This window comes from Mastigoproctus giganteus, chromosome 4, assembly GCF_048544385.1.
Source record: "Mastigoproctus giganteus isolate SK-2022 chromosome 4, ASM4854438v1, whole genome shotgun sequence".
NCBI lineage: Eukaryota > Metazoa > Arthropoda > Arachnida > Uropygi > Thelyphonidae > Mastigoproctus > Mastigoproctus giganteus.
This window is the reverse complement of record NC_143578.1, coordinates 100,745,100-100,817,188: the sequence shown is the minus strand read 5'-3', so window position 1 is coordinate 100,817,188 and position 72,089 is coordinate 100,745,100. Positions and strand designations below refer to the sequence as shown.

At 37.7% G+C, this 72,089-nt stretch overlaps 1 protein-coding gene across 1 annotated transcript; it reads right to left on the bottom strand.

The window, feature by feature from the left end:
• Positions 1-26,412: 26,412 nt before the first annotated feature.
• Positions 26,413-68,429, bottom strand: LOC150086951 (serine/threonine-protein kinase NIM1-like). The gene is made up of 4 exons (XM_090372332.1): positions 68,196-68,429; positions 63,463-63,712; positions 57,636-57,904; positions 26,413-27,117 (listed from the first exon to the last, which is right to left on the bottom strand). The coding sequence occupies exons 1-4, from the start codon at positions 68,427-68,429 to the stop codon at positions 26,413-26,415; spliced, it is 1,458 nt and encodes a 485-aa protein (XP_090228458.1).
• Between the last annotated feature and the right edge of the window lie 3,660 nt (positions 68,430-72,089).

Sequence of the window (72,089 nt, the reverse complement as noted above, 5' to 3'; positions counted from 1 at the left end):
CCCATACATTCCCAACCATTTAAGATGTTATAAATGCCAAAAAGTATGGGCATTCTCAAACTGTATGTAGAGTTGTAGTAGTGTCTGCCCCAACTGTGGGTCCTCAGACTATATACAAAATGACTGTACTGCTACAAAAATGACATGTACAAATTGCAAAGGCGACCATCCTGCATATTCCAAGACATGTGAAAAGTGGAAAACCGAGAAAAAAATAGTAAAATACAAGGTTGAAAACAGTCAGTTACCAAGAAGCAAGAAAACTAGTTGCACCAACTATAAACCAGAATATTACCTATGAAAATGCTGTAAAAAAATATCAAGCAGTCTCTGTTCAAACTGATGTCACAGTCCCTACTAATAAATCAATTTCTAATTGGGCTAGAAATGTTCTCTCTGAGATGCAAGCAACAATCCAAGACCACAGACCAAGCAAATAATACACCTCTGACCATACCAGCGGTAACTCCTGCACCAGTGATTGCTACCACATCTTGTATTACAAACACAAATACTGTGAAAAATATTCAGGACACAACCATGGATATAGATGGCACATCTATACAGGAAGATCCTATTTTAGAAATCCATGCCGAAGAAGAAGAAATGGACATTGGTCGGCCAGTCTTCAAAAAAAAAGACAAACAGAAATTGGAACACCATAAACCAGTCACTTTCAAAAAGCAGTCAGAATCAGCTCAATCAACTAAACACAAACAATGCCTTTTACAATGGAACTGCAGAGGCTTTCGTTGCAATACAGATGATAAAAAAAAAGGTAAAGTGCAGCCATTATCAACCCACTGCAGGATGGAAGCCTCCTCAACAATTCATGCTGAGGGAAATGGACCATAATCTGCCACGCTGGTCCAGTGCGGATTGGCAGATCGACCGTATTCAGCAGTCAGGGGCTTGAACCCCGGTCTACTCAAAGAGCATGTGCTACTGCACTCCCGCTCCTGACCACTCGGCTACGGAGACGATATTCAAGATCTAATTAATCGATTTTCTCCAGTTGCCTTTTGTCTTCAGGAAACTTACTTAACTTTGCAAATTTCTCCTTCGATAAAGAACTATTGCCTTTATCGAATGGATCATAATACAACAAATGCTGCCCGTGGTGGTGTAGCAATCTTAATAAATTCAAAGATCCCAACTAAACATATTCCACTTCAAACTGAAATAGAAGCTTTGGCTGTAATCTACTTACAGCCAAACCGTACTTACTGTTTAAAAGATCTTGAAGATTTCCTTATACAGATACCTCCACCTCTCTGTATGTTAGGGGACTTCAACGGGCACCACCCCTTATAGGATGATCCTAAATTAGATAGACGAGGTCGACTCATTGAGAGCCTAATAGAGGCAGTAAACCTCACTGTACTCAATACTGGCATACACTCACATTCAGCTCCCAAATGGACATACCTCAGACATAGATCTCTCTATTTGTTCTTCATTACTGGTCCCGACCATAGAATGGTATGTTTTAAATGATATAATGGGTAGTGATCACTTCCCAATCATATGCAACCTATTAATAGCACAGGCTCCTCCAGCTCAACCCTGTAGAAAATGGAAATTTGCCTGAGCAAACTGGGCAAAATTCCAGTCATCAATATCTTTTGATGAGGAAAAAATCCATCTCCAGCCTATGATGTGACAGAATACATCATGTCACATCTCCTAAATGTGGCTAAAGACACAAAACCACTATCAAATCCCTCGGTTCATAAGCATTATAATTATTGGTGGAATGAGCAATTCACAAAAGCCAAAAAAGCAAAAAATAAAGCCTGGAATTTGTTTCGGCAATATCCAACAACACCCAATCTAATAAATTATAAGAAGTCAAAGGCAAAAGCACGTTTCATACAAACGCAACCCAAGAAAGAATCCTGGATCTGTTTTGCATCAAGCATTAACAAAATCACTGACACCAAAATAATATGGAAAAAAATTAGACAGCTTTCTGGTAAGTTTCCTACCGTACCTTCACCAATTCTGTCCCGTAATGGGCAAGATCTATATAGTCCTTTAGATATCGCAAATGCTTTGGGCAACACATTTGCTGAAATCTCAGCGGCAGCAGCTCTATTAACTTGCAAACTGCCCTCCTTCTACCGTATAACAAACCCCCACAATATTCCGAACTCTTGCATGCTATCGGAACAGCCCACAATGATGCTGCTGGACCAGATGGAATCTATTACGTCATGCTATAACATCTTTATGACAAATCTTTGCATCTCCATCTGCTCTTTTATAATCGTATTTTTCTAGAAAATGTCTATCCAACTTCTTGGCATCATTCTACTGTTTTGGCATTCCTAAAACCTGGAAAAGATCCAACCAATCCCCATAGCCATAGACCAATATCTATCTCAAGCTGCCTCAGCAAAATTCTAGAAAAAATTGTCCACTGTAGACTCGCCTGGATCATTGAGTCAGAACAGTTAATGAGCAATAGTCAGTATGGCTTTCGTCAAAACAGGTCATGCCTGGACCTTATGGTTAAGGCTGAATTTGCCATTCGTAATGCGTTTATTAAGCATGAACATCTAGTAATGGTTTCCATAGATATAGATAAGGCTTTTGATACCACCTGGTGGCATGGCATACTAAGAGATCTTTACTCTTTTGGTCTGCAGGGCAACCTTCCTATATTTATAAAGCATTTTCTACACACTAGATCATTCGATACCAACATGCTCTCTCTCTGCAACTTTCATTCAGGAAGAAGGTGTTCCACAGGGATCAGTACGGAGTGACACCCTTTTCACCCTAAGAATAGATTCTATCACTAAACAACTTCCAAGTACTGTAGAAACTTACCTTTATGCAGATGACCTTTCCATCTCCTGTCATTCCCAAAATATGAGATCTATTGAACGACAGCTTCAGGTATCATTAAATAAAATACAGCAATGGGCCAGCCTTAATGGCTATAGGCTTTCACAGCAGAAAACAGTTGCTATCCATTTTTGTAGACAACGCAAATTTCATGTGGATCCTGAACTTAACATCTCTAATATTTCCATCCCAGTCACTAGTAACATTAGATTTCTAGGTTTAATCATGGACAACAAGCTAAATTTCTTAGAGCACATTAAAAAAGTATGTACTACCTGCTTAAAAAAAAAAAACATACTCAGAGCTTTATCTGCACAAACGTGGGGTGCAGATCGTACCTCCCTTCTTCGATTATACAGGGCATTAATCAGATCCTGTCTTGATTATGGAGCTCCCATCTATGACTCTGCCAGAAAGAGTGCATTACGCTGGCTTGATCCAGTTCAACACAGTGCACTGAGGATTGCACTTGGCACATTCAGAACATCGCCATCGCGTAGCCTTTACATTGATGCTCCCGAGCCGCCACTATCTTTACGTAGGAAATTGCTATTGCTGAAGTATTCTGTCAAGATACAAAGTTGTGCCTCGCATGCCATTCAGCCATATCTTTTCAATCCACCATTAGAAAATCTGTACAGAAATAAACCTAGCATAGTAAAACCAGCTGGTCATCGCCTTCTTGAACTACTGCAGGTTTGGAATATATCCATCCATTCTGTACAAGTAGCCACTTGTACCCAACCACCATGGGTTCAACCTCCTATACCGACCTGTGACACTTACCTCTCTCAGTGGGGAAAGAATATTTTGCAATCATCAAATATCAGACAAGTTCATGCTGTTCACACTCAAAAATATATTGATTTTTTTTACCAATATACACAGATAGCTCTAAATCCAATTCAAAAGTTGGAGCAGCTGCAGTGTATCCGAATACAATTGTATCAGCAGCCCTTCCTTCTGAATTCAATATCTTTTCAGCTGAATTATTCACAATTAAACTAGCTTTTAAAAAAATCTCTCTCCTGACTGCTCTTTAAAATCAGTAATTTACACGGATTCTCTCAGCTCAATCAAGGCTTTGTGTAATTCCTCAGATAAATTTCACCCTGTTATAAATGAAATTAGAAAATTATTACTAAAGATTAAAGAACCCCAACCACTGGTCACCTTCTGCTGGATACCAGCACATTCTGGTATTTTAGGCAATGAACAGGCTGATAAAGCTGCAAAAAACCCAACTAGCTTAGATTTAACCAATATCCATGTTCCAGCCTCAGACTATGCACTAATGATTCATGCTGCATGCCTATCAGAATGGACAGCACTATGGCATTCCCAAACAAATAATAAACTCTATCAGATTAAACAGGTTCCGAAAATCTGGCTCTCCAGTGTCCGGACATCAAGACAAGAAGAAGTAATTTTTTCAAGAGCAAGAATAGGTCATACTTACCTGACCCACCTTCATTTACTCACAGGAGATGATCCACCACAGTGTCCACATTGCTATATGGATATGACTGTTAACCACATTCTCATTGACTGCCCTTATTATAAACAAGGCAGAATCTCAACCCTGCAATCACTGATTATCCTTCAACAACCAATAACCCTAGAGAATTTGATTGGTGACAAGGCCAATATATCTGAATTTTTCCATTTTCTGAAGCAAACTAGAATTTTTAATCTTTTCTGATTAAGGACATTTCAGAAGTACGATTCTCTCTTTTCCTTTAATGTAACCGAATAGGCGCATTATAGCCAAAGTAGCTTATGCACCATGAAACCCCCCACAACAACAACAACAACATTCTTAACCCTTTTCCCCTGTAATTTGAATTTATAGCTGTATTCCTTGAATTTATAACAATGAAAACGTCATTGATTCAGCAAAGGCATATGATGCAAATAAGCAAGCTTATACAGCATCAGCCAAAAAAAAAAAAAAAAAAAAATGCTGCCTCATTTCACCAATCCATTCACTCCAAAGATTTATCCAGTTCTTCCTTGAATTTATTTAAGCTATCAACTTCCACAACGGCAGATGGAAGTTTGTTCCAGCAATCAACTAGCTGCTGGCTAAAGGAAAATTTTCACACATCTATTTTACAACCATCTCTCCTCTTCTCTGTATTTATGTCCCCCCTCAGGTTCACAATCTAATCAAGTGGAAGAATCCCATCAGAATTCAGCATGCTCAACCCATTAAAGGCCTTATGCACCTCAATCAGAAGATCACCTCACAGGTGCCTAGTCTCCAGCTGCTGAAATTTGCAGAACTTAAGCCTTTCTTTGTAAGAGCACAGATTTGTTCCCCTCACCAGTCTTGTTGCCCTTCTCTGTACTCATTTTATTAACTCTACTTCCTTTCTAAAATGAGGCTGCCAAACCTGTACACAGTACTGAAGGTGTGTCCTGGCCATAGCCTTATATAACAAGGGGATAATCACCTCCTTATCCCTGCTAGCAAAATTCCTGTATATCATTGACAAGACTCCATGACCTACTCAGGCAGCCTGTCTGCACTGCTCAAAAAATTTTATATTTGACTGCACAATTACTTCCAGGTCTTTTTCATTCTCCACTACCCTGAGTGTAGTACCACATAGTATCTTTCTCTGGGGGCAGTACAGGAACTCCTTGACTTACGGAAATTCAACTTTACATAAGTTTTTTCTGGCCCGTGCAAACTTAAAAAAATTGTGGAAACGTATTTTGCATCCTATAGGAATAAATGGAGGTATCATGAAAATATCGTAATGTGAACCCAGAACACCTTTTTTTTTTTTTTGTAATTCGTTCCAAGTCCTTGGAAGTTGAAAATTTCACTATATCTAAGCTATTTATCTCTGGCGCCTCTGTAGCCAGATGGGCAGGAGCAGCAGTGCGTAGCACACGCTTCCTGATTAGACCGGGGTTCGAGCCCGTGACCACCAAATACGGAGGATGCGGAAAGGTCAGGGAATGACCACCACATATCCCCAGCCCGGATAAAGGGTAAGGGTTGGCGTCGGGAAGGGCATCCGGCCGTAAATAGATTTCATGCCAAAACAGTAAAAACGCTGACCTCATATATAATGGGAAAAAAGGCGAGGACAAAAAAAACCAAAAAACTAAGCTATTTATCTCTCTAAAAGGTCATATTTATAATGGAAATTGCATTGCCCTTTCATCGTTATCATATGTTCCCTCTTATAAGAATTAATTTTGAACGCCTTTGTGATATTTTTATAAAGCACGTTTCTGGTGGTCACGACCATAAAACAATTTGCACTTTCCGGTTTATTGGGCTTTTCTGTTCGTGATCTAATTATAAATGGGTAGTAAACTCGATCTTACTGCATTTGCGATAATACTGATAACTGCAGTTGTGTGGGTTTTTACTCTATTATGGTGAAATGTGTTCCCCTTCACTGAAATCTTCAATCATATAAAAAAAATTTTCAGAAACTTCTTTTCATTCCTATTTACATATTATAATAATTTATTTGGAAAATTAAATGCACTAGGCATAATCCTTATGGGTTTTGATAATTAACTATATAATATCGGTGTAAACACACCATAGTTAACCCATAGATTTGAGCTACGATTGTAGCGTAGAAGGCATCGTTTTAATTGTATCTCATAATGTGGTTGCCTTCACAACAAGATAGCTACTATTGAATTACTTCAAATAAATAACGCTTCTCTAGTAGAGAAGGCTACTGTTATTTATTTTCAGCTTACCACCACCCAGACGATCGTTTCGAAGCTTTTTGGCTTCGTCATCAGTGGGCGGGTAGGTAATACAACAAGCCATCTCAGATATTATATAGTTAATTATCAAAACCCATAAGGATTATGCCTAGTGCATTTAATTTTCCAAATACATTACCACCACACCCTTCTGGCATCTCTCATAATGTGGATATAACTTCGCAACTGAGATGGCTTGTTGTATTACCTGGGTACCTGCCCGCCCACTGATGACGAAGCCAAAAAGCTTCGAAACGATCGTCTGGGTGGTGGTACTGCTGAAAATAAATAACAGTAGTCTTCTCTACTAGAGAAGCGTTATTTATTTGAAGTAATTCAATAGTAGCTATCTTGTAGTGAAGGCAACCACATTATGAGATACATTTAAAACGATGCCTTCTACGCTACAATCGTAGCTCAAATATATGGGTTAACTATGGTGTATTTACACCGATATTATATAGTTAATTATCAAAACCCATAAGGATTATGCCTAGTGCATTTAATTTTCCAAATACATTACCACCACACCCTTCTGGCATCTCTCATAATGTGGATATAACTTCGCAACTGAGATGGCTTGTTGTATTACCTGGGTACCTGCCCGCCCACTGATGACGAAGCCAAAAAGCTTCGAAACGATCGTCTGGGTGGTGGTACTGCTGAAAATAAATAACAGTAGTCTTCTCTACTAGAGAAGCGTTATTTATTTGAAGTAATTCAATAGTAGCTATCTTGTTGTGAAGGCAACCACATTATGAGATACAATTAAAACGATGCCTTCTACGCTACAATCGTAGCTCAAATCTATGGGTTAACTATGGTGTGTTTACACCGATATTATAATAATGAAGGTAAAGCGACCAATGAAAAGTGCAAGTGGTGGTAGTGCCAGAAAATGAAACAAAATTCATTTAGAAATGAAGATGAAAATGATTAAGAAGTACAAAGCAGGACAAAGTTTGTCATCTATTGCAAGGGAATTAGGTCTCGCTGCTTCAACTGTGAATACTATTTTAAAGGACAGTGCGTGTATAAAGGAACATGTCAAAGGATCAACAGTGATTACAAAACAGCATTCAGGTGTTATATCGAACAGCTGTTAATAATATGGATCGAAAATCAGATTCGGAAGCAACTGCCCCTGAGTCTAATAACCATTCAAGCAAAAGCTTGAATGGTTATTAGACTAGTCATCTTCAAAAAGCAGTCAGAATCAGCTCCATCAACAAAACACAAATAAAGCCTTCTATTTTACAATGGAACTGCATATGCATTCGTTGCAATACAGACGATATCCAAGATCTCATTAATCGATTTTCTCTGTTTACCCTTTGTCTTCAGGAAACTTACCTCCTTACAAATTTCTCCTTCGAAAAAGAACTATTGCCTTTATCGAAGAGATCATAATACAGCAAATGCTGCCCATATGGTGGTGTAGCAATCCTGATAAATTCAAAGATCCCAACTAAACATATTGCACTTCAAACTGAAATAGAAGCTGTTGCTGTGCATATAACTCTCCATATTGCAATAACACAAGTCTCAATCTACCTACAGCCAAACCATACTTACTGTTTAAAAGATCTTGAAGACCTCATACAGATACCCCCACCTCTCTGTATGTTAGGGGATTTCAATGGGCACCGCCCCTTATTGGGTGATCCTAAATTAGATGGATGGGGTGGACTCATTGAAAGTTTTTTAGAGGCATTAAGCCTTGCCATATTCAATACTGGTACATACATTCAGCTCAAAACTGAACATACCTCAGCAATAGATCTCTCCATTTGTTCTCTATTACTGGTTCCAACCATAGAGTAGTATGTTATTAATGATCCTAGGGCAGTAATCACTTCCTAATTGTATTCAACCTATTAATACCACAGACCCCTCTAGCTCAACCCTGAAGAAAATGGAAATTTGCTCAAGCAAACTGGGTAAAATTCCAGTCATCAATATATTTCAATGAGGAAAAAAATCTGTCTCCAGCCTATTGATAAATGTGACAGAATACATTATGGTGCATCTCCTAAATGTGGCTAACGACACGATACCACTATCAAAACTCCTGTGCCGAAAGCATAATTATTGGTGGAATGAGGAATGCACAAAAGTAAAAAATAAAGCCTGGAATTTGTTTCAGCAATATCCAACAACAGCCAATTTCATAAATTATAAGAAGTCAAAGGCAAGAGCACATTTCATACAAAGGCAAGCCAAGAAAGAATCTTGGACCCGTTTTGCATCAAGCATTAACAAAAACACTGACACCAAAATAATATGGAAAAAAATTAGCCAGCTTTCTGGTAAGTTTCCTACCGTAAAAAAAAAAAAAAAAAAAAAGGTAAACTGCAGCCATTATCAACCCACTGCAGGATGGAAGCCTCCTCAACAATTCATGTTGAGGGAAATGGACCATAATCTGCCATTGTTCAGGGCAGGTTGGCATCTCAGCCGTATTTAGCAGTCAGGGGCTTGAACCCCGGTCTACTCAAGGAGCGTACCTTCTTCAATCCTTTCCTGGAATGGGTGAGATCTATCTAGTTCTTTAGATATTGCAAATGCTTTGGGCTACACTTTTGCCGAAGTCTCAGCACATTCAGCCTATATGCCATCATTCCAAAGAATTAAAAACACTGCAGAACAGCGTTCTATTAACTTTCAAACTGCCCTCCTTCTGCCATATAACAAGCCTCTGCAATACTCTGAACTTTTGCATGCCATTGGAACAGCTCACAATGTGCTGCCGACCAGATGGGATCTGTTATGTCATGCTACAACGTCTTGATGACAAAGCTTTCTTCCTCCTCCTCCTGGTCTTTTACAACCGAATTTTTCTGGAAATTGTTTATCCAGTTTCTTGGCATCATTCTACTCTTTTGGCATTCCTAAAGCCTGGAAAAGATCCGACCAATCCCCATAGCTATAGCCTAATATCCCTCTCAAGCTGCCTCAGCAAAATCCTAGAAAGAATTGTCCACAGTAGACTCATCTGGATCATGGAGTCCGAACAGTTAATGAGCCATAGTTGATATGGCTTCAAAACAGGTCATTTTATGGTTAAGGCTGAATTTGCCATTCGTATTGCCTTTGTTAAACACAAACACCTAGTAATGGTTTCAATAGATATAGAGAAGGCTTTTGACACCACCTGGTGGCATGGTATACTTAGAGATTTTTACTCTCTTGGTCTGCAGGACAACCTTCCTATATTTGTGAAGAATTTTCGACGTACTAGATCATTTCAAGTTCGATACCAACATGCCCTTTCTGCAACTTTCATTCAGGAAGAAGGTGTTCCACGGGGATCAGTACTGAGTGCCACTCTTTTTGCTCATAGAATAGATTCTATCACTAAACAACTTCCAAATACTGTAGAGACTTACCTTTATGAAAATGACCTTTCAATCTCCTGTCCTTCCCAAAACATGAGATCTATTGAACAACAGCTGCAATATCACTAAATAAAATACAGCAATGGGCCAGCATCACGGCAATCAACTTTCGCAGCAGAAAACAGTTGCTACGGCCCCAGATGCCAAGCGTATTTCGAGGCCAAGCGATATTCTTTCAATTCATAAAGTGTTCTTGATAAGCGATTGAAATTATATTTTAAGTTCTACATTTCTTTCAACAGTCTTACTTTAAAAACAGTTCTATACTTGAAAAGCCACAAGTTAGAGTACAGAAAGGAAATACACCTTTCTTTACATTTTCCTGTATTTTTATTTCTACTAATTAACTAACACTTCAACCGCTTGGCCTACAAATGGCACTGCTCCTGCCTCCCCGTGGCGGAGCCGGTAACCTGCGGGATATAAACGACTATCCACCTCTAGAACTTTCAAACTCAAGGCTAGACAAACCCAATGATGATGATTTGAATCAACCGAAAAGGCTCCGAAGAGAAATGCAGCGCAACGAGGTGCCAAACTTTCTGGTGATACACTCTCTCACCAACCAGCCTGTCAGCAGATTATCACCATTCGTCATCCAAAGATATTTGGAATCCATTGCTAGAACACCAAAAATGGTTAAATGACTGCAATCCGGAGACCTACTTATTGAAACATCCAACTCCAAATATTCTGAGTGGCTGCTCAAAACAACAACAACATTCGGTGGGCTGCCAGTATCTATTACTCCACATTTCACCTTAAATTCCTCGAAAGGCTTCATAACAGAATGGGATCTACTTTCAATATCTGAAGAGGAATTAGTTCAAGAACTGAGTAATCAAAAAGTAATCAGTGCCAAATGCATAATGACTAAAAAAGATGGAAATCTCGTCCCAACTAGATCAATCATTTTAACTTTCAGCACCCTAGATTTGCCATCCTCAGTAAAAGCTGAATATTTAACCAGCCGAATTTGGCCTTATATTCCCAATTCCATTCATTGTTTTAAATGCCAAAAATATGGATACTCCCAACAAGCATGCAGAGGTGATACCATCTGTCTTATCTGTGGTTCCAAGGAGCATACACAAGCAGACTGTTTAGCCTCAAGTCCCATTTGCCTCAACTGCAAAGAAAGTCACCCAGCCTTTTCCAAATCTTGTGAAATGTGAAAAACAGGGACAGATGTATCAATACCTCCCAGCACATCTCTAGCTAACTGGGTTAAAAATACATTATCAAATTCTGGACAAGACACACATCAAACTAAAACCAGTGAATCGACCAACACTCCAATCAATATCCCAACTGATACTCGGACAGTCCCACATGACAAAGAAAAATTAAAAACTACTAAAGACAATAAGAAACCTGAATCATTCACCAATAGTATGGAAATAGATGTACACCCAGATCATGAGGAACCCATACTAGAACTTCACGCAAATGACATTATGGATACCGCACGCCCCACCTTTCCAAAAAAAGACCAAAAAAAAAAAAATGCCCCTCAAACAAACAGTCAGACGAATCATCCTCTGCAATTCCATTTTAAGATGGAATTGCAGAGATTTTCGTTGCAACAGTGACGATATTCAATACCTAATTAACCAATATTCTCCAGTTGCCTTCTGCTTACAGGAAACTTACCTAACCTCACAAATTTCTCCTTTGATAAAGAACTGTTGCCTTTATTGAAGAGATCAAAATACAGCTAATGCTGCCCGTGGTGTTGTAGCAATCCTAGTAAATTCGAAGATCCCAATTAAACACATCCCACTTCAAACTGAAATAGAAGCTGTTGCTGTTTGTATAACTCTCCACAGTGCAATAACACTTGTCTCAATCTACCTACCGCCAAACCGTACATACTCTTTAAAAGATCTTGAAGATCTCTTTATACAGATACCTCCACCTCTCTGGGAGACTTTAACGGGCACTACCCCTTATGGGGCTCTCCTAAATTAGATAGATGTGGTAGCCTAATTCAAAGCTTTTTAGAGCCACTAAATCTCACTATATTCAATACTGGTACACCAACACACATACAGCTCCCAAAAGCACACACCTCAGCAATAGATCTCTCAATTTGTTCACCAGTACTGGTCCCGACCATAGAGTGGTATGTAACAAATGATCCCATGGGCAGTGACCACTTCCCACTAGTATGCAACTTTTTGATAGCACAGACTCCTTCAACTCAACACAGCAAAAAATGAAAATTTGTCCAAGCAGACTGGGCAAAATTTCAGTCATCAATGGCCCTTGATGAGGAAAAAATCTGCCGTCAGCATATTGATAATGTGACAGATTACATCACATTGCATCTTCTAAATGTGGCTAAAGACACAATACTACTATCAAATCCACTGAGACAAAAGCATTATAATTGCTGGTGGAATGAGAAATGCACCAAAGCAAAGAGAGAAAAAATAAAGCCTGGAATTTGTTTCAGCAATGTCCGAGCACAGTTAATCTCATTAACTATAAGAAATTAAGGACAAAAGCACTCTTCATACAAAAGCGAGCCAAGAAAGAATCCTGGACCCATTTTGCATCCAGTTTTCACAGAAACACTGATCCCAAAATAATATGGAAAAAAATTAGACAGCTATCTAGTAAGTTTCCTGCCATACCTTCTCCAATCCTCTCCTGGAATGAGCAAGATCTATCTAATCCCGTAGATATAGCTAGTGCTTTGGGAAATACTTTTGCAGAAATCTCTGCAACATCAGCCTATACTACCTCATTCCAATGAATTAAAAACACTAAAGAAAAGCATGCTATTAATTTTCAAACTGCCCGCCTTCTCCCATATAACAAACCTCTGCAACATTCTGAACTGTTACATGTCATTAGAACAGCCCAGTGGTGCTGCCAAGCCAGATGGGATTTATTATGTCATGCCACAGCATCTTGATGACAAAGCTTTGCACCTCCTGGTCTTTTACAATCACATATTTTTAGAAAATGTTTTTCCAGCTTCTTGGCATCACTCTACAGTTTTGGCATTCCCGAAGCCTGGAAAAGATCCATCCAGCCCCTATAGCTATAGAACAATCTGTCTCAAGCTGCCTCAGCAAAATCCTTGAGAAAATTATCCAATTATCCAAATCCAAAGACTCATCTGGATTATTGAGTCGGAACAGCTAATGAGCAATAGTCAATATGGCTTTCATCAAAACAGGTCATGCTTATATCTTATGGTCAAGGCTGAATTGCCATCCGTAATGCTTTTGGGAAACATGAACATCTAGTAATGGTTTCGATAGACATAGAGAAGGCTTTTGATACCAGCTGGCGGTATGGTATACTTAGTGATCTTTACCTTCTCGGACTACGAGGCAACCTTCCTATATTTGTTCAGAACTTTCTACATACTAGATCATTTCAAGTTCAATACCAACATGCCCTTTCCGCACCTTTCATCCAGGAAGGTGTTCCACAGGGATCAGTACTGAGTGCCACTCTTTTTGCTCTTAGAAAAGATTCTATCACTAAGCAGCTTCCAAATACATTTGAGACTTACCTTTATGCAGATGATCTTTTCATCTCATGTCACTCTCAAAACATGAGATCTATTGAAAGACAGCTTCAGATATCACTTAATAAAATGCAACAATGGGCAAGCCTCAATGGCTATCGACTCTCCCAGCAGAAAACAGTTGCTATCCATTTTTGTAGACAACACAAACTTCATCCAGATCCTGAACTTCAAATTTCTAATGTCTCCGTCCCGGTCACCAACAACATCTGATTTCTAGGATTAACCCTTGACAATGAGTTAAATTTTCTAGGTAATATTAAAAATGTACAGACTTCCTGTCTAAAAAAGTTAAACATACTCAGAGCTTTATCTGCCCAAACGTGGGGTGCAGATCGTGCCTCCCTGCTTTGGTTATATAGGGCATTAATCAGATCCCTTCTCGATTATGGTGCTCCCATCTATGATTCTGCCAGAAAGAGTACATTACGCTGGCTTGATCCCATTCAACACAGTGCTTTGAGAATTGCAATTGGTGCATTCAGAACGTCGCCAGCACATACTCTCTACATTGATGCTCACGAGCCCCCACTAATTTTTACACAGGAAAACACTGTTAGTGAAATATGCTGTCAAGATACAAAGTTGTGCCTCTCATCCCGTTCAGTCATACATTTTCAACCCAGAAAACCTATACAGAAACAAACCTAGCATAGTAAAACTAGCTGGTCTTCACCTTCTTGAACTGGCACAGGTGTGGAATATTTCCATCCATTCCGTACAGCAGGTAGCAACTTATACTCAACCAACATGAGCTCCTACTCTTCCAATCTGTGACACTTACCTCTGTCAATGGAGAAAGAATACTTTGCAAGCATCAAATGTCAAACAACTTCATGCAGTTCACACTCAAAGATATATTGATTTCTCCCCAATTTATACAGATGGCTCTAAATCTAATTCAAATATTGGAGCAGCTGCAGTGTTTCTGAATACAATTGTATCAGTATCCCTTCCATCAGAATGTAGTATCTTTTCTGCTGAATTATATGCAATCAAACTAGCTTTAGAAAATCTCTATTCTGATTGTTCCTTAAAATCTGTTATTTACACTGATTCCCTCAGCTCAATCATGTCATTATGTAATTCCTCAGATAAAGTTCACCCTGTTCTAGATGAAATCAGAAGCTGATTACTGCAAATTAAAGAACACAACCAACTGGTTACTTTTTGTTGGATTCCAGCACATTCTGGTATTTTAGGCAATGAACTGGCCGATAAAGCTGCAAAAAATCCAACCAACTTAGATTTAACCAATATCCCTGTTCCAGCATCAGATTATGCACTAACCGTACATACTGCTTGCCTATCACAATGGACAGCACTCTGGTACCCTCAGACTAATAATAAACTCTTTCAGTTTAAACATGATCTGAAAATTTCGCGCTCCAGTGTCCGTACATTGAGACGAGAAGAAGTAGTCCTTTCAAGGGCAAGAATAGGTCATACCCATCTGACCCACCTTCATTTACTCACAGGATCACAGGAGATGATCCACCTCAGTGTACACATTGTTCTAACAATTTAACTGTTAAACATATTCTTATTGGCTGCCCCTACTATAAACAAGACAGACTTCATCCTTGATCTCACTGGTTAATCTTCATAGACCAATAACTCATGAAAATCTCATTGGTGATAAGGCAAACATTTCTGAATTTTTTGACTTCCTCAGGCAAACTGGGCTTTTTAATTATTTCAGATTTTCTTCTGACTTTATGGAAAACTCATCTTTCAAATAATAAGTGAATAGGCACATTATAACAATGATAGTTGCTATCCATTTTTGTAGACAGCACAAGTTTCATCCGGATCCTGAACTTCAAATCTCTAATCTCCATACCAGTCACTAATAACATCAGAGAGCACTATCTGCTGTGACATGGGGTGCAGATCGTACCTCCCTACTTTGATTATACAAGGTATTAATCAGATCGCTTCTTGATTACAGAGTTCCCATCTATGATTCTGCCAGAATGAGTGAATTACGCTGGCTTGATCCAGTTCAGCATGGTGCATTGAGGATTGCACTTGGTGCATTCAGAACATCGCCAACACATAGCCTTTACATTGATGCTCATGAGCCCCCACTACATAAGAAATCACTATTGCTAAAGTACACTGTCAAGATACAAAGTTGTGCCTCGCATCCCATTCAGTCATACCTTTTCAATCCACCATTAGAAAATCTGTACAGAAATAAACCTAGCATAGTAAAATCAGCTGGTCTTCACCTTCTTGAATTGATGCAGGTTTGGAATGCTGCCATCCATTCTGTACAACAGGTAGCAACTTGTACTCAACCACCATGGGTTCCTTCTCCTATACCAACCTGTGATACTTACCTCTGTCAATGGGGAAAGAATATTTTGCAAGCTTCAAATGTCAGACAACTTCATGCTGTTCACAATCAAAGATATATTGATTTTTCTCCAATATAAACAGATGGCTCTAAATCTAATTTAAATGTTGGAGCAGCCACAGTGTTTACGAATACCACTATTTCAGCATCCCTTCCATCTGAAATCAGTATCTGCTCAGCCAAATTTTATGCAATTAAATTAGCTTTAGAAAATCTCTGTTCTGACTGTTCTTTAAAATCTGCTATTTACACTGCTCAGCTCAATTTTAGCATTATGTAATTCTTCAGATAAAGTTCCCCCTGTTCTTGATGAAATTAGAAACTTGTTACTACAGATTGATAAATGCCACCGACTAGTCACCATCTGTTGTATTCTGGTATTTTGGGCAATGAACTTACCAACAAAGCTGCAAAATATCCAACCACCTTAGATTTAACAAATATGCCTGTACCAGCATCAGACTATGCACAAATCATTCATGCTGCATGCCTATTATAATGGACAACAATCTGGCACTCTCAAACTAATAATAAACTCTTGCAGTTTAAACAGGATCTGAAAATTTAGCACTCCAGTGTCCATACATCAAGACAAGAAGTAGTCGTTTCAAGGGCAAGAATAGGTCATACTCATCTGATCCACCTTTATTTACTCACAGGGGACAATCTACCACAGTGTCCTCAATGTTATATAAATCTGACTGTTAAACACATTCTCATTGACTGCCCTTACTATAGACATGACAGAACTTCAACCCTGCTATTACTGGTATATCTTGATATTTCTGAATTTTTCAACTACCTCAAGCAAACTGGACTTTTTAATCATTTCTGATGTTACAAAAATTTCTCATTTCCTTATATTATAAATGAATAGATGTATTATAGCCATAGCAGCTTATGTGCCATCAAACCCCCATAACAACAACAACATCAGTCAACAAGTTGCTTCTCTGTCAAATCATAAATGAAAGCTACTGTCGATCAAGCTGTATGGCATGTAAAAATTGAAAAGGGAGCAGTTTTTTAACAGTGGATTATTTTATTTTTAACTGAAGGTTTTGATTGCCCAAAGTATAATACTTTAGGCACTCTGACTGTAACTTTTAAATCACTTCTACCAATGGGAAAACTTTCCCACATATCTGACTATCATTTAGCTGACAATCAAACTGCATGATGTTTGTATCATGACAGCCACTCGGTTATTCCTTGAGCAGCATGGTGTGTAGATAAATTGTGTTGTTTGACGATAATAAAGTACTGAAACCTATGTTGGTACAAATATGTTTATTTCTGATTTGGTTAATATGTACATGATGAAGTTAAACGTTTAGTGGTATTTTCTTATGATTTCTTCAGTGACAACTGTCTTTGCTATTGTCACAAAAGATCCCAATACTGTTGACAGCAGATAAAAAATGCACAAGAGTTGTCAAGTCAAGTAACATTTGCATCATTTTTCAGCAGATCCAGCAAATTTCTTGCGAAGTTCTGTGACCATGGATGAGGCATGGGTCCATCACTTACAGCCAGAAACACAGGGCCTTCCAAACAGTGGAAACACAGCTCTTCTCCCCCTCCAAAGAAAGCCAGGTTGATTCCTTCTGCTGCTAGCAAGCAGAAGAATTTGGGATGCTGATGAAGTGTTACTAGTGGATTACTTTCAGAAAGACCAGACACCCACATGGGCATATTACACAGACTTTGTGAGATATTTGCATGAAAACACCAAAGACAAATGCCAGGGAAAACTCAGCAAAGGAGTCTTGCCCAACTAGGACAATGTACCTGTTCACAAGTTTGTTTTTGCCATGGCTGCACTGCATGAGTGCAGCTTTGAAATCTTAGAACATTCTCCCATATTCATTAGATCTAGCACCATTGGACTTTCACTTATTTCCTAATTTGAAAAAATACCTGGCTGGCATCCATTTTCCCATCGGTAGTGGATGCATCTGGAGGCCAAAGAGAAAACTTTCTTCAGAGGTCTACATATTGCAGCAAAAGTGTATTGACTCCAAAGGGAACTATGTTGAAAAGTAAAACATTACCAGATTCCTCAAATAAACCCTTCATATTCAGGCCAGGAATGTTTTGAATTCCTCTCATAACATTGATGTCAAATCATTACCCATGCCCGTAGGTTTTATCTCATGATTTCTCCTTTGTTGCCAATCTAAACCTACAGACATAAGTTTAGATTGTATATTTTTAAAAGAAAGCAGGAATAATTGAATTAAAAAGTAGATGATTCTTGACACAGCTTTTACTGGAATACACCACTGTGCAAGATGACTAAAAAAGGAGCAGTAGCAGATTAAGGATAGTTGGGGCCCCTAGGCAAATTATATTTGGGGGCCCCCAAAAAATAATAATAAAAAAAAAAAAATTAAAAATAAATAAAATTTAGGTGGCAAATAAATGAAATTTTGTACTTTTGAATTTTTTGCTTAAATTTTCACCTAAATTAATCAAGATTTTTATGATGTTTACTGAAAACAATCTATTTTAGAACACTATAGGAAAATGTCTTGGCTTGGGGCCCCTAGGCATGTCCCTCATTGCCTTAATGGGTAATCCACCACTGAAAAGGGGGTTAACTTATATAGTAAACAGATGATTTAAGAATGCATTTTCAAAACAAAAAAATTAAAGCTGGCTTATATGCCAGGATATACAGTAATTAGCCTTTTAATTTTGCATACAATTAATGTTATTATGACACTAACATATTCAGTCCTCTTCTCTTCAAAGCAATTGGATTGTTAAGTTTGCTAATGTAAAATTCTAATATTAATATTTAATTAAATTTAGAACAATAATATATTTGATTTTTTCATTTGAAAGGCCTGGTTGGTATGGTACATGATGTACAAGAAAACCAAAGAACAAATGGACCATTTGCTCCCTGTTTTTGTTTTTCTCTGGAAGTGTTCAGATTTTTTTCTCAAAAAAAAAAAATTAAAAAAAATTAAAAAATCAATCATATATATATATATATATATATATACTGGCACACAAAAGTGGTACAATCATGATCACTTCCATTTCTTGAGGACAACAACAAATCAAAATTTAAATCCAATATATCTACATACTTCAAAACATCTGAGAATAAACTGTCAATAAAAAATTACCTAGAAATATCAAAAATAATTATTTTCTAGTTTCCTTTTTAAAAATCTGAAAACTACTCCCTGCACCAGCAGGAAGTAGTTTCTGTATCAGAGATAAAACTCCATTGGTGACAATACAATTAAACATGTCATAAATCTGTTTTGTAATCAATTCATGATATATAGTTATCATGAATTGGTTCATAAACCAATTCATTTTGCATATCTGCACTACATTTGACAAATGTCATGACTTGCCATTGAAGTAGCTTTTATTGGATAAAAACATACACTAAATTAAAACTCCAAACTAAACTAACACTCCAAATTATGTGGTGTGCACCAAAACTGAATCTGACTGACAGGTTTTATCAAAGTCAAAATACCGATTTCAGCAAAATCTGAACAGTTAAGAATATGCACATAACCAGACAAATAGGATAGCATTAATAGGAGTTTACAAATTTCCACAAGTGCACCAGAAAAGGGAAACATTTTTATTGCTTTGTAATTTTAAGAAGGAATAATACTGATCTACTGGTGGTCATAAAGTAACAATGTAAATATTTTGACATAAACATTAAACTGTATATAAGAAAACTAACTGAATTTTACTGTGGAGCCTCAATTTACACACCAGAAATATTTCTGAAAATGTTGTCTCACTGAATAACAGCTGCAATTTGAGCAATAAATTATGAACAGCAGAATAAATCGGATCTCAGAACATATTCATTATACCTAGATTACCCTTTTAGACATATTCATTACACCTCAATTGCCCTTTTCATTGTGCAGTGTGCAGGGGCGCATTATGGCCACAGCTGCCAATGCGCCAATAAAAAACCAAAAACAAAAAACAAATCATTGTGCAGTAGCTTTTGAGTCATGTCTGTATACATAACCTTTTAACCAATTCCATAACCAGTAGTCAGCAGGATGCAATTCTGGATTGTGAAGCTAGCCAATTGGTTTTAAAAGCGCTGCTGATATTTCTTTCACTAAAATGTTCTCTTAATAATGCAGTAACTCTCCAGTGGGCTGTCAGTTATTGCATGTGAGATTTTTTCAGCCCACACAACACAATTATGCATATTAGCACCACGAAGATAAAAGCATGCTCTGTTGGATCATACAATGCAGCCTGTCATTGATCATTGTTGGTTCTATTCAAGTTGGACAATACACAGGTGTTTAAAATTTAGATACTTCTGCATTGGAGGACAGCAACTCTTGAACTGTTTTTTTGAACTTCAGAAGAAGCTTCTGTTGTAGCTATAGTAGGACTTGCATCCACGTTTAGCATTAGTAAAGGCACATGATGCAAGAAAGCAAGCTTATATAGCATCAGCCAAAAAAAAAAAAAAAAAACCCTCCTGATTTCACCCATCTACTCACTCTATTTTATAGCATAGAGAAAAAAAAAAATGCTAAGTCCAATGAAAGGCACTGATCTCTCAAATTATAAACTTACCACTATACTTGTTTCATGTTGCACAACTAAATAAGTAACACTTCTCTAAAAAGGAAAGTATACTGTTTCTTATTACTTGTATTACTAAAGTAACGAAGTTCAACCTTATCAAATGGCCTTTTATGTGCTTGTTGGTATATCATTAGTGGGAGACTAGATACCTTGGTACATCATCTGGCAATCCAGTGACAGTTTAACTCGCAAGATGAGAGGTGCCAAAAGGTGTGAATAGTAAATTTCCAAAATGAGCTAATAAAATGTTCTAAGCCCATCTGTAAATAATGTTCTTTTTTTTTTTTTACATTCCTCAGCACGACCACTAACTAGGTCAGACTAGTTTACAATTATTTTGATGAATACAATCATTATCCATACTAAGCAGTCATGCAGTTTGAACTACAGTCCACTCAAATGTATGTGCATTACTGCGCTCTTATGCTTGACCACATCAGGCCTTTAATACAGTGTTAGCTATTCAGGATCTTGGTCATTTTTTTTTAGTAGAGATATGTGTAATGCACTGCATTATCCTAAGGGTGAAGTTGAAGATAATAGATAATTCAATTTAATCCCAGCAATCCACCAGGAATGGATCAGCTTTCCATTTTTTATCATCAACTCATATAGTCTGTTCAAGCTCAGTATCAGCACTGTCAGTGTTAAACTGAGCAAGTGCTTTTACGTTGTCATTTCTTGTTCTCTTCTACATGCTTTGATGGCAGCCATGGCATTATCACCATTTCGATAACAGCAGATAAGAGGGATGAGAGCAATGCTTTGCTAACTACAAATTCTATTTCTTTCCTTTCCACTCCTTTTCACAAGAAGAAGAAAAATGCAAATCTTCACAATTTTTACTTTGGTAAAGTATTTTTAGTAGTATATATATAAATTTGTTTGCATAATACTGATCAACTTATTCTTTATTGTATATTTTCCTTTGAAACTTTGCAGTAAAACATGGTTATTGTTTTTTTGTATGATTAACATGTTTATGTTAAAACGTTTGTATATATTACATTAAGATACTTTAGGACTATTCTTTAAAATAAAGTTTGCATTTTTTTTTTTATTCTGAAAGGATTCACACTGAAGAAAAGATAGAAAGATTCCTATTCCTATCATTTATTTAAATTTAAATTGCATATCCAAGGATACAATATATTATGAATGGATTACGGATTTTGGCACACAGACTATATATTAAGAATTGGCTACTGTTTCAGTTAAATGTATATTTACACATTTTTAATTCTTATGCATGTTTTATTTCCATCTCTTATTAAAAACACATTAAAAATTCCATCTATTATTAAAAACACATTATTAAAAATTACATTTATTATTAAAATCACATTAATTTTAAAATCAGAGAACAAAATTTAAACACTGATTTAGTTTACAAAATCACAACCTGTGGGAAAGGCAGAACTTAATTTGGTGTCCTCAAAATTTTGGCACAGTAGACAGTTGAAGTGTTGCCTAGACATAAATCTAGGACTGAGTTTTGAGTCAGTTTAGATGTTCAAAACAGCATCAGGAGTGCCCAGGGCCATGGAAATACATGAGAAAACTGCCATTGGTGCTACTTTTGTAGGGGTACATTTTCTCCAACATTGTGCACCTATTTAAGGTTTGTCTCAGGTGTGCCAAAATTACTATCTCATGTATCGCTGCAGTCCTAGGAATGATACTAAAATACATAAATGTAAAAAGGAAGTTCTTTACATTTATGTACATTTCGACCTCTATATAATGAAATCAATCACTTGAAAAATTTGTTAACCAGAAATTTTTTTCTAAAGAAATATGACCATTGCAACAATGAAAAGTACTGTAATTCAACATTCAGAAATATAGTAAATGATTGGAAATAAATCAGAAATAAGTAGGAATGAATAAATTTTCTAACATTTAAAAACAATTTATTAATACACAGATATTAAGAAATTAATATCTATGTATTAATAAATACATAGATATAAATTATTATTAAGACTACTTACATGATGCACACAATATATTAGTACACTTTTAGAATTTTTTTGTAAAATATTTGGTTATTTTTTGTTGTATGTATGCTGGATTTTACTGTACATCATTCATAAAAATGTTTCCATTTGTTTAAACACTGAAATATATTTTCTGGCACATTTTCTTCACACTGAAGGCCTTGATGCAAAGTTTCAAATGCTGCTAACATTTCATATTTGGAAGGTTTAATATTTCCCTTATTGCCATTGTTGCCTTCATTTTCATCCAACTCATCATTGATATTGTTACTAGTTCTTTGAATACTCTCCAAAATGTTGGAGTTACTTGGATATTCAGCTACTATGACATCATTATCAACTCCTAAAAATTCATCAAGAACAATTTCTCCACTGGTGAAACCTCTCCCTTGAAGTTCTTCCCAAGATTGCTCAATATCTTGTAGTAGTTCATCCTTCTCATCGCTGTTAATTGACATTTTAACAAAACCTGCTTTTGCAAAACAATTCTTAGTTGTTGTTTCCAGAGTTGGCAAAGAAACACTTTCTTTGCCAACTCTGATATGCACATCTGCAAATCTATAACAGAATCTACAGGTTGGTTAGTTTCTATTTCTGTATAATTTTTTTCAGTATGTGCTTTCTGTAGTGCATTTTCAAATTCTTAATAATGCCTAGGTCTATTGGCTGCAGTTTAGATGAGGATTTGGAGGAAAAAAAACAAGCTTCACACTTGTAAGTTTCAAAATTACTGAGTGAAGGTGGGCAGGGTAATTATTGATAATCAATGCAATTTTTCTATTTACTTTTGTCATCTTTCTATTGAAATTTAAAATCAACTGTTCAAAAGTTTCACTTTTCATCCAAGATTTTTTGTTGTAGTTGTAGTTTTAGTCCAATTCCAATGACTTTACTCCTTTGAAATATCGGGGTTGTTTACTTTTGTCTATTACCAGCCATATTTGCACCAATCAAGACTGTAATTCTATCCTTACTATATTTTTACCACCTAAACATTTATCACCTTTAAAAGTCTGTCTTGTTTGCCAAACATTTAAAAATAGACCTGTTTCATCAATGTTGAATGTCTTTGGGCTCATAGTCCTCCATATTTTTTTAAAAAACTGTTTCTTTCCAATGGGTACAGTCTTTTTAGCATTGGCATATGATGCAAGAGAGCAAGCTTATGCAGCATCAGCCAAAAAATAAAAAAAAAAACCCTCTCATTTCCCCCCTCCATTTGATCCAAATGTCTGTCCAGCTCAGCCTTAAATTTATTTAAGCTATTAGCTTCCACAACAAGAGATGGAAGCCTGTTCCACCAATCAACTACCCACTGGCTAAAGGAAAATTTCCACACATCTATTCTACAACTTTCCTTCCTCAATTTGAAACTGTGTCCTCTCAGGTTGTTAGTCTGAGCAAGAGTCTGTCCCTGCTAGCAAAATTCATATATATCATTGACAAGACTTCATGACCTGCCCTGGCAGCCTGTCTGCACTGTTCAGCAAACTTCATATTTGACTGCACAATTACCCCCAGGTCTTTTTCACTTTCCACTTCCCTGAGTGTATAAGAGGTAGACGTACCACCTGTGTAGTACCACACAGTTGGTACGTCTTCATCGATTACAGTGCCACTTTCACTAGAAATAACCTTTTTGAGTAAGCCATGGTGCTTTTTAAATTTGTCCAACCAACCAGAACTAGCTTGCAATGTTTTGTGCCCCAGTAAAGATGTGTAGTCCATAGCCTTTTCTTTTATTAATGGCCCTGATATTGGCATGTTTTGGTTTCGAATCAACTTCACCCACCTAAAGACAGCTTTATCTACATCTTCATACAGGCATAATTTCGTACGCTTCCTACTGGCTCTCATTTCCTCAAACAGTTTGAGAATTGAAACATGGTTTTTCAGAATGGTTGACACTACTGGCAGGGATCTTTTTCTACTAAATTCAAGGATTTCCTCATGCACATCGTAAGGTTACTTGCACAACAGTTAAAACAAAACTGATTTAGGGACCATTTGTACCTACTATGTAAACAGAGACAGGTGAAATTTAGTGAGAGTGTGGATGACTCATTTCTGTGAAACAACAGACAAATTTCTGGGATAAAGGAAAATCACTGTCTCCTAATTCTCTAATAGGGTGCTTACAGTAGAAAATAGGTTGACCAGAGCCAATATCCGTGCCAGGAATATGCCTTAATCTTTGCCAGTGGCTGTGGACGCATAGCCAGCAGTTGTCCAGCGCAACTTCTCGGTACAGTAGAGGTGGTCATATAGGTTTTACAGGTACCACTAAACTGTGGAATATTTTAGCTCTTAATTCTTGCTTTCTACAGCATCAGCTTTATTGCCTAAAGGCCAGAGGCAATAAAGCTGATGCTGAACAATGCATATCCAAGTCTCTCAAAATAATTTTGTTATATGGATATTTTCTTCGTTATACAGAAACTATTTCCAATATAATGACCAAGAGGAACTAAAAAAAATTCGCTAAATAGAAATATTCACTATATGGAAGTTCATTTAAGAGAGGTCTGACTGTATATTATCATAAGTGAACACCAAATTTTAGGTTTACCTGAATCTGTTCAAAACTTGATGAAGCTAGGGACTTAGGGAAGAAAAATGGGGAGTTTCCGAGGGCCTAGGTAGTAATATGACTTGGCAAGAGAAATGTAAAAATAAAAAAACTTCTCCCCCAAACATGGTATTAACACATTTGGAGGGGGGGAGAATTCCCATAAACCAATGATTGAGAAAAACCATGGAAAAATTTGGCACCTCTCACCCCCATTTTGGTCTCTTTATTTGTGAAAAATATGTTCAACCCCCTTAAAGTTGCACCTTTCAGACAGTTACTTCACGTATCACTGCTACCCTGACTGCAATATTTTGCAAATGCTTTCCCTAATCAACTGATTTGTCAAAGCAGCATATTTTATTTTGCAATAATCAGCACTACATTAGCCAAAGGGGTTCTGCCTATTATTGGGAGAAAACCCACCTCAGTGCTCATCCTGTCAGATGCAACTTACAGTCCCTCGTTTTCTGGTTGATTGTCCCTTACATAAAACCATCTGGTCAAACACTTTTCAGTCTCCATATTGATTATATCACCTGATTTATCTCATTTCTTAGGAAATGAAGCAAATATTGAAGAACTTTTATTGTATCTAAAACATATTGGCTTGTAAAGAAGCATATAATTTAACATCTCTAATGATATGCTTCTTGTGAATAAACAATGAACAGACAATTTGGCTTTAGTAGCCCTTGTGTCATTAAATCCAATACCAACAACAACCAAAGTGGTTACAATAGCCACACTGATTAGGTCAAAAACAATATACATCATTTCATTTATTGCCGTAATTTATTACTTATGGTATCTTCAAATCATGAATTCTACACCAGTTGCTATTCTTTAAACTATACTAACTAGAATAGCATTTATCATCTTTTTCATTAACCTAAAGTACTTGTTACTCCCCATAATTAATAATTTCTTAAATTTAGCACATTCACAACAATCTAAATTCACAACAACTACAATAAGTATAAGTTCACAATGGTTCTTTGGTGCAATGAATTATTTGAAATGGACTGTTTTTCAGCTAAAAGTGAACCTTTCAAGCTTATATTGTGAAAATCAATTTGTATCTTCTGGAACAGTGAAGGGCATGTCATCCAATCACAATAAGTTCCAAGTCAATGTTAATCATTTTATATAACCAGTACATTCTCCTTCATTGTTCCAGAAATATTCAATTTGTAACAGTACCTTCTCCTTCACTGTTACAAATTGATTTGAAAAGTTCACTTTAAATTAAGATATAGCATAATTTTTAAGAATACAATTTCTTGGATATTTAAAGGAGAATAATCAAAGATATAATCTCCAAAAAAACTATTTTAGAGTATCACACATGTCTTTGATTTTCTAACACAATCTGATTCCATTGTCCCAACCTTTACACGATTCTGTCCTTTTACTGGAATGCCTGTGCAAATTTGTTGCAGTATTTTGTGAGTTAGGAGACGATATATTCCAGTTATTTCATTACGGGGACCCATTTCCTTTGCCGAACGCAACATGGCATCTGTAATACCAAGCTTATGAAGCTCCTTCTTAACTGCTTTATCAACCTTGCCCACACTGGGTCTCTTGTTATCATAAGTATTGTAGGACTGTTTGCTCTTCAGCCATTCTGAATTTTGAATCTTCTCTGCTGATGGACGAAACTGTGGCTCCAGTTTCAAAATAGCAACAATAAGGCTCCTGCAACTGTCTGAGACATATGATGGTATAGAAAAGTTCCCACTAAGAATCTGTTTCTTTACAGAAGCAACAGTGTGACCTTTAAATGGCAATGTTGCTGTGACAGTAAGATAAAGAAGTACACCTAGTGACCATATATCAACACAGAAACCTGAGTATTTGTCATCTTTAAACAACTCAGGAGCAGCATATGGGGGAGAACCACAAAAAGTACTGAGAGAATCTTCAGATGATTTTAACTGTGTACTAAAACCAAAGTCTCCAACCTTTGCGATTCCTGCCTCATTAAGGAAAACATTTTCAGCTTTAAGATCGCGATGAACAATTTTGTGTTGGTGCTGAAAGAGAAAACATAATCAGAATTCTCGGTATTCTCTTTTAGAAATTGCCATTTAACAGAATAACAAAGTGATTATTTTTCTTAGTAAGGATAATATTTAATGCAATATTACAAAAGTTGGGCATAATAGCCTTGAGGAAGGACACAGCAGTAAGCATTCTCCTCACTGCAAATAATTCATAATTAAAGAAGTTTTATTGTCTTTGAATATTTACCCTGGGTAAAAAAGAAGTCTGATATTGATTTGAAAGATGAAGAATGTTATGCAATAATAATTTGTTTTGGGTTATGCAAAGAAGTACAATCAGTCTCCACTCAAACTGATGTCACAGTTCCTACTAATAAATCAATTTCTGATTGAGCTAGAAATGTCCTCTCTGAGCTACAATCTAGTGTATGCAATTAACAAAAGACCTCAGACCAGGCAAATAATGCTTCTCTGACAATACCAGCTGTATCTCCTCCTCCAGTGATAAAAAAAAACTCAAATACTATGAAAAATTTTCAAGACACAACCATGGACACAGATGGCACATCCATACAGGATGATCCCCTTCTAGAAATCCATGCAGAAGAAGAAACGGACACAGGTCGGCCAGTTTTTTCCAAAAAAGATAAACCTAAATTGGAATGTTGTAAGCCGGTAAACTTCAAAAAGCAGTCAGATATAGCAACATCAATTAAACACAAATAATGCCTTGTATTTTGCAATGGAACTGCAGAGGCTTTCATTGCAACACAGATGATATTCATGATCTAATTAACCGATATTCTCCAATTGCCCTTTGTCTTCAGGAAACTTCCCTAACCTTGCAAATTTCTCCTTCAGTAAAGAACTATTGCCTTTATCGAAGAGATCGTAATACAGCAAATGCTACCCATGGTGGTGTAGCAATCCTGATAAATTCAAAGATCCCAACTAAACATATTCCACTGAAAACTGAAATAGAAGCTATTGCTGTTCATATAACTCTCCATATTTCAATAACACTTGTCTCAATATACTTACCACCAAACCATACTTACTGTTTAAAAGATCTTGAAGATCTCTTCATACAGATACCTCCACCTCTCTGTATATTTTAACGGGCACCACTCCTTATGGAGCGATCCTAAACTAGACACACGTGGTTGACTCGTTGAAAGCTTTCTAGAGTCGCAAAACCTCACCATACTCAATACTGGTGCACACACTCACATACAACTCCCAACTGGACACAGCTCAGCAATAGATCTCTCAATTTGTTCTCCAATACTGGTTCTTGTGGTATGTTTTAAATGATCCTATGGGCAGTGACCACTTTCCAATCATATGCAATTTTTTAATCACAAAGACTCCTTCAAACAAACTCTGCGGGAAATGGAAATTTGTTCGTGCAAGCTGGGTGAAATTTCGATCATCAATCTCTCTTGATAAGGAAAAAATCCAGTTCCAGAATATTGATAATGTAACAGATTACATCACGTCACATCTCCTAAAAGTGCCCAAGGACACAGTACCATTATCAAATCCCCCTGGTCGCAAGCATTATAATTACTGGTGGAATGAGGAATGCACAAAAGCAAAGAAAGCAAAACGTAAAGCCTGGAATTTATATCGGCAATGTCCAACCACAACCAACCTCATTAATTATAAGAAGCTAAGGGCAAAAGCACGTTTTATACAAAGGCAAGCCAAGAAAGAATCCTGGACCCGTTTTGCGTCGACCTTTAACAGAAACACTGATCCCAAAATTATATGGAAAAAAATTAGACAGTTATCTGGTAAGTTTCCTACCATACCTTCTCCAATCCTCTCCTGGAAAGGGCAAGACCTATCCAGTTCTTTAGATATTGCTAATGCTTTGGGCAATACTTTTGCTGAAATCTCAGCAGCATCAGCCTATTCTACATCATTCCAACGAATTAAAAACACTAGAGAAAAGCATGCTATTAACTTTCAAGACGCCCGCTTTCTTCCATATAACAAACCTCTGCAATACTCTGAACTTTTGCATGCCATTAGAACAGCCCACAATGGTGCTGCCGGGCCAGATGGGATTTATTATGTCATGCTACAACATCTCGATGACAAAGCTTTACGCCTGCTCCTGGTTTTTTACAATCGTATATTTTTAGAAAATGTTTTTCCAGTTTCTTGGCATCACTCTACTGTTTTGGCAGTTCTAAAACCTCGGAAAGATCCAACTAACCCCCATAGCTATAGACCAATATCTCTCTCTCAAGCTGCCTGAGCAAAATTCTTGAAAAAATTGTCCACAGAAGACTCGTATGGATCATTGAGTCACAACATCTAATGAGCTTGATATCATGTTTAGATCTTATGGTCAAGGCTGAATTCACCATTCGAAATGCCTTTGTTAAACATGAACATCTTGTAATGGTTTCAATAGATATCGAGAAGGCTTTTGACACCACCTGGCAGCATGGCATACTTAGTAATCTTTATTCTCTTGGTCTGCGAGGCAACCTTCCTATATTTGTTCAGAACTTCCTACGTACCAGATTGTTTCAAGTTCAGTACCAACATGCCCTCTCCAAAACGTTCATGCAGGAGAAGGGGTACCACAGGGATCAGTACTGAGTGGCCGACCGGGCTAGCTGGGTGGGTAAAGTGCCTGCCTGGCAACCCAAAGGTTGCGGGTTCGAATGCCGCCTCGGGCTTGGATCAGAGTAGTGAAAAAACCTTGGGAGGTGCATTATGGCCACAGAAGCCGATGCGCCAACAACTAACAAAAAAAAAAAAAAAAAAAGTGCCGCTCTGTTTGCTCTTAGAATAGATTCCATCACCAAACAGCTTCCAAATACAGTTGAGACCTACCTTTACGCAGATGATCTTTCCATTTCCTGCCATTCCCAAAACATGAGGTCTATTGAATGGCAGCTCCAGATATTACTTAATAAAATACAACAGTGGGCCAGTCTCAATGGCTACCGACTCTCACAGCAGAAAACAGTTGGCATCCATTTTTGTAGACAGTGCAAACTTCATCCGGATCCTGAACTTCAAATTTATAATGTTTCCCAGTCACTAATAGCATCAGATTTCTAGGATTAACCCTTGATAACAAGTTAAATTTTATAGACCATATTAAAAATGTACGTACTTCCTGTCTAAAAAAGTTAAATATACTCAGAGCTTTATCCTCCCAAACATGGGGCACGGATCGTACATCTCTGCTTCGGCTATTTCGGGCATTAATCAGATCCCGTCTTGATTATGGAGCTCCCATCTATAATTCAGCCAGATTGAGTGCATTGTGCTGGCTTGATCCAATTCAGCACAGTGATTTGAGACTTTCACCTGGTGCTTTCAGAACATCACCAGCACCTAGTCTTTACATCGATGCCCATGAGCCCCCACTAACTTTACATAGGAAAACACTGTTATTGAAGTATGCTGTCAAGATACAAAGTTGTGCCATGCATCCGATTCAGTCATACCTGTTCAATCCACCATTAGAAAACCTTTTCAGAAATAAACCAAGCATAGTAAAGTCAGCTGGTCTTCACCTTCTTGAACTGATGCAAATTTGGCATGTTTCCATCCATTCTGTACAACAGGTAACAACTTGTACTCAACCACCATGGGTTCCACCTCCTATACCGATCTGTGACACTTACCTCTGTCAATGGGGAAAGAACATTTTACAAACATCAAATATCAAACAACTTCATGAAGCTCACTCAAAGATACATTGACTTTTCTCCAATTGGCAAACCCAGGGTCCTGAGCTGGATATCATCATCATTCGTCTCTTTCTTGGTGATTCCTTTCTACTTCTGACTCTCTCTCTCTCTCAGGGTAAATCGGGGAATTTTTTTTTTTTTTTTTTGGCTGGTGCAGCATAAGCCTCAGGCTTCCTTGCACCATATGGCTAATAATAATAATAATAATTTATGCAGACGGCTCTAAATCTAATTCAAACATTGGAGCGGCTGCAGTGTTTCCAAATACAATTATTTCAGCATCCCTACCATCTGAATTCAGTATCTTCTCAGCTGAATTATATGCAATTAAACTAGCTTTACAAAATCTCTATTCTGACTCTGCTTTAAAATCTGTTATTTACACTGATTCCCTCAGCTCAATCTTGGCTTTATGTAACTCCTCAGATAAAGTACACCCTGTTCTAGATGAAATAAAAAGCATATTACTACAAATTGAAGAATGCCATCAACTGGTTACCTTCTGCTGGATTCCAGCTCATTCTGGCATTTTGGGCAATGAACTGGCTGATAAAGCTGCAAAAAATCCAACTACCTTAGACTTAACTAATATCCCTGTTCTGCCATCAGACTATGCATTAACCATTCAGGCTACATGCTTGTCAGAATGGACAGCAATATAGCACTCTTAAATTAATAATAAACTCTTTCAATTTAAACATGATCCAAAAATTTGGCCCTCCAGTGTCTGCACATCAAGACAAGAAGAAGTAGTCCTGTCAAGGGTAAGAATAGGTCATACTTATCTGACCCACTTTTTATTTACTCATGGGACAACCCGCCACAGTGTTCACTTTGTAATATAAATCTGAATATTAAATACATTCTCATTGACTGCCCTTACTATGAACAAGACAGAACTTCAACCCTGCTATCACTGGTTAATCTTGGTAGACCAATAACTTTAGAGAATCTCATTGGAGGCGATGCAAATATTTCCGAATTTTTCAACTCCTTAAAGCAAAGTAGACTTTTTAATCAATTCTGAATTTATGAAACTTTCCTATTTCTTTTTATAATAAATGAATTGGTGCATTATAGTCAAAGTAGCTAATGCGCCATAAAACCCCCATATCAACAACAACAAGCTCTACAACATCATCAACTTTTGCCCCTGGCAGACATACCCTGGTCCTATTCCATCTATCCTTTTTACACTATATATTACCCATCTTCCTGACAATAGAGTCATCAACAATAACTAACTACTGTGGGACCAGCACATTCTGCCTTGGAGATTGCCACTGTGTTGCCCGATGCACAAGAGTGAGCTCTAGCATTGAGTTTGGCAGCTGATAGCTTGATGGGCTCCTCGTGTTAATTTCTTCAAGGGCATCTACCCTACACCTCAAGCTCTCATAGATGCCCATCAGAATGCTGAGTTTGATGTCTAGCAATTAGGCATCAACAAAGACATCCTCCTTTGCTAGGTCATGTTCTATTTCACATAGTTCAGCAAACATTTCACAAGTTTCACATTTTTTTAGGCTGTGATGCATTGGAGAATCACTCCCCCCTCAGTTCTCCTCCAAGTCACAGCACTCCTGCCAATTTGTGCCCGTTGCTTTGCTGCTCTGGTCTGGGGCATGATATTTAAAATTAATAAGATCAATAAATTTAATTAATTAATTGTCAATATTACACTATCTAATAGAATCCTAAATGCAGTGATGTGTATTATGATATATAATTTTACATTAGAGCTACCTATTTACCACCATTAAAAATTTGAGTTCCCTATCACTCTCTATACAAAAATGTTTCCACCTTTTCCTAAATAACGGTGGAATGAGGAATGCACAGAATCAAAAAAGGCACAAAAAGCTTGGGGGGAAATTCCAACAATTTCCTTTAAGTGTGCATGAGCCAAAGCATGCTACATATGCCGTCAAAGTCAGTAGGAATCGTAGATCCATTTCACATCATCAATTACCCAGCCTACCAGCACTAAGGTGGTCTGGAATAAAAAAAAAAAAAAAAACAGAAAATGGGTAAATATACATCTCACGCCATCAATTCTAGGGTATGATGGATGCACTACTGCAGAGCCAACTGCAATAGCTAATGCTCTTGGGGAAACATTTTCTAGCATCTCTGCAATATCTTCCTATTCCCCAGAGTTCCTTGTCCTGAAACATAAAAATGAAAGACAGGCACTTAATTTCATATCAAATGGCCTTTTTGATATGAAATTAAATGAAATGAGCCGAAAAGAGCTCTAACCCTAAATAAGACAAGTGCTGTTGGACCAGATGGCTTAGCAAAAGCAAGACCAACTGGTCTTGCTTTTGCTAAGCCAGGTAAGGATCTTGAAATTACTTCCTTCCAACTATCAATCTATTGCTCAGACTACCTGTTTGTGCAGATTTCTGGAGAGAATGGTTAATGTTCAACGTATATGATTTTTAAAATCGAGTGCCCTCTCCAGCATGCAGTGCAGCTTCCAAAAAAACAGGTCCACTGTGGGCCTGTTTTAGGAAAGCATCCCATCTGGGATGCTTTCCTAAAAATTGGAAACATCCATCTGGGATGCTTTCCTAAAATAACATATGGAGTCTGTATTCTTTGATGTGGAGAAGCATATAACACAACTTGGAGATTTGGCATCTTAAAAGACTTGTATACATCAGTCTTAGAAGGCATCTCCCCATTTTTATCAAAAACTTTTCAGCCAATTCGTCTTTCCAAGTTTGTGTAGGATCCTCATCACTCTCTTGCCTCCTTTACCAAGAAGAGGGAGTTCCGCAAGGATCAATTTTAAGTGTTATGATTTTGCTATCAAAGTAAATTCTGTTACAGAACAACTTCCTCCAACTGTAAATAGTGCCCTCTATGTTGATGACTTTAGCATATTTTCTCAGTCATGCAAAAAGAGGGTTTATTGAAAGACAACTACAACAAACCATCAATCACCTTAACTCCTGGGCACTGGCTAATGGATTCAAGTTCTCACCACAAAAGGACATTTGCATTCATTTTTTTGTAAACGTAATCTATTGTAATATGTAGTACAAAATATAGTGATAGACACAAAATTCCTAGGACTGGTATTTGATAAAAAGTTGACCTTTCTCGAACATTTCTGAGCAGTGCAGACAGGCTGCCATAGTAGGTCATGGGGTCTTGTCAATGATATACAGGAATTTTTCAAAAAGGGATAAGGAGGTGATTATCCCCTTGTATAAGGCAATGGTCAGGCCACAACCTGCGTACAGGTCTGGAAACTTCATTTTAGGAAGGATGTAGAGTTGCTAGAATGAGTACAGAGAAGGGCAACAAGACTGGTGAAGGGAACAAAGGGGTGCTCTTATAAAGAAAGGCTTAAGTTCTGCAAATTGCACTTCTGGAGACTAGGCACCTATGAGGTCATCTGATTGAGGTGTATAAGGCCTTGAATGGATTGAACAGGCTTAATGCTAATGGGATTCTTCCTCTTGCTCAGATTACAAACCTGAGAGGGCATAGCCTAAATAAATTTAAGGCTCAGCTGGACAGGTATTTCAAACGAACAGAGGGGTGAAGTTTTTTTTTTTTTGGCTGATGCTGCATAAGCTTGCTTTCTTGCATCACATGCCTCTACTAATGCTAATGTCCAGTCATTCCGACCATACGCTTAACTGCATTTTACCCAATAATAACAACAACTAGGGGGCTTCGCTCCCTGCTCGCTTTGCTTGCCTCCCTCCCCTGCACGCTTTTCTACATAAAATATAGAGGCATACAGAGTAAGTCAATCTTTTCTATGTAAAAGACACACCTGTCAAAATGTATTGCTCGATATCTAATCAGGAAATGTCCTATGTAATTATTTACCTGTGCACTTGTAGTGTGCGGCATTCTCAAGGTCGAATAAATATCACAGTAAAATCCAGAACAGTGTACACCCTCCAATGTGGTGGCAAGCAAAACAGTGGGAAAGCAATGATTGACAAGTTGTGACGCCAATATTTCGACAAATGGACAGGAACAAAGCAGTGATTGGCAGATGCCACTGCTTTCCCCACCCCACCCCATTGTCCTCCTAGGTTGATATGCCCAGGGTGTTTTCCCCCCACATCTGCCGCTGTTTTTAATTGGGAACTCGTTTTACCATTTTAAAACAGTGGGATGGAGGGATAAACACCCTACCTAAGCTAAGCCTCTCCTCCTTGACAACACAAAACAATCAATTTGTGTTGTCAAGGTGCCTACACCTGTCAATTATTGCCGTCTTCCTCACTTTCATTCAAGTACCTGCTGGTGTATACTATTATTATTATTAGACATATGGTGCAAGGAAGCCTAAGGCTTATGCTGCACCAGCCAAAAAAAAAAAAAAAATTCTGAATTACCCTGAGAGAGTCAGAAGTAGAAGGGAATCACCAAGAAAGAGAAGAATGATGATATCGAGCTCAGGACCCCAGGTGTCCCAAGCCCATACTCAACAGATGTGAGCCCCTGGGATTATACTGGACTTCAGCCAATATCACTATGTAATTATTTACCTGCGTTTACATAGGTCACTTAGGAAAAGGCCTTTTGCTTCGGGTTCCATAATGCATGAGGAATACTGTTGCATCCGTATTTACAAATATAGAATATTCATTAATATACAAAAAAGTTACAATGTTCAAACGTTAGACAGTGAAAATCACGTGCACGAGGTTGGTGAACATTATGGAGGCAGTTGTCAATAAGAAGTTGGAGAAGTTTGACTTCTGGGAGGGCTTACTGATGGAACGTCATTGAGAAGGCTAAGACCCACCCTGGGTTATAATGCCAGAAGAAGAAGAATTGCCTAGCCCCCTTCTCCCATTGGCTCAAATAAATATCACTAGGAGGAAAACTTTTTTAATGTATAGACAGATAAAGTGGGAATGTAAAGCACTCATAGGACCATAATAACAGCAACCTCAAGACGTTTTCATATTAAGTCTTTCGCTCTGGTAACATTTCGATTAGCAGTCCACTTGATGGGGTGGATGACTCAAAAAACACACTGAAATTTCAATTTCCATTAATGTGCGAAAAATGAAGGCAAATGTTATTAAAACGAAAATTTTACCTATTAATACCTGAAAATTAACGATAAGTTATATCTACGCTGAGTGTACAGAAATCATGGGATATCTACCTAGTAAAGGGTAGGCCCACCTCAGGGACGTACGGGCTGGGTATGCAACGTAGGCAGTGCCTAGCCAAACTAAAATTATAAATAATTATTAAATATAAAGGGTAAATTATTTCCAATTCATTATAAAAATATTAATTTAATGCATGAAATTCAATGTATTATTTTGTAAATGGGTATATTTAAAGTTAGATAGGCACAATTTCTCCGTGCCTTTCAACCACAATATATATTCTAACGCGTTACGTTGTTAAACCACGTTTCGTCTTAAGCAGCTCCAGATATATGAAATGCCGTGTTAAAAAGGCAGAATAATTCCTGCCTTCGCTTCATTGTGCCATCGGTCTTTGCAGGGTGAGGAGTGTACGCATGTGTGTTGTTGCATCGTTTGCTTTTAGTGATAGAGCTGATACTTAAAAATACTTTATTTCAAAATTTATCTCTTTTCAAATATGTACAGTGATTCTCTTAAAAAAATTTCTAGTCTGTCTTATGAAGAAAAGTCTAACGTGATTAAAAGCGGAAGACCAACACCGGAACTGAAACAACTTCAACAGCGTAAAGGGACAAAAATAATAAAAACATTTCAAACCGCATGGTACAGCAAGAAAGATTGGTTGTGTGGCTGCATTACAACGAATAGACTCTTTTGTTTCCCATGCTTGTTATTTTCTGTATCCAGTGAAAGTGTGTGGGTAAGAACCGGATATTGAGATTTAAATAATTTGCCTAATGCTTTAAGTAAACACGAAAGATCTGCTGAGCATTATGAAAGCCAAATATCATTGAAAACACTTGGATCTACACGAATCGACTTGAGCACAGATAAGTTGAAAAAGCTTGGCGTTGAAATTCACAATAAAAATGTAAAGGAGAATAGAGACATACTGCAAAAATTAATACCGCTACTTGCTTTTTGATTAAACAAGAACTTGCTTTTCGCGGTAAAAATGAAGGCAAATCATCTTTAAATCGTGGAAACTATATTGAGTTACTGAACTACACTGCAAAATTTGATGAAAAATTGGAACAACATTTACAGACATCATCCGTTTTTTCTGGTGTTTCTAACAAGATCCAAAATGTAGAAAATAATATTAAAGAAGAGATCGCAAGATCACCCATTCGTTACTATAGAAGAGGATGAAACGACTGATATTTCAAAGACAGCTCAGTGTTGCACAGTTTTAAGATATGTATTGGATTCTGAAATTAAAGAAGCCTTCATAGGATTTGACGAACTTAAAGACAGAATAGCTACTGGTGTAACAGAATGTATGTTTAAAAGTTTAGAAAAATACATCTGTGCTGATAAACTAGTAACACAAACATATGATGGAGCATTAGTAATGGCTTCGCATTTAAATGGCGTTAGAGAAAAAGCATCATCAGAATTATTTACCCATTGCTATGCTCACAAGTTGAATCTTGTTCTGTCTCAGTCAGCGAAATTCAAATCTGAATGCACAATATTTTTCAAGACCATTGAGGGTCTTGCCTCATTTTTCAGTCATTCTAAAAAACGAACGCAATTTCTAGATGTCAGTGCAAAAACGCATTTCAAAGGCTGCACCGACGAGATGGAGTTCGAACTCAAAACTAGTACAAACTATATTACGCTACCATAGTGACCTTTGCGAACTTTTCAACAGCATTAACAGCAATCCTTTATAGTGGGATTTAGATACCTTAGTGAGGAGCAATGGATTTTATAATTGGTTAACGCAAGATTCAACATACTTCTTATCGTTTATGATAAAATTTTCATTAAAACTGACACACTCTTCAATATCTTACAAACTAAAATTATAGCTATTCCATATTGAATTGAAAGAATCAATGAAACAATAAATTCGCTCGAAGATCTGCGCAAACATTTTGATGATATACATGAGAAGTTTGAAGAATGTTGCAAAGAAAATAACTTGATTGAATTAAAATGTCATACAAAACGTCCAATTAAAGAAGAAAGAGAAAGAATATTCTGTCTAATATTGAATGATATTTTGAAGCAAGATACAGTGAGTTTAAAAATTTACAAATTATTTCATCCGTCAATAGTAAAAAGTTTCAAAAACTAGCTAGTCAAATTGATAAGGATGCATTAGAAAGTTTAGAAAAGAATTATGGCGATATCTTCAATGTCACAAGACTAAAACTGATCTAGCTGGAATTTATAATGCACAAGTGTTCCGGGATAAATCAATTAAAATTTGCTTACTTTCGTGTTTCAAAATGGATTCGAACAAACGTTCCCTGAAGCGATGAAGCTTCTGCAATTGATTTTAACTGTTCCAGATACAACAGTTTCTGTTGAGAGGTCATTTTCAGCTTTGAAAAGAATCAAAAGCTTCACTAGAAATAGAATGAAAATTGAAAGGCTTTCGTCACTTTCTTTAATTTCTATTGAAAAGGAAAGATTAATTAAAATGAAGTCCAATTTACAATTTCTATGAAAAAGTGACCGATATTTTTAGTACTAGCAAAGAGAGAAGAATGGACTTCGTCTGCAAATAAAACTGTGAGTAAATATCTTTTGTTAAAATATTTTTACATATTGTTTTATAGCGACAAAGCCTTTTGTTGACAATTTACTTGCCTACTCTGAGTATTTACTCACGACACGTACCTGGCGCCGAGTGCCAAGCGTTTTTCTCTGTGCGATTTATAGAGTGCTCTTTGAAAACAATATAGTTTTATTTCTTTTCTCGTGTGATTTTTCTCCTCTTTTGTTCACATCAAGTGGTTCTTTGCTTGCAAAGTCAAAAGTAAGAGCCCAGAAAGGGAATCCACCTTTCTTTTCTTAGTCTTCATATCAAATACTAATTTCAATAACTGCTTGTCACTGGTGGTGGCACAGTTCCTGCCTCCACGTGGCGGGGCCGGTAACCTGGAGGAAAATCCCATCCCTCAGGGCTAAAAGGAGCAGAAATGGAAACTGATGTATTTCCACGTTTAGAGCCTAAGAGCTCTCAACATGACACCGACCATGACTTCTCTCTTTCAAAGAGACTTAAAAAGGACACAAGGAAGCAGGAATCTCCAGCTTTCCTCATAGTACATTCTTTGTCATCCCAATCTATGAGCAAGTTCTCCCTTTTCATCATCCAGAGATGCCTAGAAAATGCTGCAGGTTCACCAAAAATGGTCAAACGTCTCCAATCAGGAGATTTACTAATAGAAATATCTCACTCAAGACATTGAGTTACTATTACAACTAACTTCTTTAAGTGGAATACCGATTCAGTTTACCCCACACAACACACTGAATTCTTCCAAGGGAGTGAATTCCGAATGGGATCTATTAAACGTTTCTGAGGAAGAAATAGTCCAGGAGCTAAAAGATCAAAATGTGTTTCATGCAAAACGAATCATGATCAGAAAAGATGGCAACTTAATTCCTGTGAGAAACAATCTTAACTTTGAGTACTCTAATATTAAATAATAAAAAAAAAAAGGTTCTGTCTGTATGGCGAATTTTACATCACCAATTACTGTACCCCTACCATATCCAGCGTGCACAAGGTCTCAGCAATGCAGACTACCCTCCCAAAGTGCTCCCATTGTCAGTGGCGGATCCTAACAGAAAATGTGCATTATCGCGAAAACGGTTCATTTGCGGCCCGATGTTCCCTAGGCCTTTTTTTGCTTATTTTAGTTTGTACTTTTTACCTTTAAATTATTGACCATCATTTTTGAAACACCCCGTATATATAACAATTATATATATAAGGACTCTATGGAAGCTGAGAGTAACAACAAGAGCCTCATGTGCTGGTGTTTGACTAGATGAAAAAGTCAGGCCGGTGGGCTCTTAAAAAAATTGCAAAACCGCCTCCTCTTTGCACAACTCTAGAAGTAAAAGCAGATTTACATCTGGAACAGGGGATATAAAAAAATTTCGGTCTTTATCATGCCAGATCTCAGTGACACACACAAGATGGCAATATCAGTAGCGAGCAGAATTTAGTCAATGGTATCCACTTTGTTGTGAATTCTTTTAACATTCTGGTAAAAGACTGATTGATTGTGTAATTTCTAGGGATTTTTTTAAGGGAAGTAAAAAAAAAAAAAAAAGGTAAACTGCAGCCATTATCAACCCACTGCAGGATGGAAACCTCCCTCCTCAACAATTCATGTTGAAGGAAATTACCGCTACTATTTTTATTCAAGGCAAGCTTTAGAGTTTATCGATTCATGACGCACGTTGGGATGAGCATTCCCAAACTCTTTATCACTAGTGAATGCAAGCTGATGGTATTAATTTGATTATTATGCCGATGTGGGTCTCCACTTGTATGATTGTGAATTATACCAGTGGAGACTCACACCTGCGCACATTTTGTGAAAATGCTTGGAATGTGTGGCATTCGTGCTTGTTTCCTTGAAGCATTAATTGCTATCGAGGTGGGTGGATTAGTTGAGGTTGTTGATGGGGGTGGTCTCTTCATCTGAGAAAAGGGTCCGATTGTGTATGCCAATGTGTACTCCACACAAGTGTGTTTATCGGTCAATTTGCATATTGTACAGGCTGAAAAACCGGGAATAACCGCGCGGCGAGAACCCTACTCCCTCTTGCCTGAGATGGGCTAACTACATCCCCGATTGAAGAGGCCTTTGAGGATTCCTCCATTTTCTGACAGAGCTAGAACACTCTATGACAGAATTAGAACCCAAACGTCCCAAAACGAATGAAAAGCGGCAAAAACCACCACATTGTCACTGAGGAGAAATGTTGGTATGGCACCATCAGTATAATTGTTGAAGATGCCAGATTTTTTTTAATAATGTAATGTAAAGCGCTATATAATGAAATCGACGTTTTCTGGTTTTGAATTTGGTTGCACCCTTCTGTTATAACTTGCAAATTGATTCAAATGCACTTCTTGTTACTGCCATCTTCGTCAGAAAGCTAAGCGATCACAACAAGTTCTCTTTTTGGAAATGTGGCCATTTTTCTTCATGGTATTTTTAAAAGAAAGTACTATATACAGAAGCGTAGGACTAGAAAATATGGACACTGTGCGGACGAGTCACTGCCGATCATTGAGAGCGCGCTATCACTGCCGATAGTATGGACTGTGTACAGTAAAGTGAAAATATTCATGTTGGAGAGAGCAAGAGAAAGCTCAAGGCACTAAGACGGTACACATCAGACACCCCACAGTGTGGGGTGATGTGAATCGATCCAAATCCTGACATACGCAGGGGCAGGCCATCCCGAGGGTGAAAGGGGTGCAACCTGAAAATTACATACGCATATGAATAAAAATTTAAAGGAAGCGCCAAATTGCGATTGGCACCTGGGCGCCACATATACTAGGAACGCCCCTGGACATACGATATTGAGTAAAGCTCTCATGACCGAAGGAAGCCGCTGTATTCTTTTAGTAACTAGCCAAAGTTTTTATTTGACGTGCATATATTCATGTCAGGTAAAAGTAAGGGTGAACAGAGTAGGGTTTTGTAGATTTCAGGCTTGAAGCCATAGCACACACGTACGGTATTTTATTTTTTATTATTTTAGATAGCAGTTATTGTTTTTATCAATGTAAGAATCCAGTTCGCTAATTTGATTTTTTTTTTTTTTTAACATTATCGAGTTTTTAAGCAAATTATTAGCTCGTATTACCACTGAACTGTAATGCATATATTTATAAATCAGGAATAGGAAATTTTCAGAGGGTATGAGTACTATACATGAAAGGACCCTTCTTTACTACGGTTATGATATGAAACTACGAGTAAATTTCTCTTTAACAACGTTCGTGGCTTCTTGCGTACCATATAGTTGTTATGACCTCACTCCATCAATCTTGGCATGGAAACATTGGATCATCAAAATAATTTCGTTTGTCACGCAACGCCCAAACACGTGGAGACGAAAGTGGCCTTTAATCAATGTGAGATTCAAAGTCGTGTTTCCGGTGTTTCCAGTGTCAATGACCTCGAAGCACGTTTTCACATTGCTGTATTATAACGATTATGTTTTGTGAAATTTTCGAAACAGAAGCAGGCAATAGAAGCAATAGGTAAACTGCTGCATAATTCCTCTGATTTGTCAGCAGTTCTGTAAATTTATTGCTCTTATTAATAGCAACACTGATTCAATTAAATCCTGCTACCCAACCACACCACTAGCCGTGAGAAAACCATATACAGTACGCTACTCTGAATAATTATCAAGTGTCAATCTGTACAGAGGTCGGGTCGATTGCGATCTGATCCGTGGGAAGGACTAAATTGATAAACTTTTGGGTTTGTTGAGATAATCTTAATCAAATATTATTTAAAAATTAAGGCTTCTATTGAAAATTGTAATATTATCTGGTAAAATGATTTCTTAAATCAGAGGTTTACTAACCAAATAATTGTAAATAAATGACAAAAAAAAAAAAAAAAAAAGTCTGACGTAGCTGAATGGTCAATGCTTGTTTCAGTTGAATTAATGCAAGTGTATACATTACTTAACATAACGTTAGTTTTAAGTTCTTAATTAATTTCACAGTACAGTAATTTTAATGTTGTGAAAGATGATGTTCTTACATCTTCCATAGCATTTATGGTTTGAAGATGGTGTTCAGCAAGAATCTTGAAACGTCACCTGCCGACAAATTACTGCAATATTGAGCTTATATTATGAGTTTAATAAAACTTATTTGTTAATGATTTTCACGTGGTGCAATAGTGTTATTATTAGCCATATGGTGCAAGGAAGCCTGAGGCTTATGCTGCACCTGCCAAAAAAAAAAAATTCCCATCTTACCCTGAGAGAGAGAGAGAGAGAGAGAGAGAGAGAGAGAGAGAGAGAGAGAGAGAGAGAGAGAGAGAGAGAGAAGGGAATCACCAAGAAAGCAAGAAAGAAAAGAATGGTGATATCCAGCTCAGGACCCTGGGTTTGCCAAGCCCATATTCACCAGATGTGAGGCCCTGAGGTTTTTTATTATTATACATATTAATACATATATAGTATAAATTTTACAGCATAGATTTTTTTTTCTTTGAGAACTGTTTTATTAAGAATTAATGTCAGCATTAATTCTTAATGTTGACATTAATTCTTAATCTGGTGAGACTGTTAAAGCGTACTGACTTTATTCTGTGAAGATCTTACAAGGAAATCTCAACAGACTGAAGTCAATGCGTACAAAACCGAATATTAAAAGGAAATCATATCGATACATCCTAAGATTAAAGGAGTCTTTTGTTTCATATGCACGCAGATTCATTGACTTTTTTTAAAATAAAAAATGTAAACAATATGTATACAGGGTTGTTAAAATTAAAGTATCCCTATGTAGAGGGCTCTGGAGCGAGTTCTAAGGCTCGTACTGAAGGGAAATTTGGACAACAGGTACAATAAAGAATGTGCTCGCCATTTATTGGAAAAAAAATTAATTACAAAATTTGTCACTATATGGCGATGCGGCAATACAAATCATTTGAACAGCGCTACAATTGTTCAATATATCCTCCATTTTGGTCAACAGCATTTTCTACAGTAGAAAATAACATGTCAACTGGAATAGCCAGCACATGACGTCTAATGCTGTCCTTCAGATCTGTCAGAGTTTGACATCCTTCCCGATACACCTGGTTCTTCAAAAAACCCTACAACCAGAAGTCGCATGGGGTAAGGTCCGGTGATCGGGGTGGCCAAGATGTCTGGAAACAACGGCTGATGACCCGTTCGTCTGTAAAGACGAACGGGTCATCAGCCGTTGTTTCCAGAACGGGTCCAAAGATTGCTACGGCAATCTTTGGACACAACGGTGGATGTGGGTGGCGCACCATCTTGCATGAATATGGTATCCCGAAGGCACCCACGTTGTTGCAGCTCTGATATTGCGGAATTTGCCAACATTTCATAATATCGCTGTCCAGTGACGGAACAGGTGCGGGGTTCAGTCGGTGTTACCTGTTCAAAAAATATAGCCCAATCATGAATATGGCCGTAAATCCATACCTCACTGTCACTTTTGAAAAATGCAACGGGACCTCTTGGATAACTAGAGGGTTTTCTGTTGCCCAAATGCGACAGTTGTGCGTATTCACTTGTCCATTTAGGCAGAAGTGGGCTTCATCACTCCAAAGGATGTTTCATGGCTAAGTGATACCCACTGTCACTCGCGCCAGAAACTGAAGTGCGTATTTGAAACGAATATCTGCATCATCATGCTTTAGCTGCTGTAGCATGTGCATCTTGTAAGGATAGTACCGCAACACCTAACACATTACTAGCCTTACAGTGGAATACGGCATGTCCACTTCACGAGAAACAGCTGGCACACTTGCGCTACCACATGGAGATAAATACACGACAACCATAGTCACATCTTCAACACTCGTTTTCGACCTGTACCTGGTTGAACACCAAGATGTCCTGTTGCTTCAAATTTCGCAATCATTTTGCGAACAGCACAAACAGTCACAGGTCCACGTGGGCCTTATGCGCTTCTGACGCCGGAATTCTCCGATAGCCGCAGCTGCATTTTTGCTGTTCTGACTTCACTAATAGCGCCTTTTCCTGATAGTACAGCTTCACTAATAGCGCCTTTTCCTGCAACGTTGTTGGCATTGCTGCTATAGTGCAGGCAAACATCTACTACAGTGGTTTTCAAATTATTATTTTTTAATTTATACGTTTATTTCATTATAAAAAGGTGTAGAGTATCTTTTTAATTTTGTGGTGATCTATAATTGATGTTTACTTAGTACCTCTATTTTATTAAAGAATAAAATTATTATATACCGTATATATATAATTTGTATTATGAAATGTAATTTTTATAATTATATTATTATAATAAATATCATATAACATATATATTTTTTAATATTACATATACTGTATATATCCAGAGAGAGAATCGGATCTAACAGGCAGAAAATTGAGTAGAGGTGCCGCAAAATAAAATAAATGATTTAGAGGTGCCTTTATTAAAAAAAAGGTTGAAAACCACTGATCTACTGTATAATTTGGAAGAGACTGCTTTGCTTTTATACAGTACAGTAGAGTTGAGTAGTGGCGCTGTGGCAATAACTTACGATTATGCAAATAACGTAAGTTATTTTCATAATAGTAACTAAGATAGTTACGCGCCATACAGTGACAAATTTTGTAACTAATTTTTTTTTTTTTTTTCCAATAAATGGCGAGCGCATTCTTTATTGTACTTGTTGTCCAACTTTCTCTTCAGTACGAGCCTTAGAACTCGTTCCGGAGCCCTCTACATATGGATACTTTAATTTTAACAACCCTGTGTATATATATATATATACATACATATTGTGCGTTAGGAATTATCATTTATATTTGAAATAAATTTTTTTTGCTGCCCCTTTAAATATTACAATTATGCGTTAAAACTGGAAATCTGACAGAAGTTTAAGGTGACTAAACGTGGTTTTAGTCCTCGGTGTAGTTCAGTTGATATAAACACCGCCCTCCCCACACTAGTGGAAAAGACCTGAGTTTGAATCCCTTTAATGTCACAAAGAATTTTTATGGGTTTTTAAACAATGTGGCTCATTTAGTAGGTCTCAGGAAAGGTTGGCATGATTTTTTCCTCCCAGAAACTTGGAGTTTTCGTCCAGCAAACAGGCAAATCGACCACAGAATATGCGCAATTTACAAACATAATGTATAGGGCGCAATATGGTCTAAGTCACTGATGCGCCTAAAACCCTACAATTATAGCTTTCAATCTTCCATGTCAACGATTTAAAATTTTATCGTTTATGTTTAAATTTTTTATATGTATATAAAAGTGATACTATTTTATTGTACACAGAACTTGTTGATGTTTGAATTTACATACATTTTAAATGGAGCTAATCTTCTGTATTATATGATTGAGTTAAATGAATAAAACGCTTTTGGAGTTTCTTTGGAATTTATATGAAAAAAAAAAAGAAACATTAATAATTCTATTAATTTATCAATTACTTATAATACGCTTAACATCAATGAGCAACACTTATTGCATCACAGAACTCGTTGTCTTGGACAGTTAAATCATCTAACAAGGTGTACCTGGGCATCCATAATTGAAGCGGCAAATTAAGCCCACCCATTCAAAATCAGTGCTGTGGAACAGCGTGGAACAAAATCTTATCTTTAGTGTCACCTTACTGTCTTACTACTCCGGAAGTCTACTGAACTAGTGTACAGTGTGATCCCTCTTTAGGTCATGTTTTGCAACTTAGTACGTAGGATTACAGTGCTGCTCTAATGATAGCTGCCTATCTCTTCAAGGCAAGCGATGCTTTCTTAAAAATTTCTTTTATATCTTTCTGAACTTTAGATTGTGTTAGCACGCGACAACGGACATATCTGAGCCAATTTAACATCCACACAATACTAATTAAGGGACACGACGGAATAGCAGAAAGTGATTGTTCTGGTGGTAGTAATGAGGCTTCTACTTTTCCTCACTTCCCGTTATCTACTTCTGAATGTCGAGAAATCCAATACACTAAGCTGTTAGTCTTTAACGAGCTACACTTCGTGTATACACACCTGTGTAACCAGGTCAATGGCCTCCATGTTAAACCACCCGCTCATGGTTGTTTTCCTTCGTCTCTAAGTAACAGAGACGCGAGTGCTCTCCCGACGCTGCCTAGCAGAAACTGATGAACTGCCCTAACGTGCTGTGGAACAACCCAAAACTGTTTCTGTCTGGAGTTACGGGCGCGACTATTTCTATTCTTAGGATTAAAGTCTACATCCCCGTAATCATTCGGTGATGCGTCCTTTTCTCCGTATGCACGCGATTGTCATCCAGCAGAAAGTTCAGCGACCCTGGCCCTTGACAGTATAGTGAGAGATCATTATGTTCTATTAAGCAGCACGCCAGTAGACGTGCCACGACTGTAAATTTTTGGAGTAACTAAATTAGGATTAATCAATTTTCTCCTTTTGATGCAAAGAAGGAAGTAGATTATCTCGTCTTCAAATTACCCCAACTTCAAGAATTGCTCCATCGTAAAGATGTCGTTGGCTTCCGTTCTTACTATTGAAGTTAATATTTCAAGTAACTGTACTGAATAATATCAAATACCCAACATATAGAAAAGAGAGATTAAATTTTGCTGTAGATTGGCATTTAATACTCAAGTTTCTTAACGTGCGTGTGTGTGTGTATATATATATATGTATATATATATATATACATACCCACAGTGTATATGTACGAGCTCAACAACCCATAAATCAATTTAAAATTGTGCCGCAACCACGTTACAGTTCTGGTTGATTTTAATAAACCGCCGACCTGAAATGGCTGCGTGTGACACCATTATCAAACCATCTTCTTCGTGATCGTCTCCTTTTTCAATCAAAAGACATACCAATACCTTATAAGTAGCCAGCAGAAGAACCCAGTTGGAAAGTAATCAATTCTATAGATGGATAAAATACCATTTTTTTTTTTTTTTTTTACTGGAATTTCCTGATTTTATTAGACTTGTGACTTTTTTTTTTTGGGAGTGATTGTAAAAATACAGTAAACAACTGATTTAATAATAGTTAATAATAAAATCGAATGGCACTTGGAAATCCAGTATATATATATATTTAGTTAGCAGTTCAGTGCATCCAGAGTACTAGGTATGAGAACCAAAGAACATAGAGTATAAGCTAAAATAATTTTTAAATTATAATGTACAAATTAACAAACCAAACTTTTTTTTGTTTGTTTGTTTGATATTTTCAGTGCAACTCTAGTACTAGAAATACATATCAATATTTGACTATTAAGGGATTATACTGCACTTTACTGACTTCATGGAATACCATTAGGCAAGTCATTTTTCTTATTTGACAATTTCTCTTTTCAATTTGTCACCAATACAATCGTGAATTATACTGCAGTATAAAAATTAATTTTATAAACCTCGCCCTGCCGAAACCTTTGCACTTGCCGAAAGTCGGTCCGGCAACAGCTGAACTATATCCTCCATATATAGCTCCCTTCTATGTACAACAGCCAAGGGTGGGAACAGTTTTATCTGGCAAGACCTAGGTTCTCAATCCAAGCATATGGCCGTCTCATTGGCATGAGCTACGCAAGCATCTGCATCCTGTGCCGCAGCATTTTTGCTCGTCTGGGATGGGTACTGATGGTAATGCTAGAAAGAGGATGCAATGTGTAAGGAGCACAAACACTGAATGAATACTTAATGATTGGAAACATGCTATATTTTCAGACGAAATATCATGCATACTTCTTCCAACATCAAGGAGAGTTTACGTCTGGCAAATGCCAAAAGAAGCACATCATCCTGACCATCTTGTGCCAACTGTCAAATATGGAGGAGCAACAACAATGGTTTGGGCAGCAGTATTTTGGTATTCTTTAGGTCCAATCATCACCCTGAACGGTCAGTTAAAGCCGTTGATTACCTTGATATTCTGAGTGACCAAGTTCATCCCATGATGCAAACATTGTTCCCCACAATCGATGCCATGTTTCAAGATAATAATGCTCCAATCAGGGCCAGGCAAAGGTACTTGGGGGCCCGAATGCAAAAGAGAGTTAAGGGGCCTCGTTTATTTATGTTGAGACTTTGAGGCTCCTAGATCGGGGGCCCGGTGCGGCGTATCCCCTATCCCCATTTGCACTGCCCTAGATCCAATACACACAACCAGATGTCCAACCTTGGTTTGAGGAGCATGAAAATGAGACTAAGCATCTCCCATGGCCTGCAAAATCACCAGACCTAAACATTATTGAGCCACTGTGCCGTATTTGGAGAAGAGAGTGAGAAGCAGATTTCCTCTACTTTCTTCACTCAACGAGCTTGAAACATTCCTCCATGAAGAATGGTCCAGTATTCCTCTTAAGACAGTTCAAGATTTATTTGAATCTATTCCACGTAAAATATAAGCTGTTTTAAAAACAAAGGATAGTCCAACACCATATTAGTGGATACATGTAGCCTTTATCGCAGGTGTTTCCATTATTTTAACCTCTCCATATATGTTTATGATATTTCTTGAAGTGATAATAATAAGAAATTGGGAAATGTTTGCGGTAAGTTTTGTTTCAGGCACAACAACTTTTTTAATTGAATTTTTATTTTCTCTGATTAATAGAAGTGAAATCCCTTGCTAGTTAATTATTAATTAACTAATCATAATATATATTCGTAAATGTAATTCGTAAATTACATTTAATGTTAATTAAATGTAATGTTAATATTCATTGTTTTTTAATACTTATTTCTTCCTGTATTTTAATAACACTTACGATAACACACATTTCACATTTCTGCTGTGATTAATATAATAACCAAATAGTTATTATTCATGATTTATATATTTAGCAAACTGGTAATTAAAAAAAAAGGAGCAAAAAGGAATTAGGGGCAAACCAAGAATATCCTGAGCATCAACCACATTGCCGATTCATTCCTCCAATCAGCGCACAGTAACACGTATAATAATCAGTGCTCTGCTTCAGCTATAAGATATGGTATATGGATTAGCCTATGTGATATGTATGAAAAAAAAGAAAAGAAAAGAAAAGAAAAATATAATAATTGTCTGATTTCTGTTTCTACAATTTTAATGAAATTTGGGATGGCTCGACAAATTTTTCTGAAACAGACAAATTAAAATTTCATGAAAATTCGTCCACTGGGAGTAAAGTTTGTTACTGGCGAACGCACACAGTGAAGACAACAGGTACTTTTATGTATTTTGTGGAGTATTGCCTTAATAGAATAAGGGCAATATTGTAATAAAGGTGCCCTCGTGGGTAGCACAGTTGGTAGAATCGCCCTCCTCCCCACAGGTTGTAATTCGAACTCAGGTCTTTTCTACTTGGAAAAGTTCTTAATTCATGTTCTTAATTCTGAATATTCGTGTTCTCAATTTGTGCATTCTACAGTAGCAGCTCTATTGCCTAAAGGCCAGAGTACGAACAATACGCAACACAAGAGTTTAGTTCAGTACTGTTCTTTATATTTCGCAGTATTAAAACGTTTGTATCTAAACAGATCTGTAAAAATAGTTTCTTTCTGATTATATTTGTATATGCAATTTTTTTTTTTTTTTTTGACTCTGGTCAAAAAAAAAAAAAAAAAACGATCATAAAAGTAAAGTGCAGCCATTATCAACCCACTGCAGGATGGAAGCCTCCTCAACAATTCATGTTGAGGGAAATGGACCATAATCTGCTACCCTAGTCCAGTGCGGGTTGGCCGATCGACCGTTCTTAGCAGTCAGAGGGGGCCTTGAACCCCGGTTTACTCAAAGAGCGTGTGCTACTGCATCCCGCCCCTGACCACTCGGCTACGGAGGCCTTGCAAGTGGTTAATGTGGAAATGCAGTAGTTGCAATAGTAATAGATTTGACGCAGTTTGAACTCACTGGACTTCTAAATGTAGTTAATCATACATTCGTGTTAAAAACATAACCAGCAGGGTGCAAAGGGTGCATTTTCACCTCCCCCATCAAGAAATTTGTTTATTTTTCTATTATCAATTCAAATTATTACAAACATTCTGCTGTTACTTTTAATATTCTTCATTTTAAGATAATTAAAAGCAAACTAGACTTAGTTTTCTAAATTAAAATTAGAGGTTGTTTTTTTTTTTTTTTTTTTTTTGACTGTGCAATAACACATAGCTAAAACAGCAGATACTCCCCACTCCCGCCAGTTTTCTGATGACGTGTTTGACTTCTATAGGAAAGATCGATTTTGATATTCCTGTTGGGTTTTGGGGGGGGATTCCTATCTCTTGCCTCCATTCTCTGGGTGTACCATCTGAACTAAATCGTTCAGGACATTTATGGACATCTTGTCTTATTAGAAATAATAACAACACTTTCCTAGAAATTTTTAAAAATTGTACATGTTAGCACAATAGAGAGAGAGAGAGAGAGAGCTTTTTGCAGACCAAGTGACAAATATTAATTATAAATAAATCGGTCAACTACTGAGAGCCTGGCACTCAGGACGAAGGGTCCGTAGTCACGAATGATCGTTAGTGTAGTATCTCAAATAGAGAGCTTTATGGTAACTGAAAAAAAGTTTCTAGTACCCCGGCTTAGCCTAAAACTGAGGAACTAACGAAAACGTTGTCTATTTGAGGCTTTCCGGTTGTTGTGAATGACAAGGGTGGGAGAAGCGACTGGCAAGTGAGGGCTGTGCAAGACTCCGCGCAGGCGCCTCCCCACCACCGCCGCCTCAACACTGGCTCTATGAGTACAACCTTGCCGAGAAAACTCCAGCTTTGAAAATTGTTAAAAAATACTTCTCGTCGCAAAATTTATAAATGACCTTTATAGAATTATAAACTAACCATTTAGCAACCTTTTTGTCACCAAAAGGAGAGTTAGTAAAAAGAAGCGCGCTATCGAAGTGCAATAAAAATTTGGATTTTAATTTTAATACAAAAAGTAAATGATAGATCTCAATCGGAATAGTTTTCTCTTGATAAGCATCGAATAACGCAAAACTAATCGACGGAAATAGAGAGGGGGACATGAAAATTACTCACATTTTCCTGTCTGGCGCCGCCATTTTTAATTTTAAAATTATATTTTAAACCTACTCGTTGAGCTCTTTACAACAGTGTATCATAAGCTATAGGTTGTTGACAACATTTTTGCCCCAATAATTTACTCCCCCATTTCTCAGACAAATTTTTGTCAACAACGATTAATATGGCGTTATGTTGATCCACATGATGTACAAACCCATGCAAAATTTAAAGTTAGACTACGGACCCCAAAAAGAAGGGTTTAAAAGTTTTCGCGTGTCGAGTGCCTCCAATGGGATAAAGACAGTCCTTAGCAAGACTGAAATTATGCATTTGACTTACTTCGCTCCTCTCAGATAGTCCACTGATTCTATTGAACTATGAATTCTGACCATATTTTTCATACATTTTCTAGACTTGATCGGAAATTATTCTTGCGCAGGTGGAATACATTGACTGCAACTTTTTGGAATGGTTGTTTTGAAGATTTTCTAGCGCATTGGCTGCTGTGGTTTATCGCATATTAAGTTTGTCCGTGTTTACTGGCCAGCTTTCATGTTATGCTGGCTGAAGAATCCGGAATTACTCAGCTCAACTTACTCCTTTCGTCTAAAATTGGTTAAATCCAATCTCGATTGAAAAGTCATTTAAGAATTCTTCGCATCTTTAACAGGATTAAGACTCAGACCTCTCCAAACGAGTGACTATACCATTACGGAGGGCCTTTCTCGAGGATTTTTCCATTTCTTCTTCTTTTTTTTTTCCCGCTCCATACTGAGTTAACTGATATATAGAGAAGGTGGTAAGATTTTCCCACCGAAAATCCTTTAATTTTTCAGAATGAAATTTTTGAAATATCAGGTTTTACAATTGAAAACAGGTAAACCGACCTTTAGAACATATGCACTTTACAGACATAATGCGCAAGACGTGCCATAGTCTCAATTGTCTTTTTACGGAGGGTTGATTCAGCCTTCAGCCTTTTGTTAACGATTTTGATATTAATCCTGTTTGTGACGTATGGCAGCAATGTAATTTTTTTTTTCCGCAGGCGCAGTCCCAAACCTCATGAACAGATGTATCAGTTGTAGAAGTTGTTTTAATGTCGACAAGCCTCGAAATTTGGACCCATGGTTGGAAGGATACATAACCGCACTTTCCGAAGAAGGGTACAGTTATGCGAAAATTATTGATAGGTGCAAGTCGAAAAATTTTAGTGTATCGAAGTTCGGTATCCATAAGGTTTTGAATGGCAAAGGAAAATTCAGCGAAGCTTCTGCAAGTGGGCGGAAAACATCGAAGAAACTACAACTGCTCCAAGTCGAACGAGGGAGGTAGTACGAAAAGTGTAGTCGCTCGTTGTCGGTGAAAATCCAAAAGCCCAAAGAGCTGTAGTGTCACGTGTGGGAACATCCCAGTCAACCATTTGTCGCATAATCAACGAAAATTTGCAACTGGAGAAGAAGCACAAGGGCCTCGCACACCACCCAGGAGCAAGCACATTGCAGAGCGGGTCAATGCTCGAAAACTCTACAAAAAATATCTGGCAGGTGAAAGGTGGAAATTTTTTTTTTTTTTTTATGTGAACCCCAAACACGAGAGGTATTAGAACCTATAGTACTTAGTACCGTGCTTGGGTTGGAGGTTGAGAAGACGAAAGAAGATATTTGTTGACATTGGACTTGAACTTCTGTAGATTGTAATTTTCAGGAAATACGTATGAAGGAAGGTTGTTCCAGAAAACGGCAGTTGAATGAATAAATGAGGAAGATGAAAAGTTGGTTCTGTGGGTTTGAAGTTGGACAGTAAATGGATGTTGGCTGGTAGCCGCACGTGTTCGGACTGTTTTGAAAGAGAGAGCGGGAATTATAGAAGCCAATTCAGAAGAACAGTGCCCATGGAAGTATCTGTAAAAAAGGCAAGCAGCAGAAACAGTGCGTCTATGAGAAAGCGAGTGGAGAGACTCTGTTAGAGTTGAGTCATTAATTAACCTAACTGCCCTCTTCTGAATGGAATCAAGAAGCCTGAGAGAGGTTTTGGGGGCACCACCCCAAATGTGGGAACAATATTCCATGGCAGGGCGGATTTGCGATTTATACAGAGTGAGCAGCTGTTTGGAAGAAAAGTAACGCCGAGAGCGAAAGAGAAAACCAAGTTTTTTAGATGCAGAGGAAGCAATATTTGTAATGTGCTTGAGCCAAGAGAGATTAGAAGTCAGGGTAATCCCCAAAAGAGATATATCCTTTTGCCTAGAAATTGGAGTGTCACTAAAGATAAGCATAGGAGCAGAAGAATCCTTTTTGCGAGATATAAGACAAGACTGAGTTTTAGAAGGGTTGAAATCAACTAAGTTGTCTTTGCCCCACTGGAGAATTACCTGAAGATCGGCATTTAAGGAATTGGTAGCAGATTTTCGAGAACTTGAAGCTGATTGAGCAGGACAAGATTTCTCAAAACGGAAAGTTGAATGCAATGTGCTATCATCGGCAAAACTATGGATAGGATTTCCAGTCAATGGAAGAAGGTCATTGATATACAAGAGGAAAAGAGTGGGGGAAAGAACTGAACCTTGGGGGACACCGGCATTAGTGGAGAAGTTAGAAGATAGAGAGCCATCTACCATCACCCTCAGTGAGCGATCAGAGAGAAAACTGGATAACCAATTACTAAAAACAGTTGGCAAACCATAAGATGGAAGCTTGTTTAGAAGACCTTTATGCCAAACACGATCAAAAGCCTTTGAGATGTCAAGAGCAACTACTTGTGTTTCACCGAACCTTTCCATTGAAGTAGTCCATAAATGGGTAACATAAGCCAGGATATCACCAGTGGATCGACACTGGCGGAATCCATACTGGTGATCGTTGATCAGACGGAAGGTTTCTAGGTAGTTTAAGAGTTGGCGGTTAATTGATTTCTCCATTACTTTAGAAAGAGTAGAAGTAATTGCAATGGGACGATAATTGGATGGGAGGGATTTGTCACCCTTTTTAGGAACTGGCTGGATATGAGCAAATTTCCAAGCAGAAGGAAAAACACCTTTGGAATAAGAAAGTGAAAAAAGGCGGCAAAGAATAGGAGTAAGTTCAGGAGCACAGATTTTGAGAACAAGTGGAGAAATACCATCAGGACCTGGAGCTTTCTTAGCATCAAGATTCATCAAAATCCTTCTGATATCCTTTTGACGGAAGACCACAGGAGGCATTGAATGGACCGTGTTGGGAATGGTGGGAGGTGTTTTGCCAAGTTCATTAATACATGAGCTGGAAGAAAAATGGGATGCTAGCAGGTCAGCTTTATCCTTGTCTGAAGTGACAACAGAACCATCTGGTTTGGACAGAGGTGGAAGCAGAGATGGGCAAAAGTTGCGGCCAATAGCTTTGGCAAGAGACCAGAATGCTCGGCTACCATTAGGGCAAGAAGCAAGTTTTCTACTCTTAGCCCGTTCAAACTCTAGTTTGGACTGATTAATAACTGCTTTACAATTGTTGCGAGCTTTGGTGTAGGCAGAAAATGAAACTGAAGAATTAGAAACAAGCCAATCACGATATGCAACATTCTTCTCTTGAACAGCCTTAGCACATTTATTGGAAAACCAAGGTTTAGATAAAGGATGAGATTTTAAAGTGGAGTGTGGGATAAAGGATTCCATTCCTGCAAGAATAATTTCACTGACACGATCTGAGCAAACGTTGACATCAGAAGTTTTTGAAACAGTAATCCGACCAAGGAAAAGAAGAAAAGAAGTCACGCAGGTCATCCCATTTTGCATTCTTGTAATGCCAAACAACATGAGGTTGGGAATAGCCATGAGATAAAGGTTCCATTGGAGAAGAGACAATCACCAAGTTGTGATCTGAAGTGCCTAAAGGACCTCTCACTTCGACCGTGTACTTAGAAGGGTTGTTTGTGAGAAAAAGATCAAGCGTATTGGCTGTATGATTCGGATTGTCCGGTATTCTTGTAGGTAAATGAACAATCTGTGCTAGGTCATTAGTAATTGCAAAAGCCTCAGCATCTCGACCTGCTGGGTCGGTGTGACTAGAAAACGGAAGCCAGCTGGAGTTGTGAACATTAAAATCACCAAGGAAAATTACCTCACTGTTAGGAAAGTTGGACTGGAGAAAGTCAAGTTGCAACGAGAGGAAGTCAAAGAGCTCCAAGTGATTAGTGGAGTTGGGAGAACGGTAGAGACAACAGATGAATTTGACACAATGAGGTAGAGAGATTTTAAGCCAGTGAAGATCGAAGAGAGGAGATTCCAAATTGCCAAGTCTCTGACAGGGAATATCAGAACGGACATATGCACAAGTACCACCTTTGAGGCGAAAGGAATCGTACAGCGAATAATTTGAGCATCTGAGATGAGCAGTAGTTGAATCAACCGATAACTGAGATTCTGTCAGAAAAAGTACATGTGGTTTGGCAGACTGCAAGTGGAAATGGACATCGTTGAGATTAGAATTGAGACCACGTATATTTGTGAAATGAATTAGGAAGTCCTTGGGAGGTTTAGATCTTTTCACAGATAAGCTTCTTCTATTAGTTTGACAATTCATGGTGTATTCAATAGTAAAAAAAGTGGGTGGGACATGCTGTATGAAGTAATGAAATTTTTGGATATGGCGTACATGTGGTAAGAATATACCCAGATCCTTGACATAACGTGGCCTCGACAATGCTCCCCGCATACACACTACTCGGACTCCCTCCAGTCACTATCTGGCAGAGTAGAGGTAGCAAGATTATACACTAGCTGATCCGGAAGCCTCCTAGAGAGTTACCAATAGGTTCGGTCCGGTGTACTAACTAGCGGCCGGCCTGCGAAAACCGTTTTAGAGCTGTACCCTCGAAATGTAAGGAATATTGGATCTCGCCACGACGTTCATCATAACCTCAAACGTCATCAATCATACTGCATGATGGAAGAGATAGGGAAGGGTTGACCGGAACTTAGCTCTAGAGACTAAACATGGGTTCCACCACTTGAAGCCTCCAATAAGCAAAGTGGTGGTATTGCACCGGTTGATGAGAGTCATCTACCACCTAGTACTGCCTGGTAACATAGAGGGGCGGCGTTCCTCCATGTGGTGTGGGCGCCACACCTCGACCCCTGCTTACGTTGGTTCACACCTGGGTGGTCACCCACCATGTGCTTGTGCATGGAGGTTATACCCAGGATTACTAACAGTCCCACCATCGTGAAGGTGCAAGCAGAGGATTTGGCTGTCACAGACCGTCCGGACTTCGCCGAAATTGGGTCCACTTGACTTGAGTGTCACCCGAATATCAGTTCCATCAGCGTTTTAGACTCCCAGGTAACAAGTACAGCTTGTCTGGCATATCTGAGAGAATGTCTGTGACAACCTCAAGGACCAAAAATTCGTAGCAACATTGGACGAAACATGGGTGTACCTCTCCTATTGCAACAAAATTCGGGCAATTTATTACCGTCCACTTTCCAACATGTGTGCATCAGTGAAAGGAAAGTTTTGGCCGAGGTCTTATGGTTGTAGCCGGTTTTTGTTATAACGGCAAATTTGAGTTGCGTAGAGTCGCTAAAAACGTGAAAGTCAATTCAGTGTATTACCAGACTGAAGTTCTACAGCCGTTGTTTGAACGTGAAATACCCACATTGTGCGGTTCTGACGCTGAAAAGGTCTGGATGCACCAGGATAAGGCATCCAGCCACAGTTACGTTCCACTCGTGCTTTTTTGAGGATAATGGAAGCGGTGACAGGTATTCGTTCGTTCGATCCCGTTTGAAGATATACCTGTTAAATCACCTGACGCCGCACTCATGGATTTTTGCGCATTCGGACTTTTGAAAAGAGCTCTCGGAAACCGCCGCCCCAGAACTGTTGAAAGTTTGTGGAAAGTCTGCCAGCAAAAATGGGACAAGATCGACTTGGCAGTTTTGCAGCGGGCTTTACTTCAATAGAAATGGCGATGCCGTGCGATAGTCCATGAGCAGGGAAAACTAATAGAACACAACCAGTGGTGGCTGCCGGAATTTCGTAGTTTTAAAGGACTGTCAAAATCGGTATCAAAAAGCTGAATCAACCCTCCGTATACTAATCTAAACCAACCTAACTCAATCATTCAGTTATTTATAGGATCACAAAGAGCCAGATGCGCTAAAGTTCTCGTTATCTATATACAAAGAAACAAACATAAGTACTTACCATATGGACAACTGCTGACGTTATTTGTGCAAAAATAGTCCTTGCTTCATTTTCTGGAAGTCGGCCACCGTTGGATATCCTATAGAATAATTCACCACCTTCGGCATACTCCATTACTAAATAAATTTTCGAAGGTACTTCCACCACCTCGAACAAGCGAATGATGTTAGGGTGATTCACATTTTCCATGCTACTTATTTCCCTGTTTAGCATCTTTTTGTTTTTAGCTTGTAGCTTGGATTTATCAATTGCTTTCACGGCCACCTTTTCTATAGAATAGGAAAAATACAGCAATTAGTTAGCTTAAAATCCTAAATGTATGAATACACAGGGTGGCCATAAAGTCCTATCCCACTTTTAAAAGTAATAACTAAAGAATTACAGGGCGTATTTAAAAAATGGTTTTTGCAATGTAATCAGTATATGTCGGATTTTTTAATAGAATAAAATAGCTCGAAATTTGACAACCAGGGGATCGCAAAGTAATTAATTTAGAAAAATACTTCAAATTTAAAATTGTCACCAATCTTTACTGGCGATCTTCACTTGATTATCATCATATTTTAATAAGTATTCAATAAGGAGCATTGTGTTCTCCACAGCTGCCTTCAAAATTTCCGATGGAATATTCACTGCAGATGGTGTGTCCTTCGTCGTAGCCAAGTCGTCACGCACGAGAGTGCATATGTACACGTGCTTTGAATGACCGTGTATCAAGCTCACGTGACTATTGAATACATTGCTGCTTCTTGCATTATCTCATTCTTGACCATGTGATAGACAGAGGAGTTCCAATACCCATGTATAACCAGAAAATTTATTTTTTATTTAAACGTGAAGTTGAAGGAAAATCTTTGTAAATACTGTACCATGTTTCAGATATCTCCACAACCAAAAGTCTGTTGGAGTTAAATCGGTCGATCTTGTAGGCAAGGGATAATGCATTATTTCGTGAAGGTTTCTTGTAGGAGCTGTTGGACATTATTGTCAATATGGGGCATAGCACTGCCCTCCATAAAAAAATATGCTTCCAAGTAAACCACATTTTTAAGAGAATTTTATGCCATTATTGTGCCATTAATTGTGCATCTCTCTCTAAATACCCTTGATTGTTAATGGTTTCAAAGAAAATGGACTAATAATAGCTTGTGGCGTAAAGCCCACTATACTGTAAGTTTAATGGGTTCAATGATTCCTCAACGTGAACATGAGGGTTTTTTCTAGCACAAATTAAACAATTTGTGCCCATCAAAGTGAAAGTGCGCTTCATCTGTCCATAAGACGTTAAATAATCATCATTCTCAACCTCATTAGTCATCCACTGGATGAAATTACGATGGCTATGATAGTCTCATGGTTCCAATAAATGTAGATTGTTTGATTTTATAAGGATCATAAGGAAACACGTGGAGACCTACCTTTAAGGCTTTACTTACTGTGCGTCAAGGAATACCAGCCGCATGAGATGTATAGCGAATATTAGATAATCTCAACGAATTTGATCGGGCTTGTTGTTATTGCACCTCATCAAATCACTTCTTGCGGTCCTAATTTTAGGTAATCTTCAAAACGCCTTACAATATTTAATACGGTTTTTCTAGAACAAGGAGAGCCTTGAGATATTTTTCTATCATTCATTCACTCTAAGGGCTGTAATAACACTATTCTTATAATAAATTTAATTAAAAGTGTTTATCTTTAGGCAATGCTTTAAAGCGAATGAACTTGGTAACTTAAGTTAAGGTTCTAACTTCAAACTTTATCTTAGCGACTAAGAACAGGACTGTGACGAACAAGCACTAGAATTCTTCAATCCCGGAGTCACCCTCATATTCTGATTACAATGCAAAAAAAAAAAAAACACTTTTCGAGACGACCTGTTTCGACTTATTAATTTTTAAAAGTGGGAAAGGACTTTATAATCACCCTGTAGGATAAAATTAACTTCTTTTTTTGGAGGGGGGAGACTACAACGACAATGACGACAACAACAAAAATGAAAATATTCAGATATTGGAAACAAGATCTGTGCAATTCCTTTATGAAGTTCAAATCATAGAACAATATTCTGTGGTACACTTTAACATTTGGGTTACTTTCATTATGTTTAAGGTTTTCCATAGCCGAGTGGTCAGTAGCGGGAGTGCAGTAGCACACGATCTTTGAGTAGACCGGGGTTCAAGCCCCTGACTGCTGAATACAATCGATCTGCCAACCCGCACTGGACCAGCGTGGCAGATTATGGTCCATTTCCCTCAGCATGAATTGTTGAGGAGGCTTCCATCCTGCAGTGGGTTGATAATGGCTGCAATTTACTACTTTTCATTATGTTCAGACATAATTTACTTTATTTGAGAAGTCAACATTAAAGAATATCAAAGCACGCAAACCCTTTGATTTCGATTTCATGCAGAATGTCAAAGGGAATGAAAGTTGAGCGATGCGAACTATTGTAAATAAATAAATAAATAATAATAAATATGAGAGTTACCTCAATATCCAAATAGATCTTTTTTCAATTTCCGGGATCAGATATCTGGGGCTGGTTGAAGTCGACGTGTTCCAGTGCTTGGAGGGTTCACGTACGGGAAGTATGAGCATATTGAGGTATTTTAGGTTATTTATTTATTTAAGTTCAATGTTTTTAATTTAATGTAATTTTAATTTTTGTGGTACCCAATGTGTACCACAAAACCCTCCCCACACCATTACACTGACAAGATGGTTCATGGACCATCTTGTCAGTGTAATGTCAGTGTAAGTGCAATGCTTTGCTTTAATTAGACAGTCGGATTCCCCTGGTCCGTGCCAGTTCTGAGTTGGCTGTTATTTGCCGGCTGAAACAGCCATGCCAGGCGGGCCACCCGGCATGCCGCACAGCTGAGGCATTCCACGAGAAGGCCCCGACGCTGGTCCGGGCTCAACCGGTCCATCACTGGACAGTTTCGCCCAGTCCCGGTGCAGTGCCATACCCGCTTCGGACTCCAGCCCGACCGGCCCAGTCCTCAGAGCCAATTCTTGTCCCGAGGTTACGGATCCGTCTTGCCGACTTCCCTTACCTACATTATTCTACATTACACTGACAAGATGGTCCATGGAATAGAGATCCACAACCATTCGATTCTCACCTATGTGAAACATTTTGAGTCAACATGGACTGGCATCACTGTGCACGCTTTCGACACCTCGTTGAATCCATGCCACTAAGAATGGTAGCGGTTCTGAGCTAAAGGAGGCGGGGAGGCTTGCCAGATATTAGGTAGATGTAACTGATAAAGTGGCCACTCAGTATATTGAACAGTGCAATTATGGAATTATCGAATAATATTATGCTGATCGGTTGAGGAGGTTTAAAGCATTATCGTAGTTCAATTTCCATTAAAGTTAGTAACAGATGACTCGCTCATCACAAAACTAATAGTCTTTAACAGCGGGCTCGCGCTCATATTGACCAGTTCTTCCTTGATATTTTTTATCTGCTCCCACTTTCCAAACAGACGATCAGATGTATTTCATAGTCGAAGGTTCATTTAAATACTTTAGGTAGGGATGTGAAATTCAGAAGTGTTCATAGGTCACAAAAACATTTCTCAGGGTTACACACCCTTGCATGTAGCACAGTTGGTAGAATCGTTGTCTTCCTCACACCTGGTTGGAAAAAAAAAAAAAAAAAAAAACCTGAGTTGAAGTCCCGTCGATGACGTGAGGAATTTTTATGGGCCTTTTTCACAATGTGACTGAGTAAGTCAGTCTGAGTCGAGGGTAGCATGGTTTTCCCTCCCGGAAACTTGGATTTTTCGTCCAGCAGAACAGAAAATAAACAAAAGATATTTATTAATAGTTAAGGCAAAGCTAAGTAAATTTGACAGGTGCTCTCAAAATATTCCAAAATGAGAATTTGCAACCTTTATACAACAGTTTTGGTAAACACGACAATTATGGCTGAAATGTTATCAGAAGCCCTCAATTTGCTTCAGGTTATCATTTTAAATGGAAAACAAAATGAAAAGTTCACCAGGAAAAGTGCAAACTAATATTTAATTGAACCGCCTGATGACAACAGCACACCGTCGAGGCATTGACAGGATCAATTTCCGAAGGTAATCAACTGATAGTTCATGGTTCCAAACACGAATTATGGCTTCCTGAAGTTCACGAAGGATCTTTGGTTTCTTTCGGCAACTGCACATTCCACACGATGCCAACAGTTTTCTGTAGGATTCAGGTCCGAGCTGTTTCCTGGCCAGCTAACAGTTGTAATGGACCGTACTTCCAAACATTTTTCACGTGTAATAAATGTAAACACATTACTGTCGAATCTCTAATGCAGAAATTAAGCTAAAGTAACTACAGAAGTGCCTACTTACACTTTTCGCAGGATGACAAGGAGCAGAATCGTCCTGAAAGATGCAGTTACTTGGCAGGTTGAAATGGTTGGCAGCAATTTGCCTTCCAATATAGCTAGGTATCCATTGGCATTTATGGAATGTTTTATAAACTGCAGGTGACCTACTCCGCGATAAGAAATGCACCCCCATATCATTTGGCTGGTAGGAAATTTCACTGCAGACACCCTGGATGATATTCTTCACCACGTCTACGGCGAATCGTTTGTCTCCCATCAGAGCCATGCAAGTTGAATTTCTTCTTATCCGAGAAAATGACTGACTTCCACTGCTCGGGGGTCCATTTGACATGCTCCTTACACCAAATTAATCGGGCCTTTTTCATTTTTTGTGTGAGGAGGGGCTGTTTCATGGGACGGGCTACAAGTCCATTTTTGAAGAGGCGTCTTCTGACTGTTACTGCACTTGCTACCACTTCTGTATGTTCTTCCCATTTTTTCAGCCCGTACGAAGAAGCTTTACGGTTTTTAAGACATAAGCGCTTCAAAACGTGGTCCTGTTTCTCCCAGTAGAGACTCGTTTGCGTCCGGTTCCTTTTTTCCTATCAGCAGAACCAGTATTCTTGCGTCTGGAAAGAAATCTACTCACTGTCGACCGATTACAAGAGACTCTATAAGCAATATGACGGGAAGAACATCCTTCCTCACGTAAAGCAACAATAGCAATCTTTTTTCGTGGCGTCAACTGCACCTAACTCGCCATCCTGACACAAGCAAGGAATGACTCCAACTCCTGCAGAGAGTGCTTATATAGCTGAAAGTAACAGCTGATGTAATATTACGTCATCACTTACGCGTGTCAATCTTATCTGATGCAATCTGTAAGAAACATTGCCATATTCTTGCGTTATTCGGAAGACAATTAAAATTTTAAGTGGTGATGCACTTTCTTTGAACACAAGTGTATATAGTTCTTAGAGGACCCCGTGGGCCCACAGCAGTGTATATAAATCACACCAGTAATATTATCGAGAGAAATATATAAAATATTTTCATGTATCTCGCCTTGTACAAAACTGTGCGATCTCATACCCATTTATGATGATTCGTATAAGTTATCCATTTTATTTAAATCTTATATTAGTGTAATTTTAATTCCTTTTAAAAGTATCATTATTTACTGTTATTTTCATGCTGGTTTAACCTTGCCATCATGAAAGTTGAAAAGACTTGGGCCACATAACAGATGCAGTTGGGCTCACATGTTAAAACTCCTCCCAGAACAGACAGCATTAAAGGCACTGTTTATCCAGGGGCGACCGTCCCGAGGGTGAAAGGAGTGCACTGTACATGGGCGCCAACGTTCAAGGGGGTCTGAAACTTATATACACATATTTAGAAAATTTAAAGGTGGGCGCCAAATTTCAATTGGTACCCGTGTGCCACATACCCTAGGAACGCCCGTCCCCGCCTTCCACTTACCTTTAAGAAGGCAGTGGACAGCTGATCTAACTTTTGAGAAGTTACCACGTCCCAAGTCCTTGTGAAGTCGATAAAAGCCAATCCTATTTCCAATAACGAGTTCCTTTTGCCAAACCTCATTGTTTTCTTGGTTATGGAGAACCTGCTGATAAGGTGTGAGGTCGCCTGTTTCTGGACAGGAGCTAGAACTTCTAAGGGAACTTTTGGATGTCGTTGAGGATGTAACATGGGAATTCATGACATCAGGTATCTGTATAGGAAGGATAAATAAAACAAAACAAAAAAAATGAGTCCAACGAATTAATCAAAAATGTATAAAAGCAAAACAATGGAAACTGAATTTTATTTTCTAACAAAGAAAAGTACCACGGGATGAGGTAAATGAAAAAAACAGTCATAATTGAACTATGCGTTCATACTTTATGCCCAAGATAACTTTTGGTAGATTTTTTTTTTTTTTTTTACTACCTCCAGTGAATCCTGTGACAGATAAGATATTGTTATCCTTAGAGGTGTAATTAGCTCTCAGCAATAGTGGGATTCTCCACCATTGCTGAGAAAAGCGAACCAAATACCCCATGTATTCATATTTTTAATTAAGCTGTTTTATTTAATTATTTTATTTTATTTTTGTTTCTACTGTTTTTAAATTGCATTTATTCGGCGTTGCATTAAATTGGAAAAAAAATCTAGAGTGATTATTGAAATTTGCAGGAGATCCATTTCTGAATGTTTGCGGTAGGGAGAACAAAACTAAATTAGCATAACTTCAATACATTGTAGGTTGGTTGTCTGGATTAGACCAAATTTTATCTTTCCATGAGAAGTTGCACGACTGCAAGTAAACAAATATAGACTATTTAAATGATGTTTTCTGTTTATACAAAAAATGATGATAAAAATCATCAAGTAATGAAATGTAAATAATTTTATATTATTTAGTCTCCTTAATAGTAAACCCTCCAATTTACGGAATAATAGGGGGAAAGAGGGTACACTTCACAACTGAAATAAATAATTACTCTGTGTGTGTATTAGAAACACTGAAATAAAGTTAGGCAATAAACAAGTTAGTTTAATGTAATGCATTACATTTCAGGCACGTTAGCAAATACTGTAGTAATAATTCATGATTTATAATAATAAAATAAAAAAATAAAAAAATAGCGAAAAAAGAAAATTTAGTTCGCGCTTTTTATGCGCGAACCTTTTTGTTTCTGCGCCACATTTCCAATTTATTCCTCAAATACCAAACGCCAACAAACATAATACCCATGCTTCAGCTTCAATATATATATATATGGATATTCTATGTGGTATATATAAAAAAAATAATAATAATAATGATTACCGGATTTCTATTGGTTCGATTTTAATGAAATTTTGGATGATGGTTCGCTAAATTTTTCTAAAAGGGCCAAATGTAAAATTTCATGAAAATATAAATACTAGGAGTCGAGTTATTACATGCGGACTGACGGACACAGTGAAGGCATACGCGTATTACGCTTATATTCTGACACGCCTGAAAACAAGATTTTTATTTATCTTAACTTTACTGATTGATATATGTACAAAATTTGTACAGTAGAAGTTACCGTGACCGCAATGCCTGGAAACACTATTTCGAATCAGAAGCCGAAGTTGAGATATTGGTGTATATACATTTGTACAGAATCAAACTCCGAATCAAACGGAATCCGAAGAGCCGCACCTCAGCTCAAGCGGGGTTAGGGGAGAGTTTTTTAAGAAATGGAATAGAGTGGGAAGGTGTTTTATTAAAAAAATATATTTTTCGAAATATTATTTATTAATACTGAAAAAAAACGTAACAAACATCCAGTTAGGTACGAATTAATGTGACTATTTATTGCTGAACTTCTTGTGCGAGGTCTCTCAACATCAGGCGAGTTTGCTGTAATTTTCATCTTTAAACATGCTAAGAGACTCGCATTGTTCTGAAGGTTTCTTGATTTATTTTTAATATAGTTCATGTTCGAAAATATTTGCCAGCAGAAATACGTCGAACCAAACACTAAGAGAAAAATAAGTTTGAGTCCAAACTCATTTTTCTTTGAGTCCAAATGCAAATATTTTCAAATTTATATACATGTCCGATAAGCTACTCCACTTACCGAACACAATTTGGTCTTGCTTTTTCAACTCATCCATCGCCGTCCATTTGTGTAGAATTGCAAGGGCAGCCTTTTTCCTCCCCAAATCCTCAATTTCAGTTTTGAGGCTTTTAGCCTTGCACTCCACATGTCCTTGATTTTTAAGTCCTCTAACTCTATTTCATATTGTGCTTCATGTGGGTTAAAAGTTAAAGAGCCCCAGTTACATACTCAAGGAACCACAGGTTGCCGACCCCTGCTCTACAACATTCAGACGCTTTCTCTTTTCACTAATTTTCTTAGGGCAATGATGATGACATACTGTAAGTGAGGTTATAACAAAGAAGCAGGAACAGAGACATATATAATGATATTACAGCAAGGGTGTATACACAGACTGGGACCCTTGCAGTCGGCTGCCGTGACTCACGAGTTCACGGTTTTTTGTCTCTTCAGCACACTCCAAATACACTCTGGTGCAAGTAGGTTTTTACGTCCGTTAAATAGGGATCCGTAAAATCGAGAACTTACTGTATTCCTTGAATTATTACGAGTATTAAATATTGTTTTTAATAAAAAATTAAAGTAAATTTATTTTGCAAGAAAAAAAAAAAACATCTAAAAAGGTAGTGCCACTGAAATCAGAATTGATTTTCTCAAAAAAAAATAAAAAAAGAAAATTAGTGACTGAAGGTATCCTCCCCATTTTCTAATTTTATAATTCTTTCATATATTTTTTTCTTTTCTCCTTCCTTCTTTTTTTTCTTTCCCTTTCCTTCTTTTGTCTCCTTCCTTTTCTTTTTTTTCCCTCATTTTTTTTCTCTCTTTCTCTTAATTTTTTTTTTTTTTTTTTACAAACTGTAAACTCACATAAAATTTAACTTTCAACTCAGCAATTGCTAATATAAATAAAACCTCATCAGTGCAAAAGTAACTGTGATATGTATAGCTCAAATATAAATAAATAACTCAAATATAAATAAAGATAAAATAGCTAAAAAAAAAAATTTATATAAAAATAGCATCAGTGCAAATTTAAACTCTTAAAACTATTTACATATGTACATATTTACCCTAAATACAATCCATTAATTTCTCACTCTTATATTCCTTTTTTCATTAATTCCCTTAGCATAATCCAAAAAAAATTTCATACCAAATCCTATTCTTAAATAAGTCACTGCGGGTGTATGAGTGAAAGCCAATCTTGGAGAAAAATATTTCTCTCTGTTCTGTGTACCTTGCACAATTTTGCAACACATGATCTGTATCTTCAATGTGTCCACATACACACCTCGGATCATTTTCTATTCCCAGCTCTATCAACCTTTTCCTCATTCCATGCCGAGTTACTATCATTGTAGCCATCAGACCCAAGCCCGGCCATAAATCCATTTCTCTTACCTTCACTCCGGGCAGGAAGGCATATGTGACACAGCCTTTGTCAGAATGGTTCCACCTTTCTTGCCAAATACTATATTTCTTGTTGCAATCGTTTTCTCTCTCTGTTTAGAGCCTACTTCCCATATACCTTATTTTCTTCAATACAAGATTTAATCCTCAATATTTATTTTCCATGATTGCATACTCCATTAAAATAAATTTTCTGTTTATACTCCGGCACGACAACCAAGTCAGTAGAGTTTACAATAAATCGTCAATACAAATATTTATCGTATTTAGTAAGTCACGGGCTTGAACCCCGGTTCACTCAAGGAACGCGTGCTATGCACTCTCGCTCCTGACCACTGGGCTACGTCAGGCTACTCGTTTAATCACAACCAAACCAATTGATTCTTTTCCTGATACCACTTGTAATGCATCATTTGAAACCGTTCTACACGACCGCGTCACAACCAAAAGGGCAAGTCTCTGAGCAGAAATTAGACTCCTTTTAACATGACTATTAGTCACCCTATGCCCCAGATGCAAAATCACAATGGGCACAATGATACACTTATAGAGGAGCTCCAGGGATTTCTCTTTTACCCCTCCCCCAAATTCTACTCTAATAATCTTCCTTATTTTATAGTATATAGCCCGCACTTTTTCTTTCAACTTCTGCACGTGAGGCAAAAAGAACATTTTCTCATCCGCATGTACTCCAAGGTATTTGACTACCAGGCATATTCCACAGATGTTCCTAATATCTTCAAAGTGGGCCTTCTTCTTTCACTCAACCTTCTTCTGAGCAGCACCATTTTAGGTTTATCTGTAGATATCTCCATCTTATACATTATTACCCATCTTTCTAATTGCCCCACAGCTTTCTTTGACCTATCTTCTATTTCTCTTCTTGAATTACCTCCCACCATTATTAATATGTCATCTGAATAAGCCACTGGCTCACATCCGTCCCACTACTGAGCCAGTAGCTCATCCATCACCACATTCCAGTTATACGGGCTAATAACTGACCCTTGCGGGATTCCTCTATCCACTTCTTGTGAGATTTTACCATATCTTGTAACTACTGTTACACTCCTCTGATTAAAATAAGACTTTAACACACCATAGTACTGCCCAGAACATTTAATCTCTCTCAGACTTGCTAAAAAACTCTGCCACCACATTCTGTCAAATTCCCCCTTAAAGTCAATAAATATACCAAGTGCATACTTCTGGAGCCTCTTGAACATATGTCACCATTTTATCAATGGTATCTTCAGCAGATTTACTCCTTCTAAAGCCATACTGCCTAGAGATACTCATTCCACTTTTTCCATAATGTTCCTCATCGATTCTCTCCAATAACTTTGCCATTACTGGCAATAAAGCCACTGGACGGTACAAGTCTGGGTCCGTTACTACCTTATTCGATTTTTCAACATCTTTATATGGGCCTCTTTTCATTTAAACATTTATTAAATAATACCAGAAGTTCATTTCCCCATTTCTCTCCAAACTTCTTAATCACCTCAGGTAATAAACCATCATTTCCAGGAGCTTTCTTTAGTTTCACCTTCTCCAACCCTTTTCGCAATTCTTCCTGGCGAAGTTCCAATGCCTTGCAAACTGCATTTAATAATAGATCAAACGGTTGAAATATAAAATAATAATAATAAATTGCAGCATTTTAAATCAGAGATAAGTTTTCAGATATGCGTGTAACGTTTTAATTAGGTTTTAAAGAAAAAGTAAACGGATATTTCCGATTGGAATATGATAGCCAGAAATGAAGAACGAATGTTATCCTAGCGGAACTATATCGAACCATCATTATTAAACTGTTAATGACCCTACTTTGCTGCCCTCTTTCTAGTTTTAATCGAACTACAGCAAAAGCGTCTAATTTTTTGGCTAGGAGCCAAAACAGATAAAATGCTGAAGGTCGCAAGAACAGTTCCTTTACTACAAATACGCATTTTTCGAAATAGAATTACTTTTTTTTTTATATCAGCATTTATAGTTACAGTTCTTTTTTTTTTTTTTTTTCATATTTAATAATTAAATGCGAACTTCCAGAGCGTGGGCATGGTGGAGTCGTCCAATATGTTAGTGTGCTACTTGGCCTTGATGGTTGTTGTTGGCTTACAACCAACGATTCCAAATCGAATCGGAAAGCAACTCCAGGGATGAACCCAGACTGTTTTGCTAGGGGAGCGATAAAACGATGATGATATATGCAATTGAAAATTAAACTCGAATTTAGCTTGAATTTATCTCGAACTTTTATCTTGCCTTTATATACGTATAATCAGTGGAGTATTCGAGCCGGAACGCACAGGAACGATGTTCCGGTACTTTTTATAAATGTCATAATAAAAAATCATTAAATTTATACACCTAATATTATGAAAAAAAATGGCATAATCAAAGGGGAGGAAGAAATATCTATTTTACCCATTGCTACTAAAAATATATATTAATGGTAATCTTTAAAATTAATGGATTTCTTTAAAAATTTATTTAAAAACAAAAATATAAATTTCGCAATGAAACTTGAATGTTTCTTACTAAAGTACAATGTTTTAGATAAAGAGATCCAATGAATGGGATATACTGTGATGTGTGCGAACGCTGCATTTTGATTCGCCATGAGCTGAACGCTAGAACTGGTTGTTCTATGAACCGTGAGTCTTAAGTCTGATTCAGTTACTGTACAGTCGATGTGGCGTTATCGTATAGTCTTCTGGAGAGCGAGAGTTCCGGTACTATTTTTTTTTTAGCAATACACCCCTGCATATAATATACATATGTAAACAGGAATAGTAACCATACAACAAGTTAACATCATAAAACACACAGTTTGTTCCAGTTTATTCGATTGCTGTGGGAGGGAAATCAGGACGAGCTTCCTCTTCTGTATCCGCCACTTAGCAGCTTACATCGTGATCTTGGCCCCTTCGGATTTCCCTTGAGACAATGTAAGGTGACTCGTCGTTCTATAGGACCTGTTTCTATTCTTCCACGATCCATGAATGATGGATCGTGGAAGAATAGGTACCACTGCAAACGACATGTGATGTTTATTCGGCCAGCTCATCGTCACCAGCTGCTTCCTCCATTATTTTTCCCTCCACACGACTTATTTGTTTCAGTTTCACCTATGACTGTGAAAGTATCAATCTTTAGCATGCTGTTGAACGCTGCCATCATACCACAGTCAATATACACTCTTCTTCTTCTCTGTGTGCCATCTCCTAACGGAAGTCAGAGACCACCACGGCAAATGCCTCTCTGTCTCTGGTAGCTCTGAACAGCTGCTCAGTGTTAAGTCCTGTCCAGTCCTTAATGTTATCAAGCCACGATGTACGTCTTCTCCCAGGCCTTCTTCTTCCTTCCATTCTCCCTTCAATAATTAGCCGTGGCATTGCTCATTTGTTGTTCCTCATCAGGTGTTCAAGATACGCTGTTTTTCTTTTCTTTATGTCCTTCAGTAATTCATGGGTTTTTCCAGTTCTCTGCAGGACACTCTCATTGGTCACTCTTGCTGTCCATGGTATCTTTAGCATTCTTCTGTACGTCCACATTTCAAATGCCTCTAGTTTTTTTCGAGAAAATACTGCCTGGTCATTTCAATCCTTGCTTTTATTTAGGTGGGCAGGAGCAGCAGTGTGTAACACACGCTTCTTGATTAGACCGGGTTTCGAGTCCGTGACCACCAAATACGGAGGATGCGGAAAGGTCAGGGAATGACCACCGCATATCCCCGGAGCAATATGGCCTTAGTTGCTAATGCTCCTAAAAACCAAATAACAACAACAATTGCTTTTATTTCCATATTCGGTTAATTTTTGTCATTGATCGAACAGCCTAGATATTTGATTTTGTCTACTCTATCCATCAGCCTTCCGTTTAACATGAGGTAATATTATTGTATATTGACCGTGGTATTGATAGCACTATTTTGAACCAAATTGAGTCTCAAGCAGACATTTTTAAGACACTTCATCCATTGTCTTTCATGACAATGTTAAGAGGTACCATCTGTCAACAGGTGGTATTATTGATGTAATATGGTCCTTAATCGTAGTTTAATCTGAAGAAGTCGGTTCCTTTCCCATCGATGACTCTAAGAATTTCTAACGTCCTCTTTAATCAACGCCCTCGTGGGTAGCACATTTGGTATTATCACGATATCCCCATACCGGGTGAAAAAAGATCCGAGTTCGAATCTTGTCAATGATGCCAGGAATAATTAAGGTCCTTTTTCATAAAGTGGCTGAGTTAGTCAGTCTCAAGGGATGATAGCATGGTCTTTTCTCCGAACTCTGTTTTTTTTTCTTTTTTTTTTTTTTTTTTCTTGTCAAGCAAACAGCAAATCGATCACAGAACACACACAGTTTACAGACATTATGTACGGCACAATATGGCTTATGGCCCTGATGTGCGTAAAACCTTACTGTGTCATACTTCAGTCAACGCTGTAGTAAGTTCATCTCAGGAGGAGAGAGTAGGGTGCTCAATGTGCAAATCTGTCCATGAACACGCAGTATCAAAAAACAAATCCATGATACGGATATGAGCAAATAGCTCCGCTTACTTTAAAATAATAATCTGAATTTCTGTTTATTAATATCTTATGATTTCTTATTCAGATGTGCTACTCTGTTGAAATTGAGACCAAGGACTGAAATCTGAAACTGAAAGCACTGTAGCTCAGAGAGTGAATTCAGTGTTCAGTCTATCATCTAATTATGGTGATATTGTTAATTATTTTTGAGATATCGCTTTCGTTTTAAAGCCAAACTGAAAGCCTTTTGGACTTTAGTTCTCCAATAAATGCTATAAACAAGCTGCACTATATTTGCATGTCTTTAATGCTTTAAGCCTAAGCAGCAACTCGTTCTGAGACATCATCCCAGTGAGAGCTTAGGCTGACATTGCAGACGTTGTTATTATTATTATTTATATAGCGCATTAACGCCTAAAGCCACATTGAGGAACTATCTTTGCAAATGTGTTCATGGACTGATTTTCATTATGAGGGCTTAAAAACTCGAAATAACTCACAGGCGAAATTCTTCTCCCTCCGCCTGAGAAAGGCTAACTCAGTGTTTTCAACCTTTT

Excerpts from the sequence above, each read along its gene's own strand:
- LOC150086951 (XM_090372332.1), bottom strand. The coding sequence starts at position 68,429 with ATGAAAAGAGGCCCATATAAAGATGTTGAAAAATCGAATAAGGTAGTA. Across the intron at positions 57,905-63,462 it reads TGTCCACTGCCTTCTTAAAG|AAAAGGTGGCCGTGAAAGCA; the intron begins GTAAGTGGAAGG and ends CCTATTCTATAG. Across the intron at positions 27,118-57,635 it reads CGTCAGCAGTTGTCCATATG|CACCAACACAAAATTGTTCA; the intron begins GTAAGTACTTAT and ends TTTCTCTTTCAG.